The 72,089-nt window shown below is 33.3% G+C and overlaps 3 protein-coding genes and 1 long non-coding RNA gene across 56 annotated transcripts; 1 reads left to right on the plus strand and 3 right to left on the minus strand.

Annotated features, from left to right (window-relative positions):
• The first annotated feature begins 11,907 nt into the window (after positions 1-11,907).
• On the plus strand, positions 11,908-16,256 carry LOC112272964 (beta-glucosidase 12). 4 transcript variants are annotated; one of them, XM_024501202.3, is made up of 12 exons: positions 11,908-12,318; positions 12,566-12,761; positions 12,879-12,945; positions 13,144-13,202; positions 13,311-13,386; positions 13,554-13,713; positions 13,853-14,105; positions 14,258-14,376; positions 14,489-14,676; positions 14,928-14,959; positions 15,296-15,510; positions 15,898-16,256. In XM_024501202.3, exons 2-12 carry the CDS (start codon positions 12,612-12,614, stop codon positions 16,076-16,078), a joined length of 1,500 nt encoding a protein of 499 aa, XP_024356970.1. In that variant the 5' UTR covers positions 11,908-12,318; positions 12,566-12,611; the 3' UTR covers positions 16,079-16,256. The 4 variants fall into 4 exon arrangements, 2 of the variants coding, with proteins under 2 accessions (XP_024356970.1, XP_024356972.1); XR_016498803.1 differs by lacking the exon at positions 11,908-12,318 and having other exon boundaries at positions 12,354-12,761; positions 15,300-15,510; XR_016498804.1 differs by lacking the exon at positions 11,908-12,318 and having other exon boundaries at positions 12,354-12,761; positions 15,300-15,457.
• Positions 16,257-16,662: 406 nt separating this feature from the next.
• On the minus strand, positions 16,663-18,641 carry LOC112272965 (uncharacterized). Its single transcript, XM_024501205.3, has 4 exons — positions 18,320-18,641; positions 17,612-17,782; positions 17,167-17,331; positions 16,663-16,976 (listed from the first exon to the last, which is right to left on the minus strand). The coding sequence occupies exons 1-4, from the start codon at positions 18,443-18,445 to the stop codon at positions 16,875-16,877; spliced, it is 564 nt and encodes a 187-aa protein (XP_024356973.1). The 5' UTR covers positions 18,446-18,641; the 3' UTR covers positions 16,663-16,874.
• A 2,340-nt stretch (positions 18,642-20,981) lies between these two features.
• LOC149987261 (uncharacterized) lies at positions 20,982-27,456 on the minus strand. 50 transcript variants are annotated; one of them, XR_016498869.1, is made up of 8 exons: positions 26,162-26,541; positions 25,945-26,020; positions 25,751-25,792; positions 25,548-25,594; positions 25,340-25,401; positions 25,040-25,093; positions 21,480-21,539; positions 20,982-21,196 (listed from the first exon to the last, which is right to left on the minus strand). It is a non-coding gene; the product is annotated as an uncharacterized LOC149987261 (long non-coding RNA). The 50 variants fall into 50 exon arrangements; XR_016498860.1 differs by having other exon boundaries at positions 25,265-25,401; XR_016498872.1 differs by lacking the exons at positions 25,945-26,020; positions 26,162-26,541 and adding an exon at positions 26,930-27,453.
• Positions 27,457-29,677: 2,221 nt separating this feature from the next.
• On the minus strand, positions 29,678-31,716 carry LOC112273159 (uncharacterized). The gene is made up of 4 exons (XM_024501633.3): positions 31,548-31,716; positions 30,667-31,140; positions 30,228-30,544; positions 29,678-29,879 (listed from the first exon to the last, which is right to left on the minus strand). Exons 2-4 carry the CDS (start codon positions 31,030-31,032, stop codon positions 29,876-29,878), a joined length of 687 nt encoding a protein of 228 aa, XP_024357401.1. The 5' UTR covers positions 31,033-31,140; positions 31,548-31,716; the 3' UTR covers positions 29,678-29,875.
• Between the last annotated feature and the right edge of the window lie 40,373 nt (positions 31,717-72,089).

Consider the following 72,089-nt stretch of genomic DNA (forward strand, 5'->3'; position numbering starts at 1 on the left):
ACCTTGATTTATCTCTTCTATTTTTCTTTGGCTTTGGATCAACTGATCTTGATTATTGAAATTGAATAGAGCATTACATTGCTGATAAGTATGTCTCGATTGCTTGTAATTCACACATACTGGCATATAATTATCATTGGCTCTAGGATTGGGACATTCACTAGCATAATGACCAATTTTTCTGCAATAAAAACAACAAAGTAGTCTTCTTGTACCTCCATCTGGCATATTGGGTGTCTCCACCAGTATATACCTACTAGGCTTATTCCATGTAGGGTTAGAAAATGATCCTGGTTATCCCATTGGTATGGAGGATACTTTGTTTGATAATGCTGGTGGAGCATATTGTTGATACCTCTGTTGTTCCTTCCCATGATTCTGGAAGTTTGATGCAGACCCCTGATTGAAATTAGAACTTTAAAAGTTATTGAATGTTTGATTTTGTCGATTATATTGATTTCCATTCCATCTATATGTATTTCTCATTTGAACTTGATTGACTTCCGATTGAGTCGGTGGGATCATGGTCTGATTACTGAATTGTTGTTGCCTTTATAAATGCCAGCAGTTTTGGATAGGGTGCTTTCCTCCACAAAATGTACATTGAATACCTATTTGTCTAGGTGATGGACATTTAATATCAAAATGACCTTGTCCCTTACAATTATTACACCATACATTAGGTCTCGTATTAGAAGGCTTATGTCATTTCTCCTTATCTTTAGCCAAATTCACGGCCAATTCTTCCATCTTCTTTGTTAGATTTAATAACAAGGCTTCATTTGGATCTTTAACAGTCGCATTTGTAAACAACTCCGGTTGTTGATAGATTGGTGATGTAAAATTAGGTGTCATTGTTATTGGCACTATTGCTTGGAGTGGTGTAGCATTAATTGGTTGTTGTAACATAATATTCTTCACATTGAAGGCAACTATTTGTGGATAATTATCCATCGACACATTTTTAGTTGTATTTGTTGGCTTTCTGAACTTAGAATCATCGTGGCCTCCACTGTTAATAATTGATCATAATGACATTCTTTCCACACCTTTGCTCATACCAATGATGCCTCTACCATTATTGGTCGAGCCTCTTTTATAAACATTTTCAATTCTGGTGGATGCAAACCATTGATTAATATCGACAACATAACCACATCTAGTATTTGATTATTTGTCCATTTACGAAGTATATCTATGATCCGGCCATAATAAAACTCTATGGATTCCCACACAAACATCTTACTATTCATAAAATTTTCTCGAAGCCGATCTTCAAATCCAATTGATCTAAAATGAGTTAGGAAGGCATTCCTCAAGGCTTCCCAATTGAGAAATCGATCCACTGGTTGTCAAATATACCATTCAAAAGCTATATCTTTTAAAGTTTCTAGCAACCATCTCAATCAAATGTCTATAGTTCTACCATTATTAGCTACGTAGGCTATCAAGAATTGAGATATATAGTGATCGGGATTAGAGCGCGACCAACCACTAAAAGTAGATAATGGTGCCACACTTGTAGTTCGGTCTCCTAGTGCTCTCATTTGTACTACAATTGGTACTTTTGGCACTCCCGCGGCCATTGGTATTATCACTGATTTCCTTGCTATTTGAATTTGAATTTTTCTTCCTTTGGTTTTACTTAGACCTATAATTCTTTTTTGTGATTCTCGTAGGAGATTTTTTATGCGTAATTGCTCCTGTCTTTCTTTCACTTGTCGATTAATTCTTTGATAATCCTCTCCTTCATGATTATTACTCATAATCTTTTATTCTTCTTTATAAAATCAATACTGTCTTGAATTATAACTAACATATTTATAACCCTAAAATTGATTCTTCTCACATTCTCATTCAACATATAATTTCATTTTTCATACAATCAATTTCTAACATTTCATATTGTTATCATTTTTTTGGTAGCGGCACCAAAATATTGTTCTCGTTGTGTTCAAGCTTCAATATACCAAAGTAATTTAACTAATAGAAGTGAGTTCGAATACAGGGAAAGACTGGTTATATGAATTGGATCTATTAGTGTCACAATTGACTGTACTCTGGCTATCTAAAATCAATTATCAAACTACAAAACACCAAGGCTTACTACTTCCATCTTAATTCAACCCATAATCCATTCTACGACTATCAATTCAACAATATTTCCATATTCTTATGAGTTCATCTCCCGCTTACTCTCTTTCGGTTGTTATATATTTAATTACTGATCTCCAGCTTACTTATTATATTCAATTTCTCAATTCATTACACAGAATTCAATATCTCAGCTTACGACTCTCACAGTCTCGCTCTCGAGACTAACTTCTCAGTATTCAGAAACTATCTATTATTTGTCAATAACAAAGAAACAAAAAGAGGTAGCACCAAGCTTGCCCCGGCTTACAACTATCACAGTCTGGCTCTCGAGACTAACTTCTCAACCTCTTTATCCTATCAAAAAGATGATCTATCAGCCAGCAGATTCCAAAGATTATGACCCTTTAAATTCTTAACCATTTATTCCACTAACAACCTACTGTTATCAACTAAATTTCCTAACCATCAATCTAATTCTCAAGGATTTTTACTTCATTAGCAAAATCTTAGGTTGAACTATAGAAAAAATTATGGTAAAAAAAAATCATTTTATTTGAAGGTTATATTTTTTTAGCCACAATAATCGTAAAATATCTAAATTAAAAGAAAATTTAATTATATTAAATATTACTAAATTATTATAATCTTTAATTATTACATTTAAAGAAATAAATTCATGGATAATATTTTTAAAGAATAATGAATGATCATCTATGATTTCTATATGTATAGATTTATTTTTTTAATTCAAAATATTTATTATATTTTAATAAAGGCTTTGTCTATAAAACAAGCCAAGGCTCCTCAATCTAATAAGATAAAGATTTTGTGATTTTTTGATCTTAAAAAAACTTCTATTATAAATCAAGGTAAGGGATCTGATAAAAAATAGGACCTTTACTAGGTCTTATGCAAGATTACAATTGCATGTTCCTATTGTAGCTAGAGAAATTTATTTTCCAGTACATTGCCTTCTTTGGCAATTATGATCTTTATTTTGTGATTACATTGCTTCTTTGGATAATATTGAGCAATGTGTTTAGGTTCTTTATAATATAAGTATAATCCTTCTTGACAATATTGAGTCTTTTCTTAAACAATAAGAGGTTTAAAATATATTATGTCAATTTTCATAGATTTAGGCCTTGATGAATAAGCTTTTATAAACTTAGAAGTTGTCGCCATGACTTGACTTATATTTCTTCAACAAAATCTTTATACTTGCCATCTTTTAAATAGTCAATTGTCGCATGTAATGGCTTAAGCAAAAATTACTTCAATGAATTTGATTTCAATATTGTCAACAATAAAACTTTGATATTTTCTTTTAATTCAAATTAAAATTGATTGATAAGAGCTTTGTCATTCCAATCTACATTGTAAGCAATTTTTTGGAATTCTATAGCATATATGGTGGTTGAATGTGATCTTTGTTGTAAAGATAAGAGTTTAATCTTTGTTATTTTTTTTTAATCATTTTCTCCAAATGTGGCCATAAAGACTTTAAAGAATAAATTCAGATCATAAAAGAGTCATGAATTCTTTTCCAACAAAGATACAAATCAAGAGAGAACACTTTTAGACAAAAATGCATCTATAAATCCAACTTGAGTAAATCTATTAGAATATTGGAAAGGATGTAATCTTAAAAAGAACTTTATTTGAATAAATCCTCAAAACTTTGATCTTATTCTATCAAAGTTCTCTAGTATACTTATTCTTGCCTCTCTCATACTTATAGAAATATGGCTTCTTACATTCAATTATAAAATTGATCTACTTGCTTCTTTCAATTGCTTAAGTTCTTAGCATAGATTCTAAATCTCATTGTTGATTTCTTCCATAGATATAGAAATAGTACCTCTATAATTTATATTAGAAATACATGAGATTTTGATCCTAAGAGGATTGACAAGTTTGTGAAGATCTATAATTATTACTATAGAATAGATATTAATTCATTTTTGAAAGATATTCATAAAATATATTAATAGTCCATATAATAGGAAATTCAGAAAGACAGATGAGTGATTTAGTTCTTAAAAGCGGTTAATTACAGAATTACGATTAGAATTTGGAGAATCAGGGGAAAGTATATAGGAGTTGTAGAAGTTAATTAGGGTACCAGACTGTGATAATCATGAGCCGAGGGCCATCGTTGTGATAGTTGTGAGCTAGGGTAAGCTTGGTGCTACCTCTTTTCTTTTGTTTGTTATTTTCTTTGAATAAGAAGTTTGAGAGTTTCTAAATATTGTGAAGTGAATTATGGAATGGAAATGTGATTAGTATTATTTGAGAAGAAGAAAGATTGAATGCTGAAATCTGATTGTAGTTCAGTAGAGAGAATGAGTCTATGTTTGTGTGAAATACCGTAATGTGAATGGCAGTTTTGTATGAAGAATTCTAGTGATTGAAATGAGGGTAATTGTGTGTTGAAAGCTGTGAGGGCGTAGTATTACAGTTGGAGATTATGAGGGTGAATATATTGGTAGAAATAGCAGTTATTGGTATGACTGAATTGCTGTAAGGAAGGGACTGATAAGGTGAAGGAGGAGATTATAGTTTCTTTATGTATTCAGATATTGGAAATAGAGATGTTACATTCAGGAGGTAATTGATTATGTGACCCTAACGTGAACGCTTAAGCAACTAGTCATTTCCCGTGTTCGAATCCCCGTTTACGGGTTTATTTTGAGAGTTTCTTCTGAAACAAGTAAAACAAGCAATCACAGAATGTATCTTAAAGTTCTTGATAAAGTATCCTATAGAATACCAAGCATTCCACTCAAGTGCTTATTTTTTGAATGTTATTAAAAAAAATACTAATTTATCTTTATTTTTTGTATCTTTGTTAGTTTGATAGATATTATTGAATTCTCTTATGTAAATTTTTAGATCATTGTTGCTTTTCAATTTGAATAAGACAACTTTTATGTGTCTAATAGTAAGTGCTATATTGGTTTTATTTTTTTATTTTTTTATTTTTTTGTAATGGTATGGATAAATTAAAAAATTATATGAAAATTCTCTTGGTTTTGTACTTGTAGTTGAATGCATGTAAATTGGGATCAATTTGTTTGTCAATTCTTCTATGATTGAAAGACTTTTTTTTTCTTCTTATTAGTGATACTTATCAAATTTGAATCATCTTTACTACTAGAACTTATATCTTCTATAAGATTCTTCAATTGAGGTCTTATAGATGAACCTTCTCTTGCATCTTATCTGCCAATTTTTTCCTTCTTATTTCATCTTCTTTTTATCTATGTAATATATAAAAATGATGTCGTTCAACAACTTATTTCTTTGAAGTTCTTGAGCTTTTAGCAGATCCAACTTCTTGACTAATTACTTGATGTAGTACTTGCCTTTTGTAGTCATTAATTTTGATGTCATTTTGTGGTTTCTTCTCTAATTTTCAATTAAATTTTCTTTTTGATCTAATTTTTGTACTTATCAACTTTAGATGACTGTAAAGACTCTTATACTAGATAGATTTCCAACTTACCATAGTTAACCTTCATACAACGTTCATTGATATAGATCCCTCTTTAATGTGTATCTTATTATTTTTTCTTTCTTTCTTTTGATTAAAATTAGGTACTATTTTCTTCTCTTTTTTTATATCTTTGTTTAATCTTTCTAATTTAATGTGTAACATAGAATTGTTCCATACCATCTTTATTTATGATTCTTAATATTCTTAATAAAGTAAGTAAGTTCTATTTAAGAACATCACTCATCTTTATCAAGTTTAATTTATTGAAGTTGTAAATTTTTGAACTGAATTACTAAAAATAGTATCATATCTCCAACATGGTTGCTAATTAAAAACCTAAATTTTTATATCTTAGGAATTATAGGATATTTCTTTTATATTTTTTATTTAAAAAATATTCTTGTACTTGTCTCAAGTCTTTGGAATTTATATCAAAGTCAAGGTCAAACAATTCAACTTTAAATCTAACTTCAATATCTTTACTTTGTCAATCTTCTCTCATCTTTTTCTACCTATTCTTTAAACTTCTTCCTTCCTTGTATTGAAAAACCTCTATATCTTCATAAAATTTATCTTATCTTTGTCTTCTTTAACCTAGTCTTCAAAGCACTTTTTTTCTAATATTAAAAATATTTTATATAAATTTTATCTTATAACTTTCATAATTTATTATTAGATCAAAAATATATGATAAAATGACATACAAATATGTCAAATATAATTTCTTTATTATGATTTTTTTCATAATTACAACATGATTTTATGGCTATTTATAATTTTTTTATAATGAATATCTTTTAATACTATTTTAACATAGTAAAATTACTTTATTCTAACTACCATAATTATTAAAGGTGGTTTCAACCAACTTATCTTTTTAACACATAGGTAGCTAATTCTTTTTTCTTTTCACACTCTCTTATCTTTTCTTAATCCTATTTACACTAACTTCTTATAATTTGTTTTTACATCAAATATTTTCTTTTTTTCTTCTTTTATAATAGTTTATTTCTTTTTTATTCTATATATGTCTAAAAATCTCCTATAATATAAAATCAGATATTTATTTTATTAATTAAATAATAAATATAATTTCTAAGTTTAACAACTATTTCTTTTGAACTTCCAATGTAAGTACTATGCATATTATTGAGCAACACACAACTTGTGCAAATATCTCAAAATAATCCAATCCTTCTATTTAATTATTCTCTCGTGCAATTATTCTTTCTTTTAATTTAAATACTTCACTTAAAAGGATTTTTTTAGTTTTATAATTTTTTTTGAAATATGTACTTTTTTTTTAATAAATCTATTAACTTCTATATTTTTTCCTTTTCTATTAAGTGATTTTTTTGCTTCATTGCATTTTTATACTTTGCTTCTTTGACTATCTTTGCATAAGTTGATAGATCTACAAAAACATTTATAGAAAGCTTTAGGAGACAACATCATTTGAAACTATTTTCAACCTGTAGCCATTATATTTGCTTGTAGAGAAATCCACTACAAGTCTACGTAAGGTAGCATTTGATATATGTAAAGGTTTACTAAAGAATTGAGTATCAAAATGATGAAGCATGTTATTTATAGTATTTGAGAAATCAAAATGATTCTCTTGATCAGATTTGTATAAAATATTGGAACCAAATTTGAACATTGATTGTATAGAATATTTTTTTAAATTTACAAAGTTGTGGCTTAAAAAGGTAATATTAGATACTTAAGACTAAGTACTGTTTTCATCAAAAATATATATTTTATTTGTAGGAGGTAAAAGTACATTGAAGTAGTCATTTTGTATGCATAAAGTATTATGCTTATTTTTTTGATTTGGACTGATTTCTAAAATTCAAAGTTATTTGATGTATTGAAAGTAATGAATTAATTGATAGATTGACAAAACTATCGAGTTTCATTATATTCTTTGCCAAAATGCTTCTACAACTAAACTCTACTTTAGAAGACTCAAGTAAAGAGTCATTATTTATTTGTTGATTGGTGATTTTTATTTTAGATAGATATCCAAAGATATTAATTCTACTAGAAGAAAAACTAGTTAAAAGGCCACTAAAATTTGAAGTTATTTTTTTAAAAAAATTTTGACTAAATAATTTAGATAATTTAATCTAAATATAAAGATTCAAGCTACAATAATCCAATAGATCGAAAAAAAGAGCATAATTATCTTAAAATATTTTACTTGGCTTCCTAAGATAAAGTAGATTGCATCTAATTATTATTTTTTTGGTTCCAACTAAAATTAAGCTCTTGAATTTGTGACATGTTATCATTCATTTGTCTCATTATTCTCTTTTACATGTATATTTACTTGATGATTATTGATATCCCTCTATGTATTTAGAATTTATTATATATATATATATATATATATATATATATATATATTATTGAGTTTTATTATTATATTCTACATCTATGAGTTAATAAATTGGGCATTTCTATTGGTACTTCATTTTCACTTATGTGATGATTTAGCATATTATCAATAGCTGCAAGTAAAAAGATCTCTTTTTTACTAACTATGGTCTATTCTAAAAGCTAATATCTTATTTTTCTTTATTAAAAATTATATCTTTTAAAATTTCTATTCTTCTCTTCTCTATACCATATATCATATATGCTTTATTTTTAGTGTTGTAGCCTACAAATTGATACTTTCTAGTTTTATTGTCCATTGTCTTTTTTTCTTCCTTGAATGTGTGTACGTATTCTAAACATCCAAACACTCTTAACTTAGTGATATGTGATTTGTATTAAAAAAATTTTCATAAAAAATTGTATTAGAATTTGCTTTAATTGGAATAAGATTAACTAGGTGGTTAGCAATATTTGTTGCTTTATTCCATAAAAAGCTTAGAAGCTAGCTTTCAAAGGCCTTGCTCTTTAGTAACTCCATAATTTTTTTATTTTATCTCTCTGCAATATTGTTCTAATGTGGTATTCTAGCTTACATGAGTTGGCATATGATTTTATATATCTTATTGAACTTTTGAAATTCTTCCAAAAATTACACTTCTTCTTTTCTCCTCTATCTAATTTGATTTTTTTGTATCTTTTGTCTTTTTTTATTCTTAAATATTATTTTTAAAATTGTGAACTTTCTATAAGTTTCATTCTTTCTTTTCATCAAATATATTCATGAATATTATGAATAATGACCTAAAAAAACTATAAGTGTGGATAAACTACTTCTTAATGATTGATATAACATAATTTCTACTACATCTATATATAATAACTCCAATATTTTAGTTGTTATTGTGTGTACTTTTTGAAGAGCATGCTTGTGGTGCTATTTTTCAGCTTGACATTCTTCACAAATGGTTTTTACATCATCAAGTCTAAGCATCTTGACTATTTTGTTTATTTTTGATAGATGACTTAAGCCATAATAGTAAAGGTGTCTTAGTTGACAGTGCCATAAGTGTGGATTATCCTTTCTTATCACACTCATTATTTTTTTTATTAAATTCTCAAATTCATATAAATTACTCTTCAAATTTTCGTATCTAGCTATTATAACCTTTCTACTTTTAATGATGTTTAGTACCAAATAATGATGCTTTATAAATACGAAAATATTTTTTATATTTGTTAGAATTCCTACTAATATGGAACTATTGCATATAAAAGACATATAAAGACTATTATTGAGCTTTATTCCATCTAAACCAATAACTATATGTGCCTTTGTATAATCTTTAATCTTATGAAATTCCTATCTCGTCTTAATAATGTTTCTTCCTTTCACTCTATGAATTGTCTCAAAAGCATTCTTATTATTTGTGATATGACTTGATGTATCACTATCCATATACCACTTATGATTTAGATGATTAGTCGTTTCTATTATAGATGTATCAAAATTATTAATAGCATCTCTATACTCATTGTCATCATGTCTCATGTGGTTGATTATGTTCTTGTTGATATAAGACCATACTTTAGATTGCCATTTTTGGGAGTCTTGTGCAATGCAACCTTTGTTACTACTTACAAAGCATTCAAGTCCTCTTTGTACATAGTTATTAAAAAAAAATTACATTATTCTTCATCTCCAATTTCTAAATCTTCTTTTCATGAGTACTCTATATTCATGCTGTTATTTTATGTGAATTCTTACTTGAGAATGCACCAAGCACTTGACTATGGAAGGTAAAAGAAAATTGCAACAAGTTCTAACAACTCTAATAGAATCATATATAAATTTTAATTAAAGCTTAATAAATATAATCAAACATTGATCTAGTCCAATTAAATTTTTAAATAAATTATAAAAAAAATACAAAAAAAAATCTAAATAAATCTTAATTAAATTCTAATAAAATTTTAGATAAATCTTAATCAAATCCTAAATAAATCCTAAATAAATCTTAATCGAATCCTAGAAAAATTTATAATCAAATCCTAGACAAATCCTAGAAAAATCCGAATCAAATCCTAATCAAATTCTAAATCTTAAATAAATTCTTAAGAAATCCTATAGCAAATTGGAACCTCTATAATTAACAATTAATCTATTGATTTTAGTTCAAATTTTATACATCTTTCAAAAACTAAATTAGCAATAATTAATTTTTTTTTAAAAATATCAAACTTATCAATTAGTAGATAAATCCTAAAATCCATTTGGATATTGGCCAACCTTCTCCAATCTTGATGCTGATCTCCCTAAGCCAAAACTTCTTTATTCTATCATTAAATACCACTTAAATTTCAAATATATATTAGAAATATATTCTACTATCCATACAAAAAAATTTCACCTCAATCTAACTAGTAGATTGCTAAAGATCGTAAAAATCCTCATTCACCTTCAAAATCCCATTTTTCAGACCTTAACCTACTTGAGCTGGAATAACCTTCACTCTAACTATTTGAACATGCTCAAATTTATAGCATGCAATAAGAAAAATTATAATCACAAATATACAAATTATTACTTATAGATCTACTACCAAATTTACAAAATTCTTCCAAATATAAATCTTTTTTTAATTTCATAAAACCACATTCACTAAAAACAACCTTAATTTTGCCAAGTTCTTAAAATTCATGTATTGCTCAAAACTATTGCTCAAATTTTTTTTATAAAGTCTTCCCTCAAATTCTACTCTTTGATTTGCAAAAGAAATCCAAAGTCACTATAGGTGTATGGTTTTGTGCCTCGAGGTTTGATTTCGACCCATGTTAACAATTGGTCCTCTTTGAATATTAATTTTTAATAATTTGAAATAAATTTTGCTTAAATCTATTATTAATTCTCTTTTAAATATGTCTATATCAATTTCTTATCTCATTTGCTTTGATTTTGTTTATTAATGCTTCTACAAAGATTTTCTTTCTATAAAAAAATAGCATTAAGACTAAACTTTTTACTACCTTTCTATCATTTATTATTATTTTTTTACTACATCTTTCTACTAGGCTCTTCTATAATAATATCCATATTTTTATTTTTCACCATATAGTCATGTTACCACACAACAATGTTGCATTGGTGTCTTCTTCTATGATGCAACCAAAGCCATATCATCTTTGCTAATTTTCTTGTTGCTGAGTTCTTAGCAATGTTCTTTATTGATGGTTTTTGCAGCAACTCGCTCAAATATAGGCAAGGCTTCTTAAGATTTAATAACCTATAGTACTCCTTCATATAAGTGTGGCATTCCATTTAGTATATTAGAGTTTTGTTAATATATTTCTTCCATTGCCGCCAGCTTGTTTTTTTATCTTATGCACTTTTTTTATATAATTCTCTACTAAACCACCTTCATACATGTAGAGTACATGAAGTTGACTTGTTAACATTAACACTTGCTCAGGATCTCTAAACTAAAAATTCTGCTCTAACACTCTCTAAACATCTCCTTGATCTTTAATCTCTGCCACCCCATTGATCAAGTCGTCGCTCACAGACAACATAATTGCACTCATAGCCATATTTTTCATCTTCCTCAGCATGAGATGATTGTGATCAACTCCGTTCACTCTCATTGGATACACTTCTAGTTCTACTTTGGGAGGTGACATGAACAAAACTTGGCTTGGTCCACGCTCAGTAAGAGTGATGAGATCTCAGCAACTTTGAGGTGAACTAACTCTGACGAAGTCAACGCAGAAGCGACTGACAAATTTGCAACTAAATTCGAGCCAACTGCAAAATGCATGTTGCTGTGCTTACGACATGCGCATCGATCTAGATTGGTGAGCCGACAGGAAAGACAATCACAGAGCTTGAGATCAATTGCCCAAAACGACATTGCTCACAAGTGAACTGTACCGCTATTGTACTTAACTTGCAGGGGTATCGTAGCTTGAAAGGGAGAGATCAGGATTACCTGTTAAGAGTCGCCCAGTCTCATCCATTAGCCTGTAAGGTGCACACAACAGGTAGTTGTGGACCGCAAATTCCATCCATCAGTGTAGTTTGTCTGCAGCCCTCCAGAACTAGTACAGTACTCCGACTTCCACATCAAGGTACAGCTTACAGTGAGTGCACTAGGACAGAGGCATTGCAACTGAGGCGTCAGTGTTGGTGGTGGATGTTGTGTCCACGTTCTTGTTGAGGCACACTAGGACTACTCCGGGAGTGATCTCGAAGCGAGAGCATCTGCTGGCGCGTGGGAATCTTATCCTTTGGGATTTCTCCCAGTGTTGTCGAGGTGTGATTGTTTGAGATTTTCAAAGCCTTAAAGGTGAATAACCCCTTGTCTGCTCCCAAATTCCTCTCACGAAACAAGTGATCAATGTGAACATTTTCTGCATGATTTTTCTTTGCCATTGAGTAGCTCGGGCTTCACGCTGTCAGAATTTAGATAAATCCGCAGTAATCACACACTCTTCCTGTGATAGTTTCACGTGCTTCACTCTGGCTCCTATAAGAGATGCACTGAGCCCTTGGACTAGGCTAGTACTATTCAGCTCTCTGTCTTGGTGATGCAGTGGTGAAGTCCAAGCTTACAATCCCGTGTATTATTTCGCATTAAAGATGGCCTTCACCAATAGAGCTGGCATAGTTTTCTGTGCAGTTTTTGTCACTCTTTTACAAAAACTCAATGGCGCCGAGTTGCTTCCCAACGTTGAGAGAGCAAGCTTTCCCAAAGGCTTCATCTTCGGAACCGCCACTGCCGCTTACCAGGTAAGTGTGCTATAATGGCCTGTCCTCGTCGAGAGAGTGCTGTAATTGTTTGTCGATCTGTTATGCCTCGTCCGAATTTCACGCAATTGCATCTACTTCTGTGTTTCTGTTTCGTAGTATGAAGGAGCTGCAAGCGAAGGAGGCAAAGGCCCAAGCATCTGGGATACTTTCTCACATCAACCAGGTATGGATCACACGTCTGGTTAGTCCAAGTACCCAGTGCATTAAGGCTGAATAGTACTAACCTAAATGTTCAAGTTGAAGCTAAAACGTTGCGTTCCATGGTTTGTTGTCTTATGACATGAGGCATTCGCTCCATTTTCACTGAAACCTTTACTCTCGATGTACTAAAACCACACACAAGTATCTTGATGTGGAGCAGGGAAAATCCAAGGGAATGGTACCGGAGACATTGCCGTTGACCAGTATCATCGATATGTCGTAAGTGGGATGTATGTTCAAAATTAAAAATACGCTAGTCTTGTTGAGTTTTTCTCGCAAGTTCGACAATCAGCCTATCTGATGGAGATCATGGTGACATTTTTTTAGGAGGATGTATGGTTATTGAAGGACTTAAATATGGAGGCATATCGATTTTCCATCTCCTGGCCACGCGTGTTTCCAAGTATTTAAATCCACACTCTTTCTAATTCAATTTACATTCCTGCTAAGTTTCTGCAACATGACATCATTTCCACAATACTGTGTAACAAAGGTGATGCTTATCGTTTATAAACTACTTGCCACACTAACCCTTTGCCCGTACATCTTCCCGAACAAATCAATCTGCAGAGGGCACAGGCGTGGTGAATTGGGAAGGAGTCAAATACTATGATAATCTAATCAGCGAACTTTTGAAACTTGGCATTGAACCCTATGTCACATTATACCATTGGGATATGCCTCAAGCTCTTGAAGACTCGATTGGAGGATGGTTAAGTCCTCAGATAGTGTAAGCCCTCCTACTAAACAAACATCTCCCAACTCACATTTACCATGATAATCTTCCCTTTCACAGACACCAGTTTCTCCATCTTCTGAGTATGTCAAACATGCCAAAATGGTTACCAACCACGCGTATGTAAAAACAGGGAACCATTCGCGAGGTACGCGCGGTTTTGCTTCGAAAGGTGGGGCACAAAAGTGAAGCACTGGATCACTTTCAACGAGATTCATAGCTTTGCAGGGGCAGGTTACTATACAGGAGTCATGGCACCAGGGCGATGTTCGGCGCCGTATGGGAATTGCTCACAAGGCAATTCTCTCACCGAACCTTATATAGTCAGTCACCACGCTTTGTTATCGCATGCTCAAGTTGTTGACATCTACAGAAAGGAGTTTCAGGTACACAGCACCATATCTCGAAACTTGACTCTGTGTCGATCCCTTATACCCCATCAAAAATTGTATGAACTTTGCATCCACCACAGTTTTCCAATTCCAGTTTCACGAAAAAGGCACAGTTGATATCAATTGTGTGTTCTATAAAACTGTAGGCAGATCAACACGGAGTCATCGGCATCACTACAGATTGCACTTGGTATGAACCTCTTGATCAAGGCTCTGCTTCGGACAAACAAGCTGCTGAATATTCCGTTCAAGCATTCCTAGGATGGTGAGAAATACTTCCAGTTTTGTGTTAAGCAAGATAGGAATTGACCACGTTTCTGATCTTATCGTTGTTGTTACCGTCGATTGTTGTTGATTATTGTTAGAAATGGTTGCAGGTATTTGGATCCTATATTTTTCGGAGATTACCCGGCTTCAATGAGAGAGTCTCTAGGATCACGGCTTCCCACATTTACAAAAGAAGAAGCAGCACTTATTAAAGGATCACAGGATTTTGTAGGAATAAACCATTACACTTCAAATTATGCGACATACAACAGTTCCACCGGGGAGATCACCCAAACAGGTGTGTGGGTATATGTGGATATAATTAAATAATTGAATAAATAACGAAATAGCGTTTTATTCTTATTAATGTACGAAAAGAATGTTTCGTACTTTGCTTTTATTTTTGTTATTGTTGACACTGTTGCAATTATATTTTGGATTTTTGAATCACTGGAATGTAAGAGTTTAGTGGTATGCTTATTTGCCGTTTTAAATCATGAATGTGAATGAACACGCCAGCCATTGAGTTAAGGAGATTGATGGATGCAGGATACAGAAATGGCGTTCCCATTGGAGATCCGGTAAGGCAATTATAAGATTCACCTTTCCATTTTTTTTCAGTAAAAAACATTCCTTTACACAGAATATGAATGAACACAAATATGTGTGTGTGTATATATATATATATATATATATATGTATAATCCCATTTCAATGTTGGTTTCATGAAAATTAATTCTATTTTTATATGTGGCACTATACATATATATATATATATATATATATATGTGTGTGTGTGTGTGTGTGTGTGCATATATATATATATATATATATATTCAATCACACTACCATACTCGTTGTTTTTTATTTTATTTTAATTTAATGAGAAATCTTATCAAGTTATATGGTCTATACAGACAGTATCTGAGTGGCTATTCATAGCGCCAACTGGGATGCGGAAGTTGCTGGGGTGGGTACGGAATAGATACAACAATCCAATAGTATACATCACTGAAAATGGTGTTTCTGAAGCCAACAAAGACCAAGAGCTGCCCTTAGTGGACCAACTTAAAGACAGTGTACGAATAAATTATTACCACAGTTACATGCAAAACCTCCTCCTTGCAATCAGGTAATTATATATATATATATATATATATATATATCTACCTATATATATCTCAACCTCATCTCTGTTAGCGCTAATATGTTTGCTAATCTGAAACACGAACTAATTGAACCCTTTTCAAAAAAGACTGCTTCCTAAACAATAACTGAAAGGGTTTTCTTGAAAAACACAAGAACAGATTTTAACAAAACATTGTCCAAACTATTTGAATATTTTTAGGTGATTTTTGTGTACTACATTAAAGCCCACGCTCCTAAATCCTTCTATTAAACCGAATTTGATGGATGAGCACAGTTATATATATTTATATATATATATATATATATATATGAAAACATATGCAAACTACAACCACGGTAGTTTTTTAACCCAATATTTTGACTTGTGTAGGGATGGATCTGATGTGCGTGGTTATTTTGCGTGGTCATTAATGGACAACTTTGAATGGGCAGTGGGCTACACCGTCCGCTTTGGAATCTATTATGTGGATTACAAAAATGGCTTGGCTAGATACCCCAAAAGCTCTGTGCATTGGTTTCAACAGATTCTAAAGAAAAAAAGAGTAGTTTAGTGTTAATCATGCCTTCAATTCCTTTAAAGCAATAATTTCATGTCTTCATTAGACTATCGAATAATGCTCTATGTGGCATTCATCCTTGATCTTAGACTATAACTCTTGGTTTTGTTTCTACAGTGTTAAATTTAAACTTTTTGTTAATTGGAGGGATTTGATATTGAGATTGATCGTATCCTGGTCCAATTCATTTGTAAATTTGGATAAATTTAAAGTTCACGAGTCCAACATTGTGATATTAAGAGGTGAATTTCCAAATCAACCTCAAGGATTGATAATATGTTGTTCACACATCAAGTTTGGCAAGAGACATGTTCCACATGGGTTCCAAATATATCCCAAAAATATTTTTTAAAATTCTTATTTTATACTATTTTTCAACTTCAAAAGATAAATAATCTTCACGAAATCCAAATATTATCATCAGGCTGCTTATCTTCCTTGTAAACTTCACGTTCATGAGCTCAACTACGTTCCAGTGCTTGTGCACATCTTTGCCGGGGTTGGAATAGATGGGTACCATGGGATCAATCATCATCTTAATCAAGAAAACGTAGCAATCCAGGCAGAGAGGAACAATATTCCAAATAGAAATTTCTCGTTTAATTTCTGGGAAGAACATAAAATTAAATATCTGTGCTAATACCATCTCTCCTTCCGACTTACAAAATTGGATAAGGGCTTATATTCATTTCCATGACGCCCAATGGTAGTGTACAGAGGTAATTAGCTACGGAAGTCCGCCACCCAATTTAGAAGCAATAGCAAACAGGTTGTTAACTTAATTATCCATCTACTGTTGATAAACCTCCGGCTTCAGCACTCCTATGCAAGGGAGACTCCGGAAGCGTTCTGCAAAGTCCATTCCATAGCCAACTACGAAGTAATCTGGGCACTGTCAAAGAGAGTGAACAAGGGTTAGGATTCAGGGTTAAGAGTTCCAAATGCTTACAAAGCTGAAGGTGCATATCATCTTACATCACCCTAGAGATTGTCATACAGATTTTACGAGAGAATCAACTAGATCATGGGGAAGTAGTTTTATCTTCTAAGGACTGAAAATAGACGAGAGATGTGACATTCACCTCAAATCCCACGTAGCACTTTCCCGAGCCTGAAAGCTTCAGAGGTACGACACGGCGAAAAACTTTGTCGAGCAGCACACACACTGAAACTGATGTCGCTCCTTTTGATTCGAGGTGATTTACCAACTTCGCGAGGGTTATGCCGGTGTCAATTATATCCTCCACCTGGTAACACGTCAATTCACAAGTTGAAAGGTTATATCATGGTGTGCAATTTTCGCCAGGGTTGTGCGATAAATGAATTGAAAATAGAAGACAGTGTCACCTCAATCGCAAATTATAATTGTAACGAGGGTCAAATTTAAAATCTGAACCCTAAACCTTAGGGTGTCGGAAAATATTACGTAGCGTTTAATTAGATGAGTACTCTCCTTCAGCACCTTTAAGGGATGAAGCTGATAGACTCTGGTGAGATGAGAAAAGGAAAGAGGTTGCCGCAACATACCACAATAACGTGTTTGTCTTTCAGATCTATTTTACAATCCGTGCCGATGGTGGCCACACCTGACGTCTTTGTGTTATTTCCGTATGATTGAACCCGGACGAAGTCCACCTGCAAAGGAAGTGATATATGGCGTACTAAGTCTGCTACAAACATGAACGCCCCTGTTGCAACCTGCAAGGAATACAAGCAATTTGACATCATGAACTCCGCGTTTAATTGCGGTGAATCTTAGACGTGGTGTGTTCTTCTTTCTTGGTCATCCTTAGTACATAAAAACATTTTAAAATCCTCAGAGAACCGAAAACGTCCAATTCAAATTTATTTCAAGACAAAAGAACTACCTAACACAACAGCTCTTGCTTCCTGTAGTCTGATGCTAGACCCTTCGCTGGTGCTAGAAGAGAATGACACTATCTTGCAGAGAGTTCCAACCGTTGTTGCTACCAGAATGTAAGCCACATGGCAGACAAGAACAAGGAGAAGAATCCATAAAACCCTATTTCTTAAACCCTCGAAACCACGCCGCAAGCGCCGACACTCGCAATGAATCTTAAACCCTTAGAACCGCCAAGGTCCGACGATCGCTTCCACGTTCTTAAACCCAAGGAAGAACCAACGTAAAACACTGAAAACTCTGCCCTGTATGAAAGAAAAATTAACACAAAAGGCTTTCGAATCTCATACAATAAGAAAGCGGGAAATCCTCACCCCGAGAACAACAAAGGAGCGTCCGTCGAAGTCGTTCGAGATAGCGCGACCAAGCTCCGCTACCCGGGCCTGAATCTCATGCGCCATCCATAGCACGCTCTCGAGCATATCATCCTCCATCTTCATCGTTCGTGTTTAATTATGTGTTGTTTTTTTTTTATTATTCTTTCTCTCTCCCTCTCTCTCAATCACACACACAAGGCACTGCGTCCGTCGTCCACTCCTTCCTGCTTACGATTTGGTGCAACGCCAGCTCAATGCGCGCAAAATGCAGCAATGCACACAAAATACAGCGCACGGCATGCTCGGCACCGGAGACTCTATACTCCTGAGCCGATAACAGCTTAGTGAGCTCAAGGGACTAGTAACTCAATTAGTAAGTTTTTTTTTAGTAAGTTACTACTAGTCGCTCAGGGGGTCGTGGTTGCAAATCTCTAGTTCGATCTGAAGATTTGGTAAATGTCCTATTTGTACTCAAATGTTGGATCACCGTGGATTTGATGAAAAAAGTGAGCCATGGTATAAAGCCGTGTGTGTGAGAGTGTGTGTGTGTGTGAGTGTGTGTGTGTGAGTGTGTGTGCATTTCGATGTTTGCTGACCTATGTTATTAAAAATAAATTGGCGTTTTAGATGTTATGATATTCAATGGCAATGCATAAATTTTTGAGAAATGCTTTAGAAACATTTCTTAATAGATGATGGCATGATGATTTCATGAAATCGAACATACAAATGTTGATTGTATTCACGAGAAGAAATTAGTTGATTTACGAAGTTAAACAAAGTGAGAAACACAAAGTAATTTTAGTAAACTAAAACATAAAAAGGAAGTAATAAAACTTGACCAATCAAATTAACTTTCATGCCCTACAAGAGTTTTATAATATCCATGTTTAAAGGGTAATGTGATACTTTTACATTTTTAAATTAAAGAAACTATTAATATTAAAAATGAAGAATAATAAAGAGATAAATTGACCAATATATAATATAAAATGAAAATTACGATACCAGATGGCAACATAGGTTCCAGATTTAGCGCCTTGGGGGAGTAGCTCAAATGGTAGAGCAATTGGTAGAGCAAGCAGGTTGAGAGCAATGCGGCGGGCTCCGTGAAATCCAGAGCCGCAAAAACCTAGTCATCCAATATTTTAGGAATGACAGATTTTTGAGAGATTGAGCAGCGCGATAATCTGCAACAATCGATGAGGCACTGCAATTCTTTAGGAGGTTGCATAGCAACAATTCACAGATAGATTTGGGCTCAAATGAACTAGATCCGAATCTTGCGAAAACTCAAACACCTTGTGAAACGGGTAATAGACCGGATTAGAGCGGACTTGCAGCTACAGCTTCAGTAGCAGCAGAACCCAACGTAGCAAAGTAAAGCGCACCAATCAAACTGGACAAGAAAACGGGCGATGAAAGGTCGCACCAAGTAGTGCCCAAAAGAAAATAGGCTACGCTCTTCGCAGCAAAGTACAGTGGGGTACAGAAATAATTCGAATTTTTTTCTAGAGCACCACTTTTGCTAAAAAAATCTTGTTGTTCAATTGAATGTTGTGATCATGTTGGAAGGAATTTTTCCCCGACACTTGGCCATCTATTTTTGGAGTGCAAGAGGTGTCTAATTGCATGTAATTAGCCATGTGTCTTCAAAAGCAGATTGCAAATGTGATGATTAATGTGGAAGTGGTTAGGTGAGCTAAAAAATCACAGTTGCAATTAGGCATGCATGCAGCCAGCAAAATGGAGTGATAGCATAGAATGCTTGGATGGGGTGACTTATATAATCCATCTGAAGATTCAATCCGTATGGGATACCATATCTATAGAGTGGCTTCGTACATTGATTTCAACTATGCCTTATAGGATGCAAGCGGTGATTGCAGCTGGGGGTGGTAGTACGAGATGGTAGATAGTATGTAACAAAAAGCTCTCTTGATGTATATTTTCACAACTTTATAATGCAAACTTGTTACACCATGAAACTAGATTCTACTATCTTCGCAATGCAGTTTACGGCTCAAAAATGCGTTCATTTTTGACACTGCTGGAGCTTTTTGAAGTTCAGTGATTTCTAACACTGATTCACTTTGAAAAAAAATTCGAATTATTTCTGTACCCCACTGTACAATCGCTGATTCCATTATCCGCAGGGAGAGGAACTTGCACAGAGCCATATAAGGAGAAGCATATGGCAAAATCACACCATGCGAACTACCAGGTAAGTGTTCCAACTTTGGATTCAATTTCAAAGAGGATAGTTTTGCAAGCTTTGATAGCCTAGATTCCTCGGAACTACGCTCCAGAGGGAGCTTCGAGCTCCAACCACTATATTTCCCTCTGGAAGGCAAGCATAGACCGACTCCACTGTAATATGAGCATGAAGTGAACCACCACAAGAAAACAGACATGAATGTAGCAAGACAGGAACTGGATCCTAGCCCAACTCATAGACGCATAAAGGAATCAACCCCAAAAACAGGCCAACAGGATACCCTGTAATGTGAGCAGATAGAATCTACAGTCCAACCTGAACCGGATGAGACCACAGCACACAGTCCCAGGATAGAATCCCACACAATAACCCCAGAGAGCAAAATTAAGAACAAAATACTGTCCTTAGCACACCGCACAATGGAATCTCTCAGAGGCTATATCCAAGCAAAATGGATGTGGCGGAGAAGTTTATTCAAGACAATCCATAGTAAGGCTTAACACACCAATATACACATGAAGAAGAACTTCTTCGCATCACGGAACAGATGCAACCAGACGTAGAAAACCTATTACTAGCATTCGGGATCGACATTGCCACAATAGGAGCCACAAGAGCGCCCACTCATCCAACTTCTGATGTAACGCAACCCGATCCTGCACATACAAAAACAAGAGCCAATATCAGTCAAGAGATGATGTAACTCATGAAGGACCAAATTGCATTTGAGGAAAGTCACACCCTGATAGAATACTTGAGGAAAAATCCTGGCCCAAGCATACTCCACGAGTGGGCCACAAGAGTTCTACACAACTCCTACACCTCAACAACGATGCTTGGGGGAGGTTACTTCAAAATATAATTTATGAGCAAACAAGGAAAACTACACATGCTATCTAAACCATATCAATTCAACAACGAAGATATATTATTTTCCACCTGGAGAGCCGACTTCGACCTGGAATCGGAAACCGACACGCACCAAACCTCCTCCCAAATCTGGGCACAACTCCGAGGCTTAAGAAGGATTTTTCGCACAACACAGTTTCTCACAGAAGCCTTTTCCACTATCGAAGAAGTCATAGCCGTTGACTCCACCAAATCTTACCAAAACAAAGCTTCTGGTTCTAAGGTTCAGTTACCAGTCTAGGATGTAGTCAACCTCCCACATACTTCAGTTCTTCCCAAGAGGTGAACATGAATACCGAATTGACTACAGTGTACTATCCTCCTAGTGCAATAGATGTAGAAGTACTACACACCACGCTAAACACTGTACACTACCGTGGAGAGAAGAGCGCAAGAGATCCAGATAGAAAACCCCAACCTTGGAAAACTCGGTAACCGACAACCTCACCCAACACAGACAGACCAATGGTGAAGAGAAAACATTGAAAAATGTAGGACCTAGGAAGAAGAACAGTGCAACTCTTCTACGCACCAAATACATCTGGGTAGAAAAGAAACCAACAAAATCCACAGACACACATGAAGGACCAGAAAAACCATCTGAATCAATCATATACAACTCACCACATACAATTGAGCTTTTGGAGAGCTCTGGGATCAGAACCGCCTTGCAAAGGAACAACTTATGAGCAAATTACAGTAGCTTTAGTTTGGTCATCTCAAAACAACTTCCTTGAAACCCTGGTTTGCAAAGCTAGCGACACTCTGCTGTGCACAACACAACTGACTCACGTCCCAAAGGAGAAGGATTGGTCATCATCAATCGCTCAAACGCATATGGTTAACACCACAATGCAAAAGCTCCAAACACAGATAACCAATAGAGGAAATGGCCCCAACTTGCTCCGCACCTAGTCAGACGCAATATGGGTTTCAGAATAGCTCAACTAAAAATCTACTCACACAAACAATTGGATTACTATCTTGCCATACGACAAAAGCACCACAGCGATCAAACATCAATAAACAAAGCACTGGAAGCAGATACCATCATCAACATCCCCCCCACAAGCTCTCATACTAGAAAGGGTAAAGGAGATATCATATGGCCAATGGTGTCAGACAATCATCCATCTCCAAGATTAACACACCCAGGATGTGAACTCCTCTCCTCTAACTCACTTTGAGCAGAAACTCGGAGAGAACAACACATCTATTATACATGAATGATGGCCTAACAATGGCCACATACAACATCCAGTGCTTAGGCGAAGGACTGGATGGCGTCAGAAAATGCTGTAAGCTTCGAAACTTAATGCAAAAGACCTATCTCAAACCCAACCTTATATTATTACAAGAACATCAATTCAACCATACTAACTGTACCAAACAAGCTACACAACTAGATTTTCTACAAGGTACAATGCTTTGGAACACCGTAGTGTACTCAGCACAAAAAGTGGCTTAGTTGGTGGAACAGCTATTTTGGTATCCAACAAACTCACCGATAACCTAAAAGAACATGGAGTGATAGTCTGAGGAAGAGCGCAACGCTCCATTTTCAAAATCAGCCCCACAGTTCAAATAGGCATTCTAAATGTCTATGGTTACAGCCACACAGAACCCCGTGCAAGACTATGGCAGAAAATAGCAGACCACCCTTTACCAGAAGCCCTCTGGATCATGGGGGGCGATTCTAATTTTATTGAGTCCCTCGAAGACAAGCAGGGTGGGAATGCCAATTTAAGACAAGGAACACAAGAAATGACAGCATGGAATAACATGCTCATTAAACTATAAGTTCAAGACAGTTTCCACATGGGAGAATTCTGCAAGATTACCAATAAACGCTTCACCTGGGATAACAGAAGCCCAGCCCCGAAGACAGTACTCACCAAGCTAGATAGAATATACATTGGAGACAAACTCCAAGACTGAGGTGGACTATGTGGAATCTGGACAGCACAACCAATCATTTCGTATTACACCCCTGCTTTCATAAGATTGAAACCTGCATGCCGACCTCTACCCTAGATGCAGTTCTTTGACAAACGACAACTAGAATCAGTTGAAGGCAGACAACATGTCACAGGAGCTTGAAAACAGGCCATATAAAACACTACATAAACCAAATGGAGCGATAAAATTGGCCTTACAAGCAGTATGCAACACGAACCTAAATATTGCAAAAAAGAACAGACAGACTTGGAAAAAATAGTACAAGAATCAACTAAACCAGACACTCAATGCCAAACTCCTCGTTCAAGATAACTGAAATGACCCAACGACGAGGGACACACTCAACACAACACAGCTATAATTACAAAAAAATTGATACAACAGGCTAGAAAAACAATTCACATTCCTTACAGTCAAATGGACAAGAGTGAGAGACCGTTGCAACTCTGAGTTCTTTCAACACTACAGAGCTCGTCACTGCAAAGTCCGCATCAAAGAATCCAATGATAAGGACCGCATTCAAAAGTTCCAGAAGCACATGGCGCTTTATGCACAAAGATATTACCAACAACTCTACACCCCAAACTCCACCGTTGAATGCAATGTAGACTCCGAAAGAGACACCTTAGCAAGCACTCCTATAGTAGTCACAGAGGATCACAACCGAGAGTTAGAACGCCCTATAACTGCTGAAGAGATTACAGCGGCAACGAAGAGTCTTCCTAGAAGCAAAGCCCCCAGACTGGACAAGGTACCGACCGAATTTTTCCAAGAATGTTGGAGGGAAATTGGCCCCGACATGGTGGAACTCATCAAAGAGGTTCTCTCACAAGAAACATTGCCCAATAAATTCAACACCAGCAATGTAGTACTCATCCCAAAATCAGGTGACCTCTCTCTGATCACAAACTACCACCTAATTTCTATTCTAAGCACAATATACAAAATCATAGCAAAAGCATTGGCTAACAGACTAGTTCCTCACCTACCAAGATGGATTCAAAAATCTTAAACAGGATTTACTAGAGGAAGATGTATATTTGATAACGTCTTCCTAGCCACAGAAGCCATGTCTTGGGCAGAAGAGAGCAATCAGGACCTAGCCCTAATACTTTGACATTGAAAAAGCAAATGATCGCATCGGTTGGATTTTTTCGCAAGATGCGATGACACAATTAGGTTTCTCCAACGAATGGATCACGTGGACAATGGCTCTCAACAATGAAGCTGAGGCAGTAATAACCATCAACGGAGAGCAAGGACAATCCTTCAAGCTAGAGAGGTCAATTCGCCAGAGGTGCCTCTTGGCACCCTACCTATTTCTATTTGCTGCCACCTTACTAGAATATGTGCTAGACGATCCCAAGCACAACATAGAAGGGCTCATCCTATCCAACCAAACCAGTCACACTAACTCTATGTTTGCCGACGACACCTCACTATTCCTCAAAAGAGAACCAAACAACATGCAACAAACACTGAGAGTGTTAGACACGTACTATGAAGCCTTCAGAGCTAAGATTAACTGGCATAAAACTCCGACAATCTGGGTCTCCCAAAAAACACGAACCTTTAATTGGAGAAATGTGCATGGTCTAACATAGGTACGAACAGGAATCCCAGTGCGCTACCTAGGCTTTCCAATCGGATTCCACATGCCTCCAAAAGAGAACGGAGCCAAAATCCTACAGCAAATCATAAGACAACTTATCAAATGGGGGCCCAAACAATTATCTTTAGCAGGCGAGATAATGATCCTCAACTAAGTGGTCCTGGATTCAATATGGTTCCTAGTTTCATGCGCCAATGTAGAAAATAAAATCTTCAAACAAATGTGATCTTTGGTAAGGAACTACCTATTGTCCGGGATCACCACATGAACCACAAGAGCCAAGGTACAATAGAATACCATCATCCAAATACTAACTCACGGAGGTCTAAAGGTCCTAGAACTTGAACTCCAAGCCAGAGCCCTCATCGCAAAGCTGATCACCTGTGGCATGGCACCCGGAGTAGAACCATAAAAAATCCTACTTGGGCACTGGATAACAGAAATCCAATACAGCAAGGGAGGAGATTGGTACCATAGCCCGCACTAGATTACGGGAAACAAAATAAAACTCAAACCCCAAGGCTCACCGTTGTGGCTCAATGTGAGGTCAGTATGTCAAGAAATTCAACCTGGTCTGCAACAACAACCACCACAATTTCTAGACAAACTGATGTGCCAGCCTCTCTTCAACAACACACTGATAAGAGACTCAAACGGAACGATATGGGGCCAAAACCTCCAGGACAAGTTCAATCTATGAACGAGAAAGGGAGTGCGGACTTGCGGGGACCTTTAGAACGCCACTTCAGAGGATTGGCATATCGAGTCAACCCTGCAACACCGCACAGAAAGCCGCTTAATTAAAGTTTAGAAAACCACAATGCTCACAAACATTCCATGGCACTCGGGAAACAGACAACCTTACATAGCCATAGAGTGGTGGGCAATTGATACACAGGGAACCATAGTCAAGATATTCTATACCCTGAATATTGCTGAAGGCACTTTACGAGGAGATAAATACATAATCTCGGACTTAACCCTCGTTTCTTTCAAGCCTCTACACATTGGTCACAACGAAGTCCAACATGTGAGAGTTATAGCCTACAAAAGAAGATTTCATAGAATTCAACCCTAGAGAATAACCCGACCCCTCTATTATACTCTAGCTTGCCGCGGATAAACCAATTCAACAACTTACACTCGATCCGGCAGAATGGATTTGAAAATGGCAAGGAGACCTATCCCACACACTATTCTATAATTACACATCCAAGCGCTGCTATCGGCAACAGAGCAAAGTCATCGCTGCAGCACCGAAAAGAGAAGCGGCTTCTAAATCCAAAAACTACGAAAACCAGGAATGTCAATAATTTTACAAACAATCATGGCATCCATGGCTCCCCAAGAAAGTTGCGGCAATGAAGTAGCTAGTATACGCTGGGGGCATATCGGTAGGCGCATGGCAAAAAGTCATGAAATGAGATGGTTGATGCATCCTTTGCAACAACACAACAATCAAAACCATCTTCCATGCATTCTGGGATTGTCCACACATCAGCACAGCTTGGGACAGATACAACATACTTCGGGTGATGACCTGTCTCAACCCACTCACAAGTTGGCAAGAAATATTACATGGCTCAACCAACCTCGCACACAACAACATCGTCGATCCAACAAACGCCATCAATGTTATACCAAACACCTCCTAGATGCTATTGCGTACTCTTATTCTATTGAACATCTGGTGTAACAAATGCTTGTTTAATCGAGAACAAGCACCTTACCACACGGATCTCGTCCTATACAAGGCCTGGAAAATAACTATCTACATAAAGATGGAGGCTTGGCGCAACCTACAGCGACATCATCGAACACCTGAGCTGCAACATTCAAAAAATAGAGCCTTCACCAAGATATGGACAGCCAATAATATTTTCGCCACAACAAGAAATAAAGAACCTACCTGGCATCTAATCTCCCCTCCCCAACTCCTCCCAAAAACTTTAGCACAATACTTGGGAGCAGATCAACCTCGATCTCGACCTTCTCGACTGACAACCGCCCCAGTGACACAACCGTCGACCTCCCAAAGAATAGCTCCCGAGTAAGAGCAAGAAGATAGTCCTCCACTCAGCGACACGGCAGTACAACAAGGCATACAACAACTCTTTGCGGAAATTGAACACGAAAGTGTAAGCAGACATATCGATCAAAGCATCAGGCATTAGAAAACTCGTCTCTATCAAAAATACGCCATTCGCTGTAGTAATACATAATAAGTAATATGCCATTCGTAATGTCATAATACTCCATTCATTGTCATAATACTCCATTCTAATGCATCTAGGTGTGAAAGATTCTAATGCATCGAGCATCTAGGTGTGAAAGATTCGAATGCATCGAGCATCTAGGTGTGAAAGGTAAGTAGAAATGCAACAATAATCCTACCAAGTCTAATAGAATTTTAAATAAACTTTAAATAAACCTTAATAATCCTAATCAAACTTTAACCAATCTAAAATAAATTTAAAAGAAGTTATAAAAAAATACAAAGAAGTCTTTAACTAATCTCAAAGAAAAATAACAAGAAATTGTAAAGAAATATAAAAATAAACCTTTAAAAAAATAAAAATAATCTTGAAGAAGTATTAGAAATAGAAAATTTTAAAGAATCAACAAAGAATCCTAAAGAAATACTAAAAATAGAAATCTTAATTGAATCTTAATCAATCCTTAAGTCAAATCTTATTTGAAATCCTAATTAAATCCTAATCAAATCCTAGGTCAAACCCTAATGAAATCCTAATAAAATCCTAAATCTTAGAAAAACCCTAATCAATCCCTTGTCAAGTTCTAAACCAAATCCCAAGCAAATCCTAATCTTAATCAAATCCTAAACCAAATCCTAAGTCCTTACCAAACTATAGACAAATCCTAAACCAAACCCTATAGCAAAATGGAATTTCAACAACTAATAATCAAATTATTGATATCAACTCAAAATTTGCATATTTCTTAATATTGTAGTTGAAAACAAGCACAAGAAAGATGAAATTGATTGTGCTTATCAATCGAGAGATATATAAGATAATCCAATCGGGTGTTGGATAGCCTCCTACTCCAACCTGAATGTTGAACTTCCAGTACCAATATCTCCTTCTTGGACTATTGAATTGCTTTCAAATTTCACCTAAACGTTGGAAGTTAAGTCTAGTATCCATACAAAATAATTTCACTTCAATCCAATTGACAAATTTGCTAAAGATCTCATAAACACTCATTGACCTTCAAACTCCAATTTTTGAAACGTCAATCTATAAAAATCTTTACATATTTTGATCTAACCATTTGATTGGCCTCAAAATTTGCATACATTTAAAACTAATACATCAACACATTGCTCAAAATTCACCCATATATACACCACAAAACTCAAGAAATCCTCAAATTTTTAAACATATTTTTATTTCTCAAAATCTAAACCAATTGAGAACATCCTTAACTTTGAAAATCCCTCAAAAACTCAATATTGATTCAATTGACATAAAACCAATGTTCAAAAATCTCTCCTCAAGTGTTATTTCAAATCCCATTCTTGAATCTACCAAAGAACCCCAAATTCGCCGTATGGGCACAATTTTATGTCTAAGGGTCTAATTTTGACCCAAGTTGACAACCAGTCTTCTTCAGATATCAATTATTGGTAATTTGAGGTAAGTTGTGCTATATCCTATTGTTAACTCTCTCCTAAACATGCTTATATCAAATTCTTATTTCATTTACTTTGATTTGGTTCATTAATGCCTCTACAAAGTAAATAGAAGTCCCTTCTACAAAAAAACAACATTAAGACTAAATCTTTTCTTATCTTTTTATTATTTATTCTTATTTTTCTTCTACACCTTTTTGCTAGGCTCTTCTATAATAACATCCATATATTACTATATAGTTTTATTACCATAAAACACCACCACCAATCAAGTACAACACCAAACCTTCAACTTTTTATTCATGCCATAATGACACGATCAGATATTGAGGACGAGGATCTTTATCGATTAATACATAATTTCAACAATAATAGGCAAGAGTGGATAAAAATGCTAGAGAAAGATACACACAGTACAAACACTAACTCAAGTATAACACACTCAAGAGAGCTAACTAATTAGAACAAAACATTACAATGACATTGTACTAAAAAAAAACCCAATAGGGCCCTCAAAGAAAGAACCTTCCATTCACTTAGGTAATTTGGTCAAAATTAGACCTTAAGGGTCTTTGGATTTTACATTTTACATAAAATCATGCCCATGACAAATTAAGGTTCTACCAAGACAACAACTGTGCAAAGTCCTATGCACATCGATTTACTAAATATTTTTACATCAACTTTTAACCTTGGTGGGGAATTTGGCTCAAATGGTAGAACACTTAATTTGCATTCAAGAGGTAACAAGATCAATGCCCATCTTTTCCACTTTAACAAATTGGCATATATGATGGATATTATAAAAATTACCTTTATTTATAAAATTAAAAAGTACTCATTGATAAGTATTACAAAATGTGGATTATTCAATATTGAATATAAAATGTAAAATAAAGATATTATCAAGTATACTTGAATAACAATATAAGATAGTTTTATTCTAATTTTTTAAATAATTACAATGATTCTTATGGTATTTTTGTTCATAAGAAACATATATTCAATTTGTGGCTGCCCTATATCATAATATTGTTTCAATGATATCAAACATCAATTAACCCTGAGTCCATCGGGTTTTTGGAACTTGTAGCTATGAATCATCGACGATGTGTACAAATCGCACGCTTATCGCACCACTAGTTTCTGTGTTATGCACTCCGGCATTCAACTGATGTGGGTGATTCCGGAGGAGAGTCTTCAGCTGTGATCAGACCGGATTGAGCATACTTAGATATTATGCAATTCTTTGCTTTTGTTCTTACTACTTACTTATTGATAAATTTTAACCTAAAGTAGTTTAATTTCTTTTTTGAAGATTGTGTGTTAGTTTTTTATGATGTTGCTGTTTGGTTTGGTGATTTGTAGTGCATGATAGTTGATAGCAATCTGTGATGTGTTGAAAGTATGGGAGTTTTTGTTAAGGTGGATGTTTGTGGGTTTGATAGTTTTGATTCTGTGACATGAGTTTGTGTGTTGATTTGGGAGCTTGGAACATAATGGGCTTTACAAGGATGTTTTCACAGAAGAAGAAGAAAGTGAGTGATTCTACATGAGCATCTCCGCCGTCACCCTCATGTTGGCCTTCAAGGGATCGTCCTCAGTGGAATCGCCGTCCGAAAGGACCTTCAGAACATCATCGCCACCAGCAGCGAGGATGTTGTGTCCCAGAGGTTTCTCCGACGCCTTGCCTGACATTGTGTTGTCATGTTGCCCTTTGCTTGTGATCTCTGCTATCCTGTCCTTGACCGCGTTCGTCGTGTCGTCCACCGCAGACCCAGCCTGCTTCGATGGCTCATTTGCACCCAGTGTGGGTTTCAGCCCATTTATCTTGTTCCACGCCGCTTGAGTGTACAGCGAAAAAGTTCCCTGCAGTGAAAACGTTCATCGTCAATCGTTGTACTAGAGGGCTGATTGACTGATGCGAAATAGCGAGTCACGCAACAAGGGAAGTGTACTGAAATGGATAGATGAGCATGGAAGAAATTTACCTTGGTTGAGTCTTTCGCTTCACTGGCCATGTGGGCAGAGCCGGAGATTTTCTCCTTTCCTGATTCTAGAGTGTCCGCTATTTTGTCCTTCACGGAGGTCAGAGGACCTAAACTTTGGTTTACTCTTTGGGCATACACGTCAGGTTGAGGCTCGCCCTTCTCATTGCTGTTCTGCTCATCGACGTCGGCGGTTGTGTGACCTTCAGATATCCACGACTTGTTCTCGTCTTCTTTCTGTTGCGGTGTGGCGCCATGTCCTTTGAAATCGGGAGCAACCTCGGGTGTTTTCTCGTCGGTCCTGGTCACTCTCCCGTAAATCCGTCCCTGAGGTGTGAGATGGTGCTCTGGAACCTTAGGGTCTGCCATTTCTTGCACTTTGGTCAATTTGATCCCTTTGCTTCACCAACTTCAAACTATTTTTTTCTTTTAAATCTCCCTCCTTCAATGCCTCGTCACCAAGAAATAAACTGCAGTCTGCAATTCGTGAAAAGGTGAAACGAAGTGAGACTCTATGTTGGGGCGCACAACAACAACACGTGAACAGTGTAACGAAAGATCTGCAAACAAGAGGAATGGGCGCAAGAATGAGGTGGTCATACGGAACACTAACTCAAAGCATCTACATTCCGACGACAAAGTAAAATCCTAAATTGGTGAAATCGACACAACAAAGACCACTAAATTTGTAACAAGTCCTGCACAACCCATACAGTGCCCGCCTCCTGACTCGACTACACAACCACATTGCATGAACCTCACTACAGCATACAACGCGTTCAGCATCTCTCTCAAGATGCACACTTCCTTAGAACACAAACCAACAGCCACACCTGCAAGTGTCCAATTCAGCAACCCGTCAACAGCACAAGGAAAAAACGAACCTTATTACCCGACGCACAATCGCAATACCCAAACTGTGCTTCGATCAGGTAGTGTGTCACCCCAATTTCGGAATGATTACGTTGAGAGGAATGAAGCTTCTATTTGTCGGGGATTGGGGAAATGGACCTGGGCATGGTATGTAAAGGGAGGGTCGGGGGTTGGGTCAGCGAAGGGCACCGCATGCGAGAATAGCAATCCGAGACGCGGGGGGGTGTGTCGCAACAGAGTGGGGGCGACGAGTAGCGTCGCCTGGTCGCCTGATGGCATCGCGAGGGGAGATTGGCCAAGTGGCGGCTGCGAGGTGGGGGTCGCGGTGCGTGGATGGCCTGCGAAGCTCAGACACACACTGTGTGCTCGGAGCTGCAGCCACGGCAGTCGCGGCGGCGACGACAACAGCAACCAGCATGGCCTCTCGCAGGCACTCACACACTCACTCTTCCCCACACACATTCGGCCTCGAAACTCTCACTGATACTTTAAAGTTTTATTGTTGCTTTTTGTTTTGTTTTTGTTTTTGTTTTGGGTGCGCTTCTTTCCATGGCACTGGACATTGCCTGGGCATTATTTATTTATTTTACTTCTTTGGATTTGTTCTATTTGGTAGGAGAGGTGTTTGTTCGTTTTCCTATTCTTTTTTTTCTTGTTATTTCTTTGCTTGAGCAACATATTATAATTGCATGTGTTGTGTGTCTAAATTTATTCCTCATTTGAAGTATTGTTTTTGAGGGTGTTTTTGAGGGTGAATAGTTTGTGAGTGCCTTGCAGTTTTTTTCTTTTTAGTATTTTTAGAGGGAAATGTTAAAATGACTGAAGTTTTTATTAAATTGATCTACTTATCTAAACCATCATTGTACCTCCATTCCCTAAATACTCAACCTCTATCCATGTTTTGCCTGTTCTTAGCCCTTGTCCCTATTCTCAACCTTTATTTCAATCTCATCTTCTTGATGTTTTCAATCCTTGTTGTCCATCCTCCATCCCAAGTAACTATTGTTGTTGTTGTTGTGTGGTAATATGACTAAATGATAAAAGATAAAAAATATATATATATATATATATATAGATTTTATTCTAGAAGAGCCTAATAGAAAGATATAATAGCAAAACAAAAAAAAAATATATTAGAAAGGTAGTGAAGACTTTTAGTCTTAATACTATATTTTTATAGAAGCGACTTCTACTAGGATCATATATGAACCAAATCAAAATAAATGAGATAATTAATTGATATAGTCATCTTAACGAGAAAGTTAAGAATAAAATTTAGCAAAAATTAACTCAAAATATCAGGAATTGATACACAGAGAGAACTATTTATGAACTAAGGTCAAAATTAGACCCTAAGGTACAAAACCACGCATTGACAACAATTCTAGGGTTCTTTGGTTAATTAGAGAATGGAAATTGACAGCAAACTTGTGAGAAGATTTTTTCAAGTTGGCTTCATGCTATTTGAAGGTTTATTGAGTTCTTGAGGGCTTTTCAAAGTATAGATGTACTTACTAGTTTTGGATTTTGAGAAATAAAATTTATTTTATAAATTTAATTTTTTTATAAATTTTATAGCATATTTATAAAATAAATTTTTTTAAGATTGTTGTTGTACTTGTTTTAAATGTGTATGAAAATTTTAATATCAATTAAATAGTTAGATTAAAAAATATGAAAATTTAATCAAATTAAGATCTTAGATACTTGATATTTAAGATTAGTAAGGATTTTTGTAATGTTACAAAATTTGGTAGTTTGATTGAAGAAAAATTAGTGAGAACTATTTGGACATAAAAATATACCTTACCAACTAATTTATCAAGCAATTGCTTAATTCAGCAAGAAAAAATCACTACTAAAAGTTCAATATTGAGATTGGAGAGGGAGGTTGGTGGACATCTAAGAGATTTGAGAGCTTTTTTGTTCAATTGGTGAGTTTCATTTTCTTCAATTTTTTTATGTGCATTAAATATTTATAAATTAAAGTATGAGTGATATATAAGATGAGACCAATGATTCAACTAATATTTAACAAGATTTTAAAATAGCAATAGAAATTAATTAAGATTTATTTAAGATTTTTTTTTTTTTTTTTTTTTTTTTTTTTTTTTTGTGGTTTAGGATTTAATAAATATTTGGTTAGGATTTATTTAGGATTGAATAAAATTTCATTAAAATTTATTTACAAACTATTTAGAATTTTCTTAGAATTTATTTAGAATTTATTTAGAATTTATTAGACTTTCAATAGAATTTATTCAAGACTATATTAGGTTTGGATTAGGATTTTATTAAATACTTATTTAAATTTTATTTAATTTTTTATTTTTAATATTTATTTAAAATTCTTAATATTTATTTATAAAATTATCTAAATATTTTTTAAATATTTTATTATTATTTTTCTTTGAAATTAATTTATGACTTTTTTATGTTTCTTTAGTAATTTTTTTTTAATTTCTTTTAAATTGGTTAAAACTTGATTATATTATTAAGATTTAATTAGAATTTATTTAAGATTCTATCAAAGTTAGTAAAATCTTATTATTTCATTTTCTATTTATCTTCTTCAAATAGGTGTGGTGTATTTTTAAGCAAGAATTCACATTATATGACATTAGTGGTGAACATAATGTGAAAGCTTGAGGTAGGAGGTATTGGAGTTTTATTTAATGGAGAAAGAGAGCAAGAACTTTAAAAGAGCTACAGAAGGAGTTTCAATTGGAATTGTATATGTATGATCAAGTAGAGCTTGTAGTCAAATTTTGATTCAAGAACAAGATATATACATGGATCCAACTATTACACACATCTTTTGAGATTATACATTGTTTATGCTATAATATCAAAGCAATAATTAAAAAGAAGCTTTGGCAACCAAAAAATTATAAGCAATGGTTAACAAAATTGATCAATTTCATAGAAGAATATACTTTAAAGTATTTAAGTTGTTATGTACAAGAAATGGAATTAAATTGGATTTTTGAAACAAAGTTGATTGAGCTATTTAGGCTTGCCATAGTACTAAAGATAAAAAAAAATATGTTACATCAATCATAAAGTATTATAAGAATTTATAGAAGGCTTTTTTGTATGTATTAAAAGATAAATATTTTTTAGAAGACACTAATAGTGTAATTAAGAAATTATTTTTAGAATGGATTAAGTAGCTCAATATGAATTTATAAATAATAGAATTAATAAGAGGATTTAAAAAATAGTATTTTTGATTATTGAAGGTGGAAAAATTAACATTTGAATCAAACAAGATTGAATTATTTTTTCAAGTTGTTGATGAAGAATTATATGAAAAATTGGAGTTTTTTTTTAAAAAAAAGAAGAAGATAAAGGATTAAAAATAAAGTGGAGAAATATTAAAAATATTGTGGATTTTCTTGCAAAATAAAAAAAACATAAAGAATAAGATTAGTATTTCAAGAGTAGTACAAGCATCTAAAATTTAAGTGTGTCAAGGATAAGAACTCGATGAAAAAGCAATTCAGACAAGTAAGCCTTCACTCAAAGAAAGGTAACAAAATATAAATAAACAAGTATGTATATTGAAAGAGAAACTAGAATGGCTATTACCAAAAGAAAAGAAAACTAGAGACCCTTGAAACTAGACTGGAAGCAAGAAAGGAGTTGACAAGAGTGAAGAAGGCTTTACTCTTGTGTCTATATATACTATCTAACTAAGAGCAATGTGGCGACGTTATATAGGACCTCCAATATGTGTTGACTTTGTAGGACACATGCCTTGACTTACAAGGCAAGTTTTTCTATGTGTGGGCCACATAGTTAGCTTGATCTTCAAGCTAACAACATGTGTGACACATGACCAACTTGTTGACCACGTTTTTAATCCAAAAAGTCAATTAAAGATACTTATGAAGTCAAATAAGCTTCTAGGAAGCTTCCATATTAAATACTATAGAATTAACTTATTTTTATCTACTTTTACTTACTTCCACCTATTTGTATATGTAATTATTAGCTTACATGAGTATGTCCGTGACATTACCTCCTCTTCTAGAGACGAGTTCTACAAGGAGCGGTCATCATATGTTGAGAAAATCTATGATGTGACAAATTGTATTCGCCACATACTCTGATCTTTGTTCTCTTCGAAGATGATTGATAGGGCCTCTCAACCATCGGTAGTGTCCTATACCATAGCGGAAAGACCACCCAATTATTTGATCATTGTTGAGGCCTTCATAACTTCCTTCAAATAGAACATTTAGAACACCATCAAGAGTTGTTCCTACTTCTAACAAAATCACCAAACATCAAGAGTCCCTTCTCAAATCGTGATACCAAACACGTTTTATCTCACCATCTATTCAAAGAAGAACATGTCGTTCTTAAAGATCTTCATGTCAATTGCGTTGTCTTGAAGGTTGTGACAATCATAATGTCTAGTCCAACAGGTCAGCAAATGAAGGCTCTTGAGTTGAATCCGTTGGTTGTTGGTTCTCCATCTCCTTAGCATCACAACTACAAAGAAGCTACAAAGAAGGGTTGAAAATAGAATGTTATCTTACCTAGATATTGTTACTTTTACAAAGAAGATTTTCATCTTGATTTTGATGGATGTCGTTGATGAAAAGCCTCCACTGCCTTTGTTGCATTTACAAGATTCTTTATTGGCTCCCATGTACGTTCACTAATATCATATCCGTGCCAATGGACAAGATATTCCAATTTATTTCGGTGCCACCTTGAATCTAAGACTTCTTCTACTTTAAAATCTTCATGATTATCCACTTCTATAGGAAGAGGTGGAGCTTGTCGTCTTTTTCGTATGTCCATTGTCTTGTATGGTTCAATAAGAGACATGTAGAATACTAGATGGATTTTCATTGACTCCGGTAGATGTAAACGATATGCAATTGGATTAATTTGTATAGAAATAGAAAATGGTCCCAACCTTCGATAGTCCAACTTCTCACAAGGATGAGTGGTCTTGATATTGTGACAAAGTAGCCATACCTTATCACCTAAGAGAAATGGTGGTTGTTCCTTTTGATAGACATCCGCATAGAAATTGACTTGAGTAGTGTGGAATACACACTTTTCTATCTTGGCATAGAGTCCTGCATCTCTTAATTTTTGTAATACACGACGAACATGAAGTTCATATTTTTCTGGATTCTTAGAATAGATCGAGATGTTGTCTAGATAACGAACCACAAAATCATCCAAAAACTCTCAAAAAATATCATTCATTAGATGTTAAAAAGCTACTGGTGCATTTATAAGTCCAAAAGGCATGACGTTGTCTTCAAAATGTCCATACCTAGTTCGAAATGTAGTCTTCCATTCATCTCTTTCTTTGATGCGTACTAGATTGTATGCTCCCTGAAGATCTATTTTTGTATAGATCTTAGCTTGATTTAGTTGATTAAGAAGTCCAGATATTAAAGGTAGTGGATACATGTTCTTGATGGTAATCTTGTTGAGTCCTCGATAATCAACACACATCCATAATGATCCATCTTTTTTCTTTATAAATAGAATTGGAGCTCCTGCCAGAGATTTAGAATGGCATATGAAATTCTTGGCTAGATTTTCTTCAATATACTCCTTGAATTCAGTTAACTCATTTTATGATAAACTGTAGATTGGTCCGAATGGCGATTGTGCTCCTTCTTGAAGGTCAATAGAGCAATCATAGGAACGATGTTCCGGGAGTGTATCTGCATTCTTTTTTTCGAATACATCTTGAAATTCTTGATATTGGCTTGGAATGCCACTTGAAGTCTTTTTACTAGTAGAAACAGGTGTGGAAAAATTGGTTAATAAAAGCAGCATCATCCCACTTGATATCAGTTACAAGTTATCAAAATTGTGAAGCATACAACGTTACTGATCGATTGTCTTGTATTTAAATACTTATCTTATTGGTTGCAACACGAATTGCATCATGTTCTCTATACATGGATCAAAACTCTGCCAAAAAATCCTCTAGATTATCCAATATTGGATCTCGTCATTTAAGAAAAGATGAAAACCACGATAGTGCTGAACTTGAAAGAAGCGTATCAATGAATCTAACTTGTGATCCTGGAGTTGAATAGCTTTGGAGTTGAAGTTCAATCACAACTTACACTTGATTGATAAATCCTCGAAACTTAGATCTGATGCCATCAAACTTCTCGAGTAGGGTAATTCTTGGTTCTCTAACACTAGAAGGGTGTTCCACCATAGGAAAAAGGACATGGTTTGGTGCAGATGTTGAAGCAACTTCAACCATTTCTATATCTTCAGTTCCTGCCAATCTTGTTGCTCCTTGTGGTGGTAAATTAAGTTAATGCATCGCAAGCATTAACTCCCTCAATTACTCTTACATTTGTGCCATTGCACTCTTCATTTCAACAAGTCCTGCCATGATAACACTTAGAAAAGAGAAGATGTCTAATATTGCTCAAGACAAATAGAAGAGAGGACTTGAGAACAAAGAAAATACTAAAGACAATATCAGTTTAGAAGAGGATAATTCGTAACTTCTAATATGCTTATATCTTATCAAGAAAAAGGGATAATCTACTCTTAATCAAGATTAGACCAAGCTCTGATATTGTAGGTATACTCTTGTCAATCTGTCAAGGATAAGAACTCGATGAAAAAGCAATTCAGTCAAGTGAGCCTTCACTCAAAGAAAGGTAAAAAAATATACATAAACAAGGATGTATATTGAAAGAGAAACTAGAATGGCTATTGCCAAAAGACAAGAAAACTAGAGACCCTTGAAATTAGATTGGAAGCAAGAAAGAAGTTGACAAGAGTGAAGAAGGCTTCACTTTTGTCTCTATATATATTATCTAACTAGGGGCTACATGGCAACATTCTATAGGACCTCCAATATGTGTTGACTTTGTAGGACACATGCCTTGACTTACAAGGCAAGTTTTTCTACGTGTGGGCTACATAGTTAGCTTGATCTTCAAGCTAACAACATGTGTGGCACATGGCCAACTTGTTGACCATGTTTCTAATCCAAAAAGTTAATTAAAGACACCTATGAAGTCAATAAAGCTTCTAAAAAGCTTCCATATTAAATACTATAGAATTAACTTACTTTTATCTACTTTTACTTTCTTCCACCTATTTGTATATGTAATTACTAGCTTACATGAGTATGTCCATGACAAAGTGCATATTTTATGATTAACTATGTCTATTGTCCAATCTCAAGTGTCGATATCAAATAAATAAGATATAAGAGTTGAAGAGATTATATGTGGGATGTAGGATCTTCAAATCAAATTACCAAGGCTTAAAAATAGACTTTTACGAACAATATAAAAACTATTTCTAAACATGGATATGTACAAAGATGCATTTGGTATAATGATACTTCTCATACTATGAAGAATTGCAATAAATTCAATGATATAGTACAACAAAGAATTATTTTTTAAAAAGATGGAAAAATAAAATTGAAGGATGCACAATACTTTCTTCAAACCAATTTTTGAGAAGCGAGGTATAAAAGCATTGATTCAAGATTATTTGGTAGCACATGGAATTAGAATATAAGGAAGTATAAGTTATGGTGTTAGGATTGATGATGACTTGAGTAGAAGTTTAGAGATAAGTAGATTTTAGACTCTTACTATATTTATAATACAAAAAAAGAAAGATGCTACAAGAAGTGTTGCTGAGAGCTATTTCTATAATATGTCGTAAAATAGGTTGGAAAGATCTTGTAGAGGCTCTTTTAATCTATGCATATATTTTTAAGAGCCAATATAAAGCCTTTACAAAAGAGAAGAGAAGAATTTTTTTTTTGATGATAAAAAAAAAGATTTTTTTTTAAAAAAAGTAAACTCAAGGAGATAAGGCTCATGAAGTGGTTTCACAAGAATTTCCTACAAAGAATATTTTAATTATATTAGAAGAAAAAACAAAAGAAGCAAAAGATAAAGGTTAATTAATAGTTTATAAACTACTCTTTGATATTAAATTAATAATAATTTTGAAAGAAATACTAGAAGAACGTGTACTAAATGCTAACATAGAATTTACATTAAAAGAGATTTCAAGGATTACAAAAAAAATAATTTTATTGACAACATTAAATGAAAGAGAGAATCAATGAGTGAAGCCAAAATGAATTATGCTATTGATACAAGGATATATAAGAATAAAGAAGACCTTGATAATTGTTATAAGCAATGAACAAGTGAAAGAAATGGTTATGATCAATGAGTGGCTTTTGAAAATTGTAATAACAAAGAAATAGAAGCTTCAAGCTATTATATTAAAAAAACATTAAACAATGACAATTATAGAAGTATTAGTAAAGATAGGAAATATTTAAGAACTAGTTGTTATTTTAGTTGACCACAATTCTGAAATGAATCTTATATCTAAAGATCATTACAAGAAGTAAAGGTAGCTAATTGATATAGAGTATAGATAGGTAATACAAGCAGCTAATAATATACAAAATGAATTATATAGAGCTTGCTCAAATATTAAAATCTAGATTAGAGATGTTACAATAGAGCAAAATTTCTTTATTTAAGATACAATATACTATTCAATGATTTTAGGACAATCATATATTATGGTAATACAAATAGAAATAAAACTATTTGATGATGGTTTAACTTATGTACAAATATATAATGAAGATGGAAAAAAATAATATTATTTTTAATTGAGCCTCTTAATAGTGGAAAAAATCGACATAGATTGAAAAAAAAAAAAAAAAAAAAAAACCATTATCAAGAATTATTGAAGAATTTAAGGATTTTAAAGAAAAACTACTATAAAGTAAGATTATGGAAGTACAAAAGAGAATGTACTCTTGCATGATGTAAGTATCTTTTATACAAGCTTTATTGATATTTTTTAAAGTAAAAATATTATATATATATAAGAAATTTGAAGATTTAAAAAGAAAAGAAAGGAAAAAAAAGTAATATTATAAAAAATTATATAAGCTAGAGACATTAGAAGATGATGAGAGGATTTTTGGTGTTTCTGGAAAAAATAGATTGGGAGATTTTTTGGAGTTAATTATATTTATTGGATTAGAAGATGAGGATAAAGTTGTAGAAATTTACTCAAGAGAGGTTTATTCTATACTTGAAACTTTTCATGCATCAAAAATTATTATAGTAATAAAATATAAAACAATAGCCAAGAAAGTAAAATCCATTGCTAGACCTTTATAAGAAGATTTTATAGAATAAATAGAAGAAATATCAAAAGAAGAGAATTTAAGAGATCTAAAGAATATTAAACATCAATTTACAAAAAAGACTTTTAAAGAATTGAAGATTGGATGTAATAGTTATTTGTTACCAATAGAAATTAAATATTTTAAAGTAATACTTATAAAACAAGATAAAATATTTTTCTTTGAAATTTATGAGATATGATGTGTAGATTTTAATATTGTTGTTTTTATAATTATCTTCACAATACCACATATATCTTGGAACCAAAGGCATACTTTCCTAAATTGGTAGAATTATTCAACTAAATATTAAACACCAGATATTACAATATTAAGATGGATTATTTATATCTAATTATTAAATCCAAAATTTAAGGATTTTGTTAGAAAAGACAATTTAGTAATAGATATGTTATTTCAAATAAGATATGAAAATCAAGAAAAGATGGTTGAAGATATTAATGATGTTAGAATAAATTTCTATTTAGTATTAAATCTTAATAAAGAAGACAAGTTTCTTTTTGAATAGCTTTATAAAAAAGAATTATTGAATATTATTTATTATTTGAATATCATTTCTAAATAAAAAAAAATTCTATAAAAAAATTTAAACAAATAAAAATAAAAAAAACATGGATTTTTTTCTTCTTCAAGTTAAATTAAAATATTTTCATAATCTTGTATATAATTAACAATATACTTATGGCATTCCTTCTTATCTAGAGACTCATTTTTTTTTTTTTTTTTTTTTTTCTTTTTTTTATAGGAATATTATCTAAAAAAAGAATGATTTAGTTATATATTATTATGAATAATTGTTATCACAAATGATCTAAACCAACATTTAGAAATCTTTCTTTAAATACTATGTTAATTTTTCAAGCTACTATCACAGATTGGAACTCAATTACTTTTTTCAATTGCTTTAGATTTCAATTGATGTTTTTTATTGATTTGTGCCTTATTTTATAACCTTGCTCATTTCAACCTTTTTAATTCTATTTGTATATCTTTTGATCTTTATTGAAGTTGCTGAATCTTAATAGCTAAAAGTTCTTCTCTTATCAATTTATGTTCTCATAGTAATACACTCAAAGTAGGTACTTTCTTTCAAATTGGTATAATAGGTTTTTGATCTGTCATTAGTTTAATAGGCATATATTTTGTTTCTAAACTATGAATTGTTTTATCAACCTAAAATGTAAATGGAAAAAATCAAGATCATTTTCTAATCTTTCCATTATAAACTTTACTTGATGCTTTTACAATTAGTGGACCACATTAAAACATGAAAATTTGGTCTATTAATTGTAAAAGCATTACCAAAGTAGATGAAATAATTTACTAATATTGAAATCTTTAAAAGAAAATTCAAAATAAAATTTAATAAAAATTATCTCAAAATACCAAGAATTGATGTTCAAAGATGACTGGTTATGAACAAAGATCACAATCAAACCTTGAGGCATAAAACTATGCACCAACAAAAAAATTGAGGTTCTTTAATTAATCAAAGAATGAAAATTGAAAAAAAAACTTGTGAAAGGATTTTTTTCAAGTTGATTTTATATGATTTGAAGTCATATTGATTTTTTGAGGGTTTTTTAAAGTGAGAGACGTGGTCAATTTTTTTGGTTTTGAAAAATAAAGAAGTTTATAAATTTGAAGATTTATTAAATTTTGTAATAAAATTAAAAGTGAAATTCTTTCAATTTTTTGATTTTTCTTATTATCTTAAATATTTTTGAAAATTTTGATTTCAATTAAACAATTAGATTAAAGAATATGAAATTTTTTTAGATTATGGCCTTGGATATTTGAAATTTAAGGTAAGTGAGGATTTTTTATATCTTAAAAAAATTGCCAATTATATTGGGGCAAAAATTGGTGAGAGCTATATTGATTTAGAAATCTATATACTAACCAATTTGTGAAGTAATTAAATAATTAAATAAAAAAAACTTGCCATTGAAAGATAAATTTTTTAATTGAAAAAAGAAGATGGCTGATATCTAAGAAGTTTAGAAGTTTTTTCTTTCAATTGGTGAGTTTGATTTTTTTTTAAATTTTGTATGTTTGTTATTTGCTTGTAGATTAAAATTTCAGTAAATTTTTTAAAAAGTTCAACAACTTGATTAATATTTATTGAAATTATTAAATAACTATAAAAATTGATTAAAATTTACTTAAAGTTTTTTGAAGTGATTTAGGATTTAATTAAGATTTTTTTAGAATTTAAGATTTGATTAAAATTTAATATTTGATTAAGTTTTTATTAGGAGTTTATTAACTTTTAATTAGAAATTAATTAAGATTTGGTGTGGGATTTAATATTTGATTAAAATTGGTTTAAAATTTGATTAAAAATAATTACGATTTAATTAGGATTTTAATTAGGATTTTAATAGGATTTTTTTTAGGATTAGTTTAAAATTTATTAGCATTTTAATAGGATTTTTTTAAGGCTATATTAAAGTTTGGTTAGGATTTATCAAAGGTTTATTTACGATTTATTTGAAGTTTCTATTTTTAATATTTATTTAAGGTTCTTTTTATTTTTTTGAGGTTTTATTTTATTATTTTTTATAATTTTTTTTGTTATTTTTCTTTGAGATTAATTTATGAATTTTTTTATATTTTTTTAGTAATTTTTTAAAAATTTATTTTAAATCGATTAAATTTTAATTAAATTATTAAGATTTAATTAGCTTTAATTTAAGTTTCTATTAGACTTAGTAGGATCTTATTATTGCATTTTTATTTACTTTCTATAATTATATATTTGGCATATTTTCAAGTAAGAATACAAATTTTATGGTATTGTCATTTTCTCAACTTTTTTTTTTAATCTTTGAGTCAAATCCAATACTTCAAAAGTGAGTGGAATTTATGAAGTGATCTCAAAGTTCTAGATAGTAGAAGAAGGCAGCTATGGATGGAAGTTGTGGATGCAAAGTGAGTATTGGTATATTAAATAATAGTATCATGGGCATATACATTTATTCTTATAATTATTTAGATAATATAAATAGACATAAGTAGGTAAAAATAGATTAATTTAATGATATCTTATAGAAAATCTTTCTAAAAGCTTCATAGATGTAGTTTTATCTTTATACATGTCTAAAGGTGATTGATAGATTGAATACTTGGTCAATAAGTTAGCCATGTGTCATAGATATTAATAGCTTGTGGTATAAACTAATCATGTGGTACAAGCTAAGCATGTAGTGTATATATTTAAAACTTGTTTTGAAAGTTAAGACATGTGTCTTACAATTTGAACATGTATTGAAGATCCTATAGAATGTCACTACATAGCTCTTAATTAGATAATATATATGAAGCAAGAGTGATGTCTTTTTTACTCATATTAAGTCATTTTTTTCTTCTAGTTTAGTTTCAAAGGTTTCTAATTTTTTTGTCTTTTGATAATAGCCATTTTAATTTTTTTTGAGTATATATAGTTTTTTATTTCTATTTTATCATCTCTCTTTGAAAAAAGTCTAATTCGTTTATTTACTTTCATCAAATTTTGTCCTTGATAAATTAATAAGAATATACCTATAATATCAAAGCTTTATTTCTTTTTGATTAAGAACATATTATCTTTTTTTCTTGATAAGATATAAGTATATTAGAAATTATGGATTATCTTCTTTTAAATTGATATTATTCTTAGGATTTTCTTTGTTATTAAGTCCTTTCTTCTATTTATCTTGAGCAATTTTAGTCATTTTTTTTCTAGTATAATTATGATAGAATATTATTGAAATAAAAGATGCAATGGCACAAATACAAGATAAATTTAGAGAATTAATGCTTCCATGGTTCTAGCTATCTATATAATTATCTTATCTATATTTTATTAAAATTATCCTAAGAAGTCAATGGCACAAGATCATAGTTTTGAAGATTCATCAATTAATTAAAATTGGTGATTGAACTTCAACTCCAAAGCTATTCAATTTCAAGATTATAAGTTAGGTTTTTAAAAAAATTAGTTTTATATTGTACATTATCATGGTTTTCATCTTTTTTTAATCAATGAGATTTAATATTAGATAATTCGGAGATTTTTTTGATAAAATTTTAATGTGTATTTGAAAAATATAATGCAATTTATGTTACAACTAATAAGATCTGTATTATGCAACAAAGCAATCAATTAGTGATATTATATGCTTTATAATTTTGACAACTTGTGATGGATATCAAGTAGGATGATCTACAAAATAAATTGTATGGCTATCAAAGATGACAATATATTGGAAAACAAACTTGTCTAGCTACAATATGGACTATTTGGTTAGAACCTTATATAACATTTAGCAAAGGTCATATTCCTTTTATTTAAATCTTCTCTTTGTTTTATAATAGCTATTAGTTTAAGACCTAAATATCACAAAACCTTTACCTTGTTAGATTCAAGAGCTTTAGTTTGTTTTTTAGATGAAGAATTTTTTAAAAAACAAAGCACATCCTTTGTAAAGAAAATTAAATTTATTCATGTAAAAGTCAAAAATAGTTATTTGATATATTTTAAAGATGTTACTTATAAAATCTTTTCTATAAAAGTAGTGACTAATGGTCATAGTAGCTTTATAATATTTAATAACATTAGATCTCTTTCTAATCTAGTTATTTTAAATTTATCATAGTTAAAAAAATATAATTTCAAAATAAATTGGATTTCTTATAATTTTGACTTTTTTAAAAATATAACTAAGAGTATTATTAATCAAATAAAAAATAATAAATCTAGTATAATCAAATCCATATTTTTAGGTATAAGAGCTTTTTTACATGCTACAAAAGAAGGATCACCTTGTGTTATTTAAGCCACACTTGTTTCTAATGGTAGAAAGTTTTTAAGTAGCATTCTAAGCCAACAATAAGATTTTCAAGATTTTTTTGGAAAAAAAATGCAAATACTCTGTTGGTACATTATTCCTATGGCTCTTAAATTGACCTTTAAAAGAAAAGTTAACTATTATTTGAACCAATCTATAATTTATTACAAAATAAATTACTCAGAGTCAAAAAATATATTAATGAGATTCTAGCCAAGAATTTTATCATTATCAATGCAGCAACAGCAAAGCAATGATTGCAAAGAAGCTTTAGCAATCAAAGCTTTGTAAGCAGTAGTCAATAAAATTGACTAGTTTGATGGAAGGAATATTTCAAAGTATTTAAGATGTTATTTTTGGGAAATGGAATTAAATGAGGTTTCTGAGAAGAAGATGGTTGAATTATTTGGACTAGCCATGATATCGGAGATAAGAGAATATATTACCTCAATTATGGAGTATTATGGAAATTCATGGGAGATTTTTTCACATGCATTAAAAGACAAATATTTCTTGGAGGACACTGATCATGTTACTAAGAAAATATTTTTAGAATGGATTGAGCAGCCTAATAAGAATTTGTAAGCAACAGAGCTACTAAAGAAATTTGAGAGGCAGTATTCTCAATTATCAAAGGTAGAAAAATTGACATTAGAGCCGAACAAGGTTGAATTATTTCTTCAAGCTACTGATAGAGAATTATAAGGAAAATTGGAGTTGCTTCTTGAAGACAAAGAGGAAGATGAAGGATTGACAATAAAGTAAAAAAATGTTGAAAATATAGTGGATTTTCTTACAAAAAGAGAAAGGAGGAAGGATAGGAGTAATATTCCAAAAGCAGTACAAGTACCTAAAATTCCAGTACATACAATACGACCGACAATGCCTACTGTTCAACCTTCGACATCTTTATCAAAAAAAGGAGACATGGAGATTGAAAAAATTATATGTGGAATGTAAGATCTTCAAATCAAATTGAAAAGACTCGAAGAAAATACTTCTACAAACAAATTGAAGAATATTTCAAAACAAGGGTATGTACAAAGATGTATTTGGTATAATGATGCTTCATATACTAGGAAGAATTGCAATGAATTCAATAATATGGTACAGCAAGGAATTATTTACTAGAAAGATGGAAAGATTGTATTAAAGAATATAAAAGATCTCTTTCAAATCAATTTTGGCAAGGAAGGTATGAGAGCATTGATTCAAGATTGTTTAATAGAACATGGAGTAGCATCACGAGAGAGTACAAGTTATGGTGCTACAGTAGATGATGACTTTGGTGGAAGTATAGAAACTAGTGAATTTTAGGCTTTTGCCATTTTTACAATGCAAAAAGGAAAAATGCCTCGAGAAGCGTTATTGAGGACTGCAGCTATAATACGAGGTAAAACAGGTTGGGAAGATCTTGTTGAATCTCTTTCAGTTCATGAATATATTGCTAAGAACCAACATGAAGCTTTGATGGAAGAAAAGAGATGAGGAAATTTTGATGATACAAAAGAAGGAAATTCTTCTAAGAGGCAGACTCGAAGAAACGAGGCTAGCGAGGCAATTTCATAAGAATTGCCTATAAAGGATACTTCACCATCATTGAAAGAAAAAACAAAGGAGACAAAAGATAAGGATAAATCAATTACTTATAAGCTACTTTCTGATATTGAAGTGGCAACAAATTTAAAAAAGATGCTGGAAGAACGTATATTAAATGCTAAGGTGGAATTCACATTAAAAGAAATTTTGGAAATTGCAAAGAAGGAGTTTCATGATGTTATCATTGATAGCACTAAGCGAAAGAGGTGATTAATGGACAAAGCTGGAATGAGTCATGTTATTGATGTAGGATTATATAAAGATGAAGAAGAGGTTGATAATGGTTACAAGCAATCAACAAATGAAAAGAATGGATATAATCAACGAGTATGTTTCAAAGATTATAGTGATAAGGAAATAGAAGCTTCAAGCTATTATACTCAGAAACATTGGGCAAGGGCAACTACTGAAGTATTAGTGAAAGTAGGAGATATAGAAGAACCGATTGTTGCTTTAGTTGACCATGGTTCTGAAATAAATCTTATGTCTAAGGATCTTTATAAGAAGCAGAAATAGCCAATTGATATGGAATATGGATGGGTAATACGAGCAGCTAATAAAACGTGAGGCGAATTATATGGAGCTTGTCTAGATGTCAAAATTTAGATTGGAGATGTTGCGACAAAATAACATTTTTTTGTTCAAGATACAATGTCTTATCCATTGATTTTAGGACAACCTTATATTACAACAACATGGATAGAAACAAAAGTATTAGACGATGATTTTATTTATGCAAGGATACATAGTGAAGATGGAAGGAAAGCTATACAGTTTCTAACAGTACCTCCTAATCATGAATGGAATTGAGATAGGTTGAAGGAGAAACCATTACCAAGGGTTGTTGAAGGATTTAAGGATTTTGGGGAAGTACCACTATAAAGCGAGATTATGGAGGTACAAAAGAGGAGGTACTCTCGTGAGATGAAAGTGCCTTTGATGCAAGTTTTATTAGTATTTTTGAGAATGGAAATATTATATATAAAAAAGTTGATGACTTTAAAAGAAAAGAAAGAAAAAGATTATATAGTATAAAAAAGGAATTATGCAAGTTAGGGACATTAGAAGATGATGAGAAGATTTTAGGTGTTTATGAAGAAAATGGATTGGAGGATTCTTTATAATTAATTGCATCTATTGGATTAAGGAATAATAATAAGATTGTAGAAATTCATCTGAGAGAGGTTTATTCTATACTTGAATCTTTTCAAGTACCAGAAGTTATTATAGAGATAAAATATAAAATAATAGATAAAAAAGTAAAACTTATTACCGCACCTTTACAAGAAGATTCTAAGGAGCAAATAGAAGAAGCATCAAAAGAAGAAAGTTTAAGAGATCCAAAGAAGATTGGACATCAGTTTACAGAGGAGACTTTTGAAGAATTGAAGATTGGATGTGATGGTTCTTTATTTCCAATAGAAATTCAATATTTAAAAAAATGCTTGTATATTGAAATAAATCATTTGCCTTTAGGTCTCGTGAAATAGGATGTGTAGATCCTAATGTTGTTGCTCCTATAGTTATCTTTACAGTACCTCATGTGCGTTGGAACTTAAGGCCGATTCTTGTACCAAGGGCACATTTACCTAAATTCGTGGAATTATTGAAAGAAAAGATGCGAATGAAAATTTTAGAGCCTTCTTTTGCTCCATATTCTAGTCGTTGGTTTATGGTGCCTAAGAAAAATGGATCATTACATTTTATTCAAGATATGTAGCCAATGAATGCAGTAACTACAAAAAATACAGGTATAGGACTTTTAATAGACGAGTTTGTAAAAGCATTTGCAAGAAGGACAATTTATTCAATGGGTGGTTTATATTCAGGTTATGATCAATTTCAACTTGTGCATGGAAGTAGAGATCTAACAACAATGAGAATGCTACTTGGATTGTTTAAAATGTGTACTATCCTATAAGGTCCTACTAACTCAGTTGCACATATGATGAAAGGGATGAACAAGATATTAAGAGACTTCATTCCTGAAAAAATTATATTTTTTTTAGATGATGTTCCTATCAAAGGATGTAATGAAGGAAAAAAAGATGAAACTTTAGATGAGAGGAGGTATGACAAATATATTGTTGATTATATACAAGATTGTTAAAAGATTTTAACTCGACTTAAAGAAGTTCATCTTACACTTTCAGGAGCAAAATCTACGTTTGGAGTGCAAGAAGTTCCTATTGTTGGTCATTTAAGTGGATTGTATGGGAGAAAACTAAATCCAAGCAAAGTTGATACAATTAGAAGGATGAAAGATTCATGTGACTCTTTAACAAAAGTACTCAGGTTTTTAGGAGCTTATGTATTTTATCGTATATGGATTCCTCATTATGCTCATGTAGCAGATTCATTGTATAAATTATTACATAAAGGTTATTGATTTAAATGGTAAAGAAAGCATAGTGAAGCAATACAGAAGCTAAAGGTGTTATTGGTGACACCTCCAATTTTAAGAAAAAATTGATTATGACAGTAATGGATAAGTAATTCTTATTGTGGATACTAGTCCTATTGCTATTGGATGGATTGTGGATTAAGAAGATTCAAGTGGAAATAGATTTGCACTTTGATTTGGAGCTAAAATTTTAAGTACTCGTCAATGTGTATATTCGCAAGTCAAAAGAGAATTTTGGAAAGTTGTTTTGGCTATGAAAGCTGAAAAGGATTATTTGATTGGTACAGCAGTAGTAATTGAAATGGATTGCTTGCCATTACTTGGAATGATTACTAATTGTTTAATGCCGAATATTGCAATGTTAAGATGGATTGCTTATATTAAGTCATTAAATCCAAAATTTAAGCAGGTTGCTGGAAAAGACAATTTAGTAGCAAACATGCCATCTAGAGTAAGATATGAAAGAGAAGACGAAATGGTTGAAGACATTGATGATGTTGGATCAAAATTCTATTCAGTATCAAATCTTAATAAAGAAGACAATCTAATTCTTGAAGAATTTTATGAAGGAGAATTATTAGATATTGGTCATTATTTGAATACCTTGACTAAACAAAAAAATTGGTTTACAAAAAAATTTAAACAAATAAAAAAAAAAGACATATGGATTTTCGCTTTAAGAAGGATTCTTATGGAAGAGACCAAAGAAAGGAATTGGAATGCCACAAAGAATGATAGGCAATGAGGAAGAAAAACAAAAATTATTAAAGGGATTTCATGATAGTTTATGGGCAGGACATAGAGAAATTTGGGCTACTTTTGCTAAACTTAAGGAACGATATTGGTGGAGAAATATGTATCGAGATGTGCTCTTATTTGTAGAATCATGTGAAATTTGTCAAACGTATTCTAATATATGACATCAACATGGTCTTCATCCTACATATCCTCTAGCTATTCATTTTAAATGGATTGTTGATTTGATTATTATACCAATCAAATTATGGCAAATGACATATTTGCTCTTAGTTCGTAAAGGTTTATGAAATCAAGTAGAAGGAAGAGCATTGAGAACAAAATCTACAGAAGGAATTTGTAGATTTTTGCTTGAAGGTGTTATTTACAACTACGGATGTGTAGGAAAAATCACTGCAGATCATGGAGAATTAAATGCACAAGAAGCTCATAAATTCTTTGAAAGATGTAGAATTAAACTATCAGTGACTACTACTTATAATCCTGAAGGAAATACAAAAAGTGAACGTAGTCACCCACCGATTGTGAAAGCAATAGTTAAAGCTTGTAATGGGAAGGTTAGAGAATGGTCACGACTTTTTTCATTTGCATTATGGGCTGATTGAACAACTCATAGCTCAATAAGGGGATATATGCCTATTGAGCTTATGATAGGTCAAAAACCAATTATGCCAATTGAAGAAAAAGTAACTACTTGAAGTGTGCTACCATGGAAAGATGGATTGACAAGAGAAGAACTTCTAGCTATTAGAATTCAACAATTAGAGCAAAGATTGGAAGATGTGTAAATAACATTAGGAAGGTTAAAAAGAGCGAGGTTACAAAAGAAGGCTCGATTTGATAAGCAGCATCGATTGAGGCCTAAAATAATTGAAGAAGGTGATTGGATTTTGGTCTATGATAGTAGCTTAGACAATCAACATAGTATTTTAAGAAAGTTTTTTAAATGATGGTTTGAACCGTATGTGGTAACAATTGTTCATGATAATACAACTTACTCATTATGAGAGTTAGATGGAATAAGGTTAAAAATACCAATTGTAGGGAAGCGAGTAAAAATATTTAAACAAAGATACACAGAAATAAATATAGAAGACCTTGGTGAAGACATAGATATTCCTCACCAGAAAGATGAATTTGATATAGATAGCAAAAATGATGAAGAGGATTTGGACGAAGACTTGAAGAACGTATTATAAATCAAACAACAACTGGATTATTTGGTGCATACCAGAGGATGCACAGTTTCACAGGGGGTGGATATCGTGTTGTAACACGATTATATGGTGAAAATATAAAAGAAAAGGATATTATTAATATTTAGTCATCTTGGATGTTAAAAACAGTGGCCAATTCTAGTATAAATATTCAGGGTTAGTTACTATCATCCCACCGACGTCATCGAATCAAGTACCTTCCGTGCTAACGAGACAAGCAGGATCATTTTTCAACCCTACATGGAATAAGCCTAGTAGGTATATACCAATGGAGACACCCAATATGTATGATGGGGGTACAGGAAGACCACTTTGTCGTTTCCATTGCAGACAAGTTGGTCATTATGCCAATGAATGTTCCAATTCCAAAGCCATTGATGATGATGCACCAGTATGTAGGAATTACAAGCAGTTGAGGCATACTTATCAGCAATGTAATGCTTTGTCTAATTTCAATAAACGGGATCAACAAATCCAATGTCAAGGAAAAATTGAGGAGATAAATCAAGGTCTTCAAGATTCTTTGGTAAATCGGATGGAATGAGTCCGAGCCGTTCTTACCAAGAGTCGAAAAAAAGAGAAAATGACCAATTCAATATTTGGATGAGTCTAATGTGAAGGCCCAATTTGATCCAATTACGGAGACATCCAATCCAGGTCCTGATATAGACGTCTTACCCAATATGAGACCTGGCTTGGTTAAGCAATCCAATGAGGTCTCGAATACGAAGGCTTTGGTTCTATTTCAAGCTGTTCCATTCTCTATGCCATTTCGGGAGAAACATCTTTTCCATGGAAAGATCCTCTTAGAGACACGAATTCCAGAGAAGTGCTGTCGGTTGTTCCAATTTGGATTCTAGGGCAGGAGAAAATGGGACCACATGGAGTCAAAAAGGAAGGAGAGGATAAGAAAAGGAGCATTCGGAGATCGAGATTTTGGAGTTGGAGAGCTAGCTTCAAGCTCCTTCGAAAGGTGTAGAATTGGATTTCATAGGATTTGAGAGGATTTTTACAATCGTTGCTAAAAGTTAGTGTTTGTATTGGTGATTTGGATTTTTTTTTTGCAATAAAGTTAAGGCTAGTACTCCTGACTGTTTTGTGAAATTGGAGAAACTTCTGCAGTTGAAATTTAGGAGTGTCTAGAGGGTTGAGTATGCCGAGTGCATGCAAAAGTTTGTGTTAATCTGACAGAACAGATAGAGGATATTTGACCATTAGTGTAAAGAGGTATTGGGAGTTAGCAAATTGGGGTTGTTTAGGATTTCTATAATATCGCGAGATCTACCAGCTGAAATAAGGTGACTTTTAGCATGGTAAGTCGAGGACTTCTAGACGGTGGTCAAGATACATCAATGTGGATTTACGGCATTTTTTTGCAACCTGTAAGTTAGATTGGATTGAAACTTCTTGAGCATTTAGAAGGCTTGCAAAGACACTAGTGGTAGAAGTTTACAACAATCGAACAGTCAGATTGAGAATTACAGCTTACCAAAGCTTACTTTTTAGGATTAGGATTAAAAATAAAATAAAATAAAAATAAAAATAAAAATAAAAATAAAATAAAATAAAATAAAATAAAATATAAAATATAAAATAACAAATAACAAAAGACTTTGTACTTATAATATCTTGAAGTTATTAAAAATAGTGCTTCTAAATACTTTGTATTGAGATTAAGCTTTTATATTGAAATCCAAAATAGTTATATTTAGATGGTTGAAATCCATTAGCCTACATAGATACTTGTAAAATATTGTTTTATCTTCCACAATCAGATGCTCGGTGTGTTCTCAAGCAAGATAGTACGTAATATGAGAGCGCGGTGTGTTGTTCCAATTTCGACTCCAAGGTCGAAGATTAGGGGACCTCACGAAGTTAAATAAAAAGAGAGGAAAAAGAAGAGGGCATTCGGAGATCGGGATTTCGGGATCGGAGAGCTAGCTTCAAGTTCCTTCGAAAGGTAGAAGACTTGGTTTTCATAGGATTTGGTAGGACTTTGCAATCATTGTTCAAAGTTAGTATATGTATTGGTGATTTTAATTTTTTGCAATATAATTAAGGCTAGTACTCTTGATTGTTTTGTTGAATTGGAGAAACATCTGCAATTGAAATTTTAGAGATGTCTAGATGATTGAGTATGCCAAGTGTATGCAAAAATTTGTATTAATCTAATGGGAAGGATAGAGGATATTTGATCATTAGTATAAAGAGGTATCAAAAGTCAGCATATTGGAGTTGTTTAAGGTTTCTATAATACTTGGAGATCTATCAGCTGAAATAAGGTGAATTTTGACGTGGTAAGTCGAGGACTTAAAAGCGGAGCTCTACACAAAGTTGAATGGGAATTAATGGTTGAAGAAGAAAAAATTGCAATTCAAAGTTCGTCATCAACTTTCTAGACGATGGTCAAGGGACATCAGTGTGGATTTATGGCATTTTCTTGTAATCCGTAAGTTGGATTAGATTGAAACTTCTTAAGCATTTAGAAGACTTGCAAAGACACTAGAAGTACAAGTTTTATAATAATCAGATAGTCAAATTGAGAATTACAGCTTGCCGAAGCTCGCTATCTAGGATTAGGGTTTAAAAATTAAAAATTAAAAAAATAAAAAAATAAAAAAATAAAATTAAATTAAAATAATACTATTAAAAATAAAATAAAATAAAACTAACAAATAATAAAAGAATTTGAGCTTATAATATCTTAAAATTATTAAAAATAGTATTTCTAAGTACTTTATATTAGGATTAAGCTCTTACATTGAAATTTGAAATAGTTTGTATTTAGATGGTTGAAATCCACTAGACTACTTCGATACTTGTAAAATATCATTTTATCTTCTTTAGCCAGATGCCCAATGCATTCTCAAGCAAGATAGCACGTAATGCGACACCGTAATGAAATCCATTGAAACAGAAGACCATGGTTGTTCTAGAATGGATAATGGCTGAAGAAGTCCGTAAGATCGATGACGAGGAGTTTTTGATCTTGAGGAAACATCACAAGATTGTACAAATTCTTTGACTGCTTTCCACATTTGGAGCCCCCAAAAGTCCTTGGATATTAGTTCCAAAGTTTTATTTTATCCAAAATGTCCTACTGTAGGAAAGTCATGACGAGCTAAAAACTCCTAAAAACTCCTAAAAAATATCATTCATTAGATGTTAGAATACTGCTGGTGTATTTGTAAGTCCAAAAGGTATGACGTTGTATTCAAAATGTCCATATATCACGGACATACTCATGTAAGCTAGTAATTACATATATAAATAAGTAGAAGTAAGTAAAAGTAGATAAAAATAACTTAATTCTATAGTATTTGATATAGAAGCTTCCTAGAAGCTTTATAAACACTGTTTTGACTTCATAGGTATCTTTAATTGATTTTTTGGATTAGAAACGTGGTTAACAAGTTGGCCATGTGCCACACATGTTGTTAGCTTGATAACCAAGCTAATTATGTGGCCCACACATAGAAAAACTTGTCTTGTAAGTCAAAGCAAGTGTCCTACAAAGTCAACACATATTGGAGGTCTTATAGAATGTTGCCACGTAGCCCCTAGTTAGATAGTATATATAGAGACAAGAGTGAAGCCTTCTTCACTATTATCAACTCTTTTCTTATTTCCAGTCTAGTTTCAAGAGTTGTCATGTTTTCTAGTCTTTGACAATAGCCATTCTAGTTCAATATATTATCACTTTAGAGTAATTTCTAATTATTTTTGAGTGATACAAGAGTGTATTGAGATTATCTTTTTTTGGAGTTCATGCCCTTGATAGTTTGACAAGAGTGCTAACATATTATTTCTGTCTTGTTCTAGACGTGAGTGGATTACCTCACTTGTATTATTATATTTTGAAGGTTGTGGACTACCCACCTTTAAACAAAAAAGCTTATTTTCTAATATTTATCTTTTCTTTAAAGAGAGTGGATTACCCCTCTTTGTGGAATTTGTTTTTAGAGGTTGCAGATTATTCTCCTCTTATTTAACTTTTGAATTCGTTTGAGTTGTCTATAGAAGGAAAAATCATAGATGCTACACTTGGTAGAAGTAAAAATAGATTTGTAACTATTATAGATCTTCATGAGCTTGTCAACATTCTTAGGACCAAAATTTCACACATCACCAACACCAACCATGGAAGCACTATTCCTACTACTATGCCAACAAGTTGTGCGGTTGAAGGAAACAAGTCGATTAGCCTCATAACCAAATTTTGGGAGTTTTGCTTCTACAAGCTTAAGGGAGGCAAGTATTAGTATGCCTGAAAATTTTGACTGAACAAGATCAAGATTTTGAGGGTTTTTGCAAAAAGTTAAACTCTACTCAAGGTTGCATCCTTTTCAATACCCTGATGGATTTATTAAGTTTGATTCATAGGTGCACTTCTATCTGGAAGTGCTCTCTTTTGATTCGCACCTTTGATGGAAAAAGATTCACGACTATTCTATGATTTGAACTCATTCTTAGAAGTATTTACGACTACATTTGGAGAAAGTGATCAAAAAAGGGTAGCAGAGACCAAGCTTGTATCACTATGACAATGATTACGTTCAACCACCACGTATGCTGTTGAATTCCAAAGTCTTGCTTGTGATGTGGACTGGAATGATAAAACCCTTATCAATCAATTTCACTATGGATTAAAGGATAATGTCAAAGATTTTTTTATTGATAATATCAAAAATAGATTTTGTAGAATAATTCATTGTTCAAGCTATTGCATGTGATAATTATTTATTTGAAAGACGTCAAGAACAAAGATATGGCTGGAGAAGAACAAGTCAAGTCATGGCAACACCTTCTAAGTTTTTGGAAACTTTTTCACCAAGGCTAGAGTCAATGCAAATTAATACGGTATGTTTTAAATCCCTCATAGAGTAGGAAAAGTCTCGATGACGTCAAGAGGGCTTATGTCTATATTGCGGAGAAGCTAAACATACTACTCAACATTGTCCAAGGAAGCAACGCAATCAAAAAATGAGGAGTACAATTGCAAAAGAAGAAAATGTGTTAGATAATGAGTTCCTCCAGCTACAATAGGGACCGTGCAGTTGGAATCATGTGCAACACCTAATCAAGGTCCTATTCTCTCCTCAGATCCTTCATCTTGTTTTACAATAGATGTGTGTTTAGGATCCAAAAATCATAAAGTCTTTACATTATTAGATTCAAGAGCCTCAGCTTATTTCATAGACGAAGACTTTGTCAAAAAATAAGAAATATCGTTAGTCAAGAAAATCAAACCCGTACATGTGTAATTAAAGATCATAATAGTGTAATAATATTTAATGTGATACGATCTCCTTTGAATCTAGTCATTTTAGGACTATCTTGATTAGAAAAATACAACCCTTAGATAGATTGGATTTTTCATAACCTTAACTTTCATAGTAGTTTATTTCAAAATTCTATTAATCAAGAAGAAATACATAAGTCTAGTGCATCTAAGTCCTTACTAGTATGGGCAAGAGCTTTCATGCATGCAACCAAAGAAGGATCATCTTTTGCTATATATGCCATGCCCATTTTAGATAGTGAAAAGACGTCAAGTGGTATTCCTAGTCAATATCAAGAATTCTAAGATGTTTTTGAGAAGAAGAATGTAGATATTCTTCCAAAACATCGACCTTATGATTGTTCAATTGATCTTCAAGAAGGAGCTCAACTGCCATTTGGACCAATCTATAGCTTATCACAAAATGAGTTGGCTGCACTAAAAGAGTATATTGACGAAAACTTGGCTAAAACTTCATACGCCATTCAAAATCTCCAGCAAGAGCGCCGATCTTATTTGTGAAGAAAAACGATGGATCTCTACGGATGTGCGTAGACTATCAAGGCCTTAACAAGATCACCATCAAAAATAGGTATCCTTCACCTTTCATTTCAAGACTTTTTAATCAACTCAATCAAACAAAGATCTACACAAAAAAAATAGATCTACGAGGAGCATACAACTTGGTCCGCATCAAAGAAAGAAATGAATGGAAGACCTCTTTTCGAATGAGGTATGGACAATTTGAATATAATGTCATGCCTTTTAAACTCACAAACGCACCAGCTGATGTTTTTTGTGAGTTTTTAGATAATTTTGTCATTTATTATTTAGACGACATTCTAATCTACTCTAAGAATATAAAAGAACATGAACTCTATGTTCGTTGTGTATTACAAAAACTAAGAGATGCAAGATTATATGCCAAGTTGGAGAAGTGTGTATTCTACACTACTCAAGTTGACTTTTTACCATACATCATTTCCAAGGAAGGCCTGATGATAGATTCTAAGAAGGTCTAAACTATCATAGATTGGATGATTCCAAGAACAGTATGAGATGTGTAATACTTTTTGGGCTTTACAAATTACTATCGAATCTTCATCAAGAACTTTTCTTAAGTTATAGCTCCTTTTATGCATTTGACTTATAAAGACAAATTTGAGTAGAGTAAAGAAGCTGAAGTAGTGTTTGATGCTTTAAAGAAGGAATTTACTTCTGCACCAATCTTATATCACGTCAACTTCTCCAAGGCATTTTTTATGGAAACACATGCCTCAGACTTTGCCTTAGGTGTTGTTTTGTCACAAATGGGAGCAAATGACAAGCTCCATCCAGTAGCTTTCCATTCTAAGAAATTTTTAGCAGTTAAGATTAATTATGAAATCCATAATAAAGAGCTTCTTACAATTGTGGATTCATTTGAAAAATGACATCATTATCTAGAAGGCACCTTAAGTCCAATCACTGTGTACATGGATCATAAGAACCTCAAGTATTTCATGTCAGCATGCATATTAAATCATCATCAAGCTCATTGAAGCATGTTTTTATCAAGATTTGAGTTCATCATCACTTATCGACTAAAAAAATAATAAGGTTTGTCTGATGCCTTGTCTAGACATTCTTATCTTGCGCCAAAAGAAAGAGATGCAGCTTTTGAGCAATAAAGAATGGTTCTCTTGAAGCTGGAACCATTTCATCTTCGAGCAATAAAATCAATATTGACTATTGATTTAACTTTTTTTAAGCAAGTCCAGTTAAGTATGTCTTCAGACCTGTTTGTTCATGATATCAAGGATAATTCTTCTAAATCTCATGATCCCTTTAAATTCGAGTTCAAGAACAACCTACTCTATTTCAAAGGATGCCTACATATTCTAAAAGGAGAAGCACATTTACGTATTCTTCAAGTTCATCACAACTTCCCAACAGCAGGACATTTTGGATATAATAAGACTTTGGAGCTGATATCTAAGGATTTTTGGTGGCCTCAATTGTCGAAGACAGTCAAAGATTTTGTACAATCAAGTGATGTTTGCTCAAGATCAAAAACTCCTCGTCATCGACCTTTCAGACTTCTTCAGCTATCATCCATTCTAGAACAACCATGGTCTTCTGTTTCTATGAACTTCATCACAGATCTTCTAAGCTCAGGTTCTTATGACTTTATATTTGTGATAGTAGATCGCTTCACCAAGAAAGTACATTTTGTGCCATATACAAAATCCATCACGGGTAAAGAAATAGCTTAGCTTTTTATTAACAATATTCATTGCTATCATGGGTTACCAAAGGATATTATATCGGATAGAGGAACTCAATTTGTATCAAGATTTTGGAGAACCCTTTTTAAGATTTTACAAGTAGATATAAAACTATCTTTGGCTTTTCATCCTCAAACTGACGGACAAACAGAGTGCATAAACCAAGTCTTGGAACAATACTTAAGATGTACCATTAACTATCAATAAGATGATTGGACAACTCTTATGCCATTGGCAAAGTTTGCTTATAATAATACGGTGCATTTTTCTACACAATAAACACCTTTCTTTGCCAATTGTGGTTATTATCTACAACTTGATATGTTTGATTTCTCAAAAGTTGATATATCTGTGGTAAAAGATATAGCAAATCGATTGTTAGAGTTACATGCAATAATGAAGGTGCAATTAAAAGAAGCTCAAGAACGACAAAAGATAAATATGGATGTCTATCAAAAGGAACAACCACCATTCCTCATGGGCGATAAGGTATGGTTACTTTGTCATAATATCAAGACCACTCGTCCTTGTGACAAATTGGACTATTGAAAGCTTGGACCATTTTCTATTTTTACATAAATCAATCTACTTGCATATCATTTACATCTACTGAAGTCAATAAAAATCCATCCAATATTCCACATGTCTCTTCTTGAACCATATAAGACAATGGACATACCAAAAAGAAGACAAGTTCTACCTCTTCTTATAGAAGTGGACAAAAATGAAGAGTTTGAAGTGGAAGAAGTCTTAGATTTAAAGCAGCACCAAAATAAATTGAAAAATCTTATCCATTAGCGCAGATATGATATTAGTGAACGCATATGAGAGCCAATAAAGAATCTTGTAAATACAGCAAAGGCGGTGGAGGCTTTTCATCAATAACATCTATTATCATGGATACAGAAATACAAACTCGAGATCTAACAAGAAGTTCAAAAAGAACTGGCAAGAACTAGATTAATCAGATGAATACAAGAACAACACCAAAGAGGTGAGCTAGAGCTCCAAGAGATGTATTGTCGAGATTGAAGAACTCTTCAGCCTCGATTCTAATATATAATCCTATTTAGGAAGCTTCTCAAGCAACTTCTACCAACTAGGAAGCTTTTAGAAGGTTCCAGAGACTTGCTTCTGGAAGATTCTAGAAACTTATTTCTAGAAGGTTCTAAAGACTATGTTCCTAACATCTTCTACTAACTAAGAAGCTTTTAGAAGGTTTCAGAGACTTGCTTCTAGAAGGTTCTAGAAACTTGTCTCTAGAAGGTTCTAAGGACTATGTCCCTAACACCATCCCCTTCTTTAGCTTCGAGGTCTCTGAGAAGCAATGTTGTTGTTAATCAATACCAATGCAAGAAAATGAAGATCTGTCGTATGATGTCTCCTATAAACTCCAATTGTTGTTTATGGGACAAGTGGTTCATCGGCCCTTGAAGCCAACAGTAGTGGCCCACTCGTTCAACTTCTGACCAAGCATGAACTTCTGTATCCTCATTGTGAAATTGTCCTGCAAACATGCCTTTTGGCTGACCATCGTAAGCAAGCTCGGACTCAAATACAATCACCATTGATCGGTTACTCGGTATCCTCCATTGTCATCGTGGTGTAGGCGGTTCTTCATCTCGGGGTCGCCTTCGTGAGTTAGCCGGTTGAGATAATCTGACTGGCATAGTATCTATCTCTTGGCTATCCATATCAGAAGACCAAACTATGGCTACTCAAAAAATTCTATTTTATCTTAGAGAAAATAACTACATCAACTACGAATTTTAGTTGTGCTCTCTCCCTTTCTTATATTCTTGGGTGAGCAAGCTTTAGAAAGAAGCTATCGCCGAACCGGCTTAGGTTTATGAGGATGTTGTTGATGAAACTCTTGTACATTTTGTGGCACATTGGCGAGATATTCAATTGGCTCCCACGTTCACTCATTAATGTCGTAGCCGCACCAATGAACAAGATACTCCAACTTGCCCCACCTTTGCCGTGAATCCAACACCTTTTCAACCTCGTATTCCTCGTGATTCTCGATCTCAATACTAGGTGGCGGACATTAAACTCTTCCAAGAAAAGACAACTCTCGATAAGGCTCCAATTGAGAAATATGAAAGATTGGATGTACCTTCATAGAAGCTGGTAATTCCAGACGGTATGCCACTAGATTGATTTGCTTTTCAATGATAAATGGTCACAATCTTTGATAGTCCAATTTATCACATGGTCGCTTGGTCTTGATATTCCGTCGAAGAAGCCATGCTTTATCTCGAATTTTAAAGTAGGTGCTTGATTTCGAAATCTATCTATAGATGTCTTGTAGGATTCTTGAGCAGATTGTAATTGAAGCTTCAACATATTTTGAAGCTTTGATAGTTGTTTCGCAAATCCTTCAGCTGCTGGATTGTTATTTGTTGACGGACTCAATAAATCAAGCTTCGGATGATACCCATAGTTGAAAAAGAATGGTGTGTATTGAGTCGACGCATAGAGGGTGTTGTTATATGCAAACTCGACTAGCGGTAGATATATGGTCCAATCGTCTTGCTGATAGTTGATGCTGTATCGTAAGTATTGTTCCAAGACTTGGTTCACCCATTCTGTTTGGCCATCAGTTTGATGATGAAAAGCCAAAGAAAGCTTGATATCTACCTTCGGTATCTCAAAGAGAGATCTCCAAAACTTTGATACAAACTAGGTTCTTCAATCTGATACGATATCATCTGGTAGTCTATGATATCGATACACATTATCGAGAAAGAGCCTTGCTGTGACTTCACTAGATGATGTCTTCTTACAAGGGACAAAAAGCGCCATCATTATAAGCCGATCTACTATGACAAAGATGCTGTCAAATGAGTTCGATGATGCCAAGTCCATGATGAAGTCTATGGAAATTGAAGACCATGGTCAACGTGAAATCGGCAATGGCTGTAGGAGTCCATAAGAGCGATGCCGAGGATTCTTGGATCTTGAACAGATGTTGCAGGAGAGGACAAAATCTTTCACATCCTTCCACATTTGGGGCCACCAAAAATCTCGAGAAATAAGCTCCAAGGTCTTGTTGAATCCAAAATATCCTGCAGCTGGAAAATCATGGTGAGATTGAAGAATTCGGAGTCGTGCTTGTCCTTTTGGGATATATAAGCACTCCTCAAAGTATAAAAGATCTTCCTCCACCTTGAATTTGTCGTCATTGGAACGCTGCTTAATATCAATGGCTACTGAATCTTCAATGGTCACGGCACGTACCTGATTCAGGAAGTCAACATCAATTGGTACAACAGTAGCACAAAGCTGAAATTACTCTAGCTTCAACAATGTCGTACATTGTTGATCAAACGCTGCTTCTCTAGCCTTTAGTATAAGATACGATCTCCTCGATAAGGCATCAAATAGTCCTTATTGCTTTCCAGGTCAATAAGTGATAACAAAATCGAACGTAGATAGCAACATACTCCACCGAGCTTGATGTCGATTTAGGACTCGAGTTGACATGAAATACTCCAAATTCTTGTGATCTGTGTATATGTTCACTGGGTGTGCAGCTCCTTCAAGAAAGTGATGCCATTCTTGAAAAGAATCCACTATAGCAAGAAGTTCTTTATCGTGAATCTCATAATTGATTTCAGTAGCAAAGAACTTTCGAGAATAGAATGCAACCGGATGGAGCTTCTTGTCTTCTCTCATTTGTGAAAGTACAGCTGCCAAAGCAAAATCCGAAGCATCAGTTTCTAAATAAAAGGCCTTTGTAAAGTTTGGATGTGCCAAGATTGGAGCCGTAATAAATGTGGTCTTTAGGTCTTGAAACGACTTCTTCGCTAGAGGTCCCCATTCCAGCTTATCCTTGCATATCAACCAAGTGAGAGGAGCAGCAACTTGAGAGTAATTCTTGATGAAGATCCGATAGAAGTTGGCAAAACCAAGAAAGTATTGTACGTCTCTAACCGTCTTTGGAACCTCTAAGCACACGATTGCTTCTACTTTCTTAGGGTCCATCTTCAAGCCTTCCGTAGTTGTAATGAACCCCAAAAACTCCATCTCTATTTGGTAAAATAAATACTTCTCCAACTTGGCATATAGTCCTCGCTGGCATAGTTTCTCCAAGATCAAACGAACGTGCTTTTCATGCTCTTTCTTATTTTTGGAGAATATCAAAATATCATCAAAATAGATGACAACAAAATCGTCAAGGTGCTCTCAAAAAATGTCATTCATCATATGTTAAAAGATTGCTGGAGTATTAATAAGACCAAAGGGCATGACATTATACTCAAAATGGCCATACCTTATACAAAACGCTGTCTTCCACCGATCTCCTTCTTTGATTCGTACGAGGTTGTAAGCTCCCCTTAGATCAATTTTTGTAAAGATCCTTCCACATCCAAGTTGTTCTAAGAGACCAAAAATCAAGGGTAATGAATAACGATTCTTCTTTGTTATCTTGTTGAGGCCTCGATAGTCCACGCACATCCACAACGAGCCATCTTTCTTCTTCACAAATAAGATGGGTGCTCCAGTTGAGAATTTTGAATGACAGATGAAGTTCTTGGCTAGATTCTTGTCGATGTACTTCCGCAACTCTGCCAACTCCATCTGCGATAGATTGTAGATTAGGCCAAAAGGCGGTTGTGCTCCTTCCTACAAGTCTATGGTGCAATCATATGGTCGGTGTTCTGGTAGCATGTCGGCATTTTTCTTTTGAAACACGTCTTTAAAATCCTTATATTGCTCCGGTATACTCGCTGTTGAGATCTTCTCTACGGTAGTTGGAGTCGCATAAATGATAAATGGTGTGCCTTCTTTGGACGATCTTATAAACGCTCTTGCTCCAATGAATAAGGATTTTTCTATTCAGGGTTTTCTACTAGGCTTGCTCTTCAGTGGTTTTGTGGGAAAGGTCATCTTCCGCAACCTCCAATCTATGGATGGGTTATGCTTTTCTAATTAGGAAAGACCAAGAATAACAGGATTTGATGGGATTCTAATAATATTGAGAATAATATGACAACTATGGCCCTTAAACGTCACTTCTATAGGTTCTGATTCATGGGTGACACTACCAGACAATAAAGGTCGCCCATCTATAACCTCAATGTGAACAGGTTTGGATTTTTGTACTAAAGGGATCTTATGACGCTTCGTAAATTCTTCGTCTAAGAAACAAGCAGATGCTCCTGAATCTAATAATGCTAAGATTCTAAGTTTCTGAGGGCCAATAAGCAAAGGGATTATAAAGCAAAGGTCAGGTTGAGCGGAAAGAAAGGAACTTGGTTGTTGTTGCGATATTTCACTATCCAGTTGCACGGTTCCTATTGTGGCTGGGCATCCTCGTTTTCTTGAATAAATACGCTTTTAGTCCTGACAATACGTCGATTTTACTTCTTGGGGCAGTTTCCAACTTTGTGGCCTTCTTCACCGCAATATAAGCATAGATCGCTTTTTTTCTTCTTGGGTAAGGGATTTGACACATACCACATCAATTTGCATGTCTTCTACCTCTGAATGTGAATTCACGCTGCTTGCCGACATAGTTGGGGCGTGGCGAATCATATGTTGTCTTGAACGTTGGTCTTGGTGGCATTGGAATAGGCGATTATCGCACTTCATAGCTTAGCTAATAGCTTCGTTGAGCGTTTGTGGATCAGAAAGAGTTAACAGCAAATCCTTCACATCATCCCTTAAACCCCAATAGAATTAACTCATCAACGCTTCTTCATTCCAATTGATGTTGCATGCTAATTGCCTGAAGTCCGATGCATAGACTTATGTAGAGCGCATCCCTTGTCATAGTGATCGGATCCTTATTGTAGCCCATCAAACCTTGTCGTGTTCACCAAATGCTTCCGTAAACGCCTCCAAAAAGGTTTCAAAGTTGTTTAGTATGGACGATTGTTTCTCAAACAAATGAACAAACCATAATAGAGCTTGCCCTGTAAGTAAGGTTCTAACAAGCCCAACATGCGATTCCTCCGTTGGATAGTGTTCGGGCTGTAAAATTATTATCAACTTGATTTGATTGACGAATCCTCAAAACTTGGAATGCGTACCATCGAACTTGTTCGAAAGGCTAAGTCGGGGCTCCTTATGTTGTAGAACCAACGGTGCTTGTCGAACCTGAGGCAAAGTTGCTTCTCCAAGTGCAAAAGTTTGAAGCTGGTGCAACCTAGATTGTGCCATCCCAGATGTTCCATCATTATGAAGCCTTGCCACGACTCTTTCAATCTCTACAGTTCTTTGCGATAACGTAGCGAGGGCATTCATGATAGCATGCAACTTGGACTCCGAACTTTCCGTCATACTAATGTCTTGGCCTCCGGCCATTCTAAGAGAAGAACAGAAATGACTCTACAAGAAGACAATATTGGTTTAGAGGAGAGTACTCTGCAACCTCTAAAATGTCTTAAGAGCTTCAAGAAAAGGAGTAATCCACTCTCTCCAAGAAGAATAAAACTCTAATATTGTAACAAAAGAAATATCAGTTTAGAAGAGGATAATTCGCAACTTCTAAAATGCTAGTACACTTCCAAGCAGAGGGATAATCCGCACTCTAACGAGGAAGAAACTAACTCTGATATTTGAGGTGAGTGAAGTCTCGACAAACTGTCACGGACACAAAAATACAAACTCGAGATCTAACAAGAAGTTCAAGAAGAACTGACAAGAGTTAAATTAATCAGATGAATACAAGAATAATAACAAAGAGGTGAGCTAGAGCTCCAAGAGATGTGTTGTCGAGATTGAAGAACTCTTCAGCCTTGATTCCAATATATACTCCTATTTAGAAAGATTCTCAAGCAACTTCTACCAACTAGGAAGCTTCTAAAAGGTTCCAAAGACTTGCTTCTAGAAGGTTCTAAGGACTATGTCCCTAACATCTTCTACCAACTAAGAAGCTTCTAGAAGGTTCCAGAGACTTGTTTCTAGAAGGTTCTAGAAACTTGTCTCTAGAAGGTTCTAAGGACTATGTTCCTAACATCTATCAAAACCAAGATAAAAATCTTTTTTATAAAAGAAACAAGATCTAGACAAGATAACATTTTATTTTCAATCCTTCTTTGTAACTTCTTTGTAGTTGTAACGCTAAGGAGATGAAGAACCAATAACCAGTGGATTCGACTTAAGAGCCTTCATTTGCTGACCTGTCGGACAAGACATTACGATTGTCACAACCTTCAAGTCGATGTAATCGAGATGAAGAACTTCAAGAATAACATGTTCTTCCTCGAATAGATGGTGAGATACAACACATTTGGTACCATGACCTTGGAAGGAACTCTCGATGTTTGGTGATTTTACTAGAGGTAGGAACAACTCCTGATGGTGTTCCAAATGTTTTATTTGAAGGAAGTTATGAAGGCCTCAACAATGATCAAATAACTAGGTGGTCTTCCTATCTTGATATGGGACACTACCGATAGTTGAGAGGCTTTATCAATCATCTTTAAAGAAAATAAAGATCAGAGTATGTGGCAAATATAATTTGTCATATCATAGATTTCTTCAACATATGATAACCGCTCTTTGTGGAAGTCATCCTTAGAAGGAAGTGTAATGTCATGGACATACTCATGTAAGCTAGTAATTACATATATAAATAAGTAGAAGTAAGTAAAAGTAGATAAAAGTAACTTGATTTTATAGTATTTGATATAGAAGTTTCCTAGAAGCTTCATAGACACTGCTTTGATTTCATAGGTATCTTTAATTGACTTTTTGGATTAGAAACGTGGTCAACAAGTTGACCATGTGCCACACATGTTGTTAGCTTTAAGACGAAGCTAACTGTGTGGCCCACACATAGAAAAACTTACCTTGTAAGTCAAGGCAAGTGTCCTATAAATTCAGCACATATTGAAGGTCTTATAGAATGTCGCCACGTAGCCCTTAGTTAGATAGTATATATAGAGACAAGAGTGAAGCCTTTTTCACTCTAGTCAACTCCTTTCTTATTTCCAGTCTAGTTTCAAAAGTCATCATATTTTCTAATCTTTGGCAATAGCCATTCTAGTTCAATATATTATCAGCTTTGAATGATTTCTAAGTATTTTCAAGTGACACAAGAGTGTATTGAGATTATCTTTTTATGGAGTTCATGTCCTTGATACCATACCTTGTTCAAAACGTAGTCTTCCATTCATGTCCTTCTTTGATGTGTACTAGATTGTATGCTTCTCGAAGATCTATTTTTGTATAGATCTTAGCTTGATTCAACTGATCAAAGAGTCCAGATATCAAAGGTAGCGGGTACCTATTTTTTATAATGATTTTATTCAGTCTTCTATAATCAATACACATCCACAATGATCCATCTTTTATCTTCACAAATAGAATTGGAGCTCATGCTAGAAATTTGGAATGGCGTATGAAGTTCTTGGCCAGTTTTTCTTCAATATACTCCTTGAATTCAGCCAACTCATTTTGAAATAAATTGTAGATTGATCCAAATGGCGGTTGTACTCCTTCTTGAAGGTCAATTGAGCAGTTATAGGAATAATATTTTAGAAGAGTATCCACATTTTTCTTCTCAAATACATCTTCAAAATCTTAATATTGGCTTGAAATGCCACTTGAAGTCTTTCCACCAATAAAAACAAGTGTAGCATAAATGACACAAAGTGATCCTTCTTTTATAGCATGCAAGAAAGCTCTTACACCTGCAAATATAGGTTTAATTATACTAGACTTATGACTTTCTATTTGATTAACTATGCTCTTTGTTATACTTTCATAAAAATCAAGACTACAAAAAGTCTAATCTATTTTAAGATTATATTTTCCTATCCATGATAAATCTAAAATGACTGGATTAAAAGAAGATGTAATCATATTAAATATTACAAAGCTACTATGACCATTAGTTGCTACTTCTATAAGAAGGGTTTTATGAGTAACACCTCCTGAAGACAACGAATGACCATCTATGACTTCTACATGAACAATTTTAGTTTTCTTCACTAAAAATATACTAGATCTTTTAGTAAATTCTTCATCTAAGAAACATGCTGAGGCTCTTGAATTTAATAAGTTAGAGGTTTTGTGATATTTAGGTCCTAGAATAATATTTATCATAAAACATGGAGAGGATTCTGAGGAGAAGATAGGACCTTTATTAGGCGTTGTACAAGGTTCTAGCTGCACAATCTCTATTGTAGCTGGACAAATTCGTTTTTTGACATGCTATTTTTTTTAATTGCCGTACTCCTCATTTTATAGTTGCGTCACTTCTTTGGGCACTGTTGAGTAATGAGCTTAGGTTTTCCACAATATAAGCACAATCCTTCCTGACAACAATGACTCTTTTCTTGCTCAATAAGAGGTTTGAAACAAACTGCATCAATTTACATATCCTCTACTTTCGAATGTATGTATTAAAGAGATGTTGGTGTTGCCATTGAATTATAGTAATGTTGAGGTCTAATTGTACAGTTCTCAGATCGAAATTCAAAAAGACGATTGTCGCACTTCAAAATAAAGACAATTGCTTGACTCAATGTTTGTGGATTAAGTAAGTTGAGCATTAATTTTTTTACTTCATATTGTAATCCGTAGAGAAATTGGCTAATAAATGCAACATCATTTCACTTAATATTAGTTACAAGTTGTCAAAATTGTAAAGTATACAACATTACTGATCAATTGTCTTATCGCAAAATACGGATCTTATTGGTTGCAACATGAATTGCATCATGTTTTCCATACATGGATCGAAACTCCGCTAAAAAAGCCTCTCAATTATCCAATATCGGATCTCATCATTTAAGAAAATTTAAAAACCACGATAATGTTGAACTTGAAAGAAGCATACCAATGAATCTAACTTGTGATTCTGGAGTTAGATAGCTTTGGGGCTGAAGTTCAATCACAAGTTGTACTTGATTGATAAATTTTCTAAACTTTGATCTGGTACCATCTAACTTCTCAGGTAGGATAATTTTTGGTTCTCTAATACTGGAAAGGCATTCTACTATAGGAAAAGGGACATGATTTGGTATAGATGTTGAAGCAACTCCAATAATTTCTATATCTTTACTTCTTGCCAATCTTATTGCTCCTTGTGGTGGTAAATTGAGTTGATGCATCGCAAGTATTAATTTCCTCAATTGCTCTTGCATTTGTGCCATTGTACTCTTCATTTCAGTAAGTTCTGCCATGATAATACTCAAAAAAGAGAAGATGTCTAATATTGCTCAAGACAAATAGAAGAGAGGACTTGAAAATAAAGAAAATACTAAGAACAATATCAGTTTAGAAGAAGATAATCCACAACTTCTAATATGCTTATGTCTTATCAAGAAAAAGGGATAAACCACTCTTAATCAAAATTAGACAAAGCTCTAATATTGTAAGTGCACTCTTCTCAATCTATCAAGGACAAGAACATGATGAAAAAAAATAAAGAAGTGAGACTTCTTTCAAAGAAAGATGACAAAATAGAAATAACTTGATATATATATTAAGAAAGAAATTAGAATGGCTATTGCCAAAAGCCAAGAAAACTAGAGACCCTTGAAACTAGACTAGATGCAAGGAAAGAATTGACAAGAGTGAAGAAGGCTTCACTCTTATCTCTATATATACTATCTAACTACAGGCTATGTGGCAATAATCTATAGAACCTCTAATATATGTTGACTTTGTAAGATACATGCCTTGACTTACAAGGCAAGTTTTTTTATGTGTGGACCACATAGTTAGCTTGGTCTTCAAGCTAACAACATGTGTAGGACATGGCCAACTTGTTGACCATGTTTCTAATCCAAAAAATCAATTAAAGACATCTATAAAGTCAAAGCAATGTATTTAAAGCTTCTAGTAAGCTTTTATAGCAGATATTATAGAATTAACTTACTTTTATCTACTTTTACTTACTTCTACCTATTTATATATGTAATCATTAGCTTACATGCATATGTCCATGACACTCTTTGCAATATGACCATGAACTGATAATCTATCTATCAAATCATCCTACTCAATAATTTATCAAATATTATTACCAACATTTTTTAAATCATCTCTATTAAATTTTTTCTTTTCAGTCTAATTCATTGCACTTGACCACAAAAAATTAGATTCTCTTTAATACTCAAGATTTATACTTAAATATTTTCTTGGATTTGTCTCCACCCAAAATGTTGATGCTTTATTACTTAAAATTGTATGCACTTTAAAAGCATCTCTTACAAATTCCCTCATTTTTTCTTTATCAAAATTTGTCTCTAATTTTTGTTCACTCTCTTTCAATTATATCATACCATCTTTAAAAAAAAAAAAAAAAAAAAAAATCCATTGTGTAGTGCCTCTAAAAAATCTTCACTCCTTCTTTAAATGATCTATACTATCACACCAGATGTACCTATCTACCATACCTTCCATTGGTCCTGATTTTTGTCTTGTTGGTATTCTTGATGTTTGGCCTTTTTCTTCAAGTTTTACAAATTTAATTTGTAAATCTTTCATTCCACATATGATTTTATTTATACTTATTTCTTCTTTCTTTGATATAGACATTGATGGTTGAGTCATAGATGTAGGATGAGTAGAAGGTATTTTTGCCTTAGATGCTTGCAATGATTTTTGAACACCCACCTTGTCCTTTCTTCTTTATCTTTTTGCAAGTAATCCTATTGCCTCTTCTACTTTCTTCCAATTTATTATTAATCCTTCTTCTTTTTTATCTTCAAGCAAAATTTCCAACTTATCTTATAATTCTTCATCATTTGCTTGAAGAAATAACTCCACTTTGCTTAGATCTAATAATTATCTTTCTCTTTTTGATAAAGATGAATATTTCCTTTCAAACTCCCTCAATAATTTTGTTGCTTGAAGATCCTTCTTAGGTCTTTGAATCCACTCAAAAAATAGCTTTTTTATAACTTTCTCATTGTCTTCTAAAAAATATTCATCTTTTAATGCTTGAGATAAATTTTTCCATGAACCTCCAAATTGTCCTATAATGGACTTCACATGACTTCTTATTTTTGATACAATAGCCAGTTCAAATAATTGAACCATCTCATTCTCTGAAACATGCTTCAATTCCATCTCCTTTACATAACATCTTCAATATTTTGTAATATTCTTCTCTTCAAATTGATAAATCTTATCCACAACCGTTTGTAATGCTTGGTTTGCCATACCATCTTTGCGATCTTTAATCTGTTGTTGTTGCATGAATAAAGCAAATGCTTCAAACATGCTTATAGAGTTGAGGTCAAAATATGTACTTTATCCTCCAATTGAAGCTCGACTTCCAACTCCACTTGAAGCACCATCAAAAACTTCTCCTACCATCCTCTTGCCTTCTTTCTCAATAATTCAAATAAATCAAGAAAAATTTCCAAATACCTTCTATTTCAAGCTTTTTACATTGGATTCACCAATATATGTCGTATTACGTGAGATTTTGCTTGAAAATGCACCAGGCATCTAGCTGTGGAAGATAAAAGAAAAATTTCAAAAACAAATCCTAACAACTCTAATAGATTCTTAAAAAAATTACAATTAAAGATTAATAAATATAATCAAATATCAAATCAAATTCAATCAAATTTCAAAAGAATTATGTAACAAGCACATAGTATTTTTAAAGAATCTTTAAAGAAATCATAAAGAAATAATATAGAATTAAAAAAATATATTAAAATAAAAATCTTAATAAAATTTTAAAATAGAAACCTTGATTAAATCTTAATCAAATCCTAATCAAATCCTAATCAAATCCTAACCAAATCTTAAATAAACTTTAGTAAAATCCTAATAAATCCTAATCAAATCCTAACCAAATCCTAAATAAATCCTAAACAAATTCTAAACAAATCCTAACAAATCCTAATCAAATCTTAAATAAATCCTAGTCAAATCTTAACAAATCTTAACTAAATCTTAAATAAATCTTAGTCAAATCCTAATCAAATTCTAAACAAATCTTAATCAAATCCTAACAAATCCTAACCAAATCCTAATCAAATTCTTATCAAATCCTA

The sequence above is a fragment of the Physcomitrium patens genome, chromosome 20, assembly GCF_059467195.1.
Source record: "Physcomitrium patens ecotype Gransden chromosome 20, ASM5946719v1, whole genome shotgun sequence".
Lineage (NCBI taxonomy): Eukaryota > Viridiplantae > Streptophyta > Bryopsida > Funariales > Funariaceae > Physcomitrium > Physcomitrium patens.

Coding starts and splice junctions, on each gene's coding strand:
- LOC112273159 (XM_024501633.3), bottom strand. CDS start 31,032: ATGGCAGACCCTAAGGTTCCAGAGCACCATCTCACACCTCAGGGACGG. Junction 30,545..30,666: donor AAGCGAAAGACTCAACCAAG/GTAAATTTCTTC, acceptor TTTTCACTGCAG/GGAACTTTTTCGCTGTACAC.
- LOC112272965 (XM_024501205.3), bottom strand. CDS start 18,445: ATGAAGATGGAGGATGATATGCTCGAGAGCGTGCTATGGATGGCGCAT. Junction 17,332..17,611: donor AAGACAAACACGTTATTGTG/GTATGTTGCGGC, acceptor ACGTGTTACCAG/GTGGAGGATATAATTGACAC. Junction 16,977..17,166: donor AGTGCTACGTGGGATTTGAG/GTGAATGTCACA, acceptor TCTCTTTGACAG/TGCCCAGATTACTTCGTAGT.
- LOC112272964 (XM_024501202.3), top strand. CDS start 12,612: ATGGCCTTCACCAATAGAGCTGGCATAGTTTTCTGTGCAGTTTTTGTC. Junction 12,762..12,878: donor CCGCCACTGCCGCTTACCAG/GTAAGTGTGCTA, acceptor TCTGTTTCGTAG/TATGAAGGAGCTGCAAGCGA. Junction 14,106..14,257: donor TCTACAGAAAGGAGTTTCAG/GTACACAGCACC, acceptor ATAAAACTGTAG/GCAGATCAACACGGAGTCAT.